This window comes from Zingiber officinale, chromosome 6A (genome assembly GCF_018446385.1).
Source record: "Zingiber officinale cultivar Zhangliang chromosome 6A, Zo_v1.1, whole genome shotgun sequence".
Classification (NCBI taxonomy): domain Eukaryota; kingdom Viridiplantae; phylum Streptophyta; class Magnoliopsida; order Zingiberales; family Zingiberaceae; genus Zingiber; species Zingiber officinale.
The window spans coordinates 69315048-69387136 of record NC_055997.1 but is presented as its reverse complement, the minus strand read 5'-3'; the positions used below and the strand labels follow the sequence as shown (position 1 = coordinate 69387136).

The window sequence follows — 72089 nt, the reverse complement described above, 5'->3', positions numbered from 1 at the left end:
ACAGAAACGATCGACCATTGATAGCTAGAGGCCAACATTTCAACTAAGGAAAGTAAAGATAGTAAATGATTTTTATTCAGTCATTTAATACTACTAAGGGTTAGCACTCTTATATAAGGAGGTCATGACTTTGAGCAGAAGAAGCAAATGTAGAATCACAAAAATTTATCCATCTTCATCCCCTTCATTTCTTTCACTCTATTATGCACTCCACTTGACAGTTCATCCCATGATAATGTTCCAATACAAGCTCAGGTCACCACCACCAATCCATGATTGGTAGTGGTCATGATCTGTTATTTTATCCTAGAAAATAGATGTCCATATTAATGTTGAAGAATCCTCAGAGGGGATGAATATATTTTACGGAGACCTTTTTAAACACAGGCCTCGGCATCCCAATTTCCCACTTAGTCTCAACCTCCCAACTAAATGCTTAGGCAACGACAATCCACTCAAACTCGAGTAGCTCAACACTCGACAATTGGCCAATTTGGCACTTAGTAGCTCGACATTTGGCCAACTCAAGCACCTAGTAGCTTAGGTACTCAACAAGCTCAAGCACTTAATAGCTTTGGCACTCTGCGAATTTGGCACTCTACCAACTGAAGCACTTGACAATTTGGGCACTTTGTCGTCTCAGCAACTCGACTAGTTATGGAACTTGGCCAGCTCAGGCACTAGGAAGATTAGCGCAGCTCAACCATATTAGGTGGCCATCCTTCCCAGGCAATGCATGTTGGAGCAATCGACCTTTGATCAAAATTGACTAGGTTGACCAACCTTGAGCTAACTTGAGTTGAGTAACATGTCAAATCTATCAAGATTGACCAAGTACTTAATAATGGGAAATCCAAGTGGGTCATGATTCACCAGACACTTGATGGTTAGAAGTCTAACAAGAAGTTGACAAGAGGCCAAAATTTCAAGTGGGTTACGACGGACCGTACACTTAGTGGTCGAAAGTCTAATAAGGAGTCAGTATGATGTGAGAAGTCCAAATGAGTCATAGTAGACCAGACACTTAGTAGTTGACGAAGTCCAAATAAGTCATGGAGGATTAGATACATGATAATAAGGGAATTACTAAGATGTCATGGAAGATCGAATGTTAGATGCGAGACAAGAAGTCCAAAAGAGGTCAAGGAGGACTTGTGTTTAACAATGGTAAAGTCTTGGAAGGTTAAGATTGATCGAATGTTAGGCATGAGATGAGAAGTCTCAATAGGTCAAGGTTGACTAGATTCTAAACAATAGGAGTCCAGGCAAGTAAAAGTTGATCGGATGTTGGGCAAAGAAAGTCTTGGCAGGTTAAGATCAATCAGATATCAACCAAGATGAGAATTCAGTTTGGTAAGGCTGAAATAGGAGTATTAGCCAATTGAGAGGATATATCAATTGATCAATGAACTCTAAATCTCAAAATTGAGTTTGAGGGGTTTTATAGGGTTTGTTACAGTAATTAGAATTGTTACAGTAATTAGGGTTGTTATAATAATCGAGTTTGCTACAATTTTAGGGTTTAGGGTTTCCACTATAGTATGTTTTTCTACCGTATTAATTGATTGTTGACACTATTGGTGGGAATATAATCAAAGTCTCACATTAGAAATACATGGAAAAGATTATAAATTTAAAAGATAAAGATATCTCCATTAGTATAAGACCTTTTTGGTAGAACCTAAAAATAAAATCATGAGAGCTTAGATCCAAAGTGTTGGTACTCCATAATAGTTTTGATGTGATTAACCAAGTCAGGTTAGGTCATGTCTATGTTTAACCCTTGTGTGTAAGTGTATTGGAGCTCAGGAACACAAGAAGTCGAGCGGAAGATGTAGCTAGCAAGAAGGGTGGCATGGGAAGGGAGCCGACGGGCTTAGTGCATCCGAGGGATGAGGTGCTACGGAAGAGTACACTGGTAGATGAGAAGGACATGTGCAACGTTTGAGGGACAAGAAGCCGGAGCAGAAGCCTACTTGAGGAGAAGACCTGGAAATGAGTTCGGGTGAGCCATATCCTAGATGGTCGTGATCACCCAGGCGATTGGAGCAGCAGAAGAGCAAAAAGAAGACTGGAAATACTGCTGGAGGCACTTTTAAAGGGAGTTGAAGGCGCCTTCATGGGCCTCGCGCCTTCACTGTGGAAGGTGTCTTCCATAGGTGGAAGGCGTATTCAATGAACAGTACGAAGGCGCCTTCCATCCCTATGGAAGGTGCTTTCAACCAGGCTGAGTTTAGCCGTTGCCAAAGGCTATAAAAAGACCCTTAGACCTAGGAAATAAGACAACAACTTCTGTATTCATTTTCTAGATAGTTTCTGAGCTTCCAACGAGTGTAAGAAGCTTCTCCGCCTTCAAAAAAGGAGATTTTTAGTGCGTTTACTTGTCTTGGATTAACAACCTCCCCGGATGTAATCAAGTAACTCTTTTGGCCTCATTTTTTTTAGTTGTTATTTTATTCTGTTTATTTTTTTTACTACTAATCTGAGTTAAAAGTCGAGGAAGGTTTTTCTTAAGAGCCAATTCACCTCCCCTCATTCCGGCCTACCTAGACCAACAAGTGATATCAGAGCCAAGTTCGCTTCAGCAAAACTAACCACCGAACGAAGCATATGAGATGGCCAGATCAAGCATCTACCCATCAAAGTTTGAGGGAGATTTCACCAACTAGAAGAAGAAGATTGATGTATTTTTTAAAACTAATTTCAATTTTCTTTTAATAATGGAATTTGATTTTGTAGCACTTGAAGGTAAAGAAAAATACCGCTGGATCAAAAAGGAACATGCCGATTTCGTGGCAAATGGTAAAGTAGAGTTTCATCTGCTAAGCGTCTCACTGTCATAAGAAGTCAATCGGATCGAAGCCTACACGTCTACAAAAGAGCTCTGGGAGAAATTTTTGGAACTACAAGAAGGAACCTTAGAGGCGAAACTCGCGAGATAGGATCTACTCAGAAACCAGATCAGCAACATCAAACTGGAAGAAAGATAAACCGTTGCACACCTTCATTCAAGGATCAAGAAGCTCATCACTGGACTAACGAATCTCGGATAAAAGGTAAGTAACCGAGATTCACTAAGGTATGCTCTTAACATATTTCCTAGAAATAATGAATGGGCATCATTAGTAGATGCTTATTAATTATATATCTAAGGATCTAGATTCAACTACTTTAGAAGAATTATTTTCAACTTTTGAAGTTCATAAATGAGATGTGCAGGTCCGAAGAAGGAGCATAACATTGCCTTAAAGGCAAAGGCGGACGAACAAGATTCAGAATCTTCTCTCGATGATATTGAAATAGCACTGATGGTATGTAAATTTAAAAAGTTATTTAAAATTAAAATATTTAATCAAGTGAAGGGTAGAAAAAGAAGGATAAGATGCTACCACTGTAATGAAGAAGGACATGTGAAAGATAACTGCTCTGAATTGAAAGAGAAGGACAAGAGCAAGAACAAGAAACTGACCCAAGAGAACAAGTACAAGAATATGAAGGTGATGTGGGATGAAACATCATTCAAAGTAGAAATTGAAGCCATCGAAAGACTTGCAATAGTGGCAAGTCACCAAGAAGAAGGAAACGAAGCAAGCTCATCCGAAATGAGCATTGAAAGCATTGATGAAGGGGGAGCGACATCGGAAGAAAGCAGTACTTCAGGGGGAGCTTCGGATCACAGGATCGACAAGGTAAATCAGGTACGATCTTTTCCACCTGACAAATTATTTTAATTAATAAAATTATTAATAAAAAATTATTGTAAATTAGAAAAAGAAGCTAAGGAATTAAAATCAATACTAGTTGAATCTTGTCGATTAGATGACTTTGATAAAGTTAACTCATATTGTCTGATAGTCGAGGTGAAGGAAACGGGGGACGTGGCACTCCGGTTGATCACGTGTCGACTCCTCGAGACCCTGCAACCACAGCTACGTCAGTGCTGAGCCAGGGAAGGGGACCCTGGTGATGGTCCTCCGATGCTCAAGTCAGTCACCAGTGATGTGTGGAAGCAGAGCAAAGTAGCGAATAGTAGCAGCAACAGTAGATTATCGCATACCTCCGCTGAAGCTTGGACCTCCTTTATATAGGACTCATGTAGCATGCTTGCATGCTTCTCAAGGCGTACATGCTTCTCAAGGTTTTCCCTGAAAAGATGTATTAGTAAAGTGTCCTTGACACAATACCTTAATGAGCTGAGCATATCTCCGAAGTGATAGTGGAAACTTCCGCCATATGATCTTCTGTTTGAACCAGTCGGCGACCATGCCACCTATCAGCAGCACATGTTCCCTAAAGATAAATCCAACTAGCAGTGTCTTTTATTAGGCTGAACGGGATAGCCACTCGGCTCGGATGAGTGTGTTCTCTGGCCGAGCGGGGAGGCCGCTCGACCGGCGCTTCCGTTGTCCTGAGAAAGCTACTCGGCTGCCCTTCTATTTCTTCATAGCTCTGTCATAAATCCGCTCTGTTCTTGTAGTTCTATATAAGGCCGAGCAAGGAAGCCACTTGGCATGCTCTTGCAGATTACTGGTAGTCTTTCTGAGTGTCGGAAGCTCAGAACTACGTCGAGCTATTATGATTTTGGATCGGGTCTTCTTTATCCCGATTGAGCGAGCGTGCTACCTGATCGGCCAGTGGTGTGGGGGCATTTGACCACCTTGACTAGCTCCCACCATGGCACTGACCTCCATCATGGCAACTGGGTGGGGCCCTCCCCCCTGATCACCGCATCATTAACATTGAGAATGAAAAATTACATAAAGAGATAGGAACTTTGAAAAATCACACATGCTCAACTATTCAACATAGTAAAAAATATAGTGGATTGAATTGGTACCTTAAATACCATAAGGGTCAAATCAGAAAATTTTTAAAGAAATACTTACCTTAGAGATTCCTAGTTAATCCAGTTAGAAGAAATCTATTTTGGATTCCAAAATCATATTTAGATTAATTGCTTTTTGACTTAAGGCTTTTATAGAAAATTAAATATTAAATTTCTTTAAGAGACTTTGTCAAGAAAGTGGTTGTTGTTCTAATATCCAAGAATGTCTAGTGTCTCGTCATAGGCTGGAAGTCAATTATTGAAATAAGTATTTAATTGACTAACTGTTAAGTATTTAAAAGTTATAAAAATATTTTAAATTTCTGTTAAAAATATTAATTAAATATATATTTTTTTTTAATTAATTCTTATCTTTTTAACAATTAGAATTTTTTTCTTTTTTACTCTTAAATTTTTAAAAGTACCCCATTTTTAATGTGATCTAAAGGGGAAGTAGTAAGAGATTAAGTTTAGGGGGAGAGTAGTACAACAAATTATACATTTTAATTTATTGTACTTGTAAAATTTTTGTACATGTAAAATTTTACTTGTAAAATTTTTATAACTATTTTTGTAAAATTTTACTTGCAAAATCTTTATAACTATTTTTTATTTTTGGTTTACCCTAACTTAACTTGGGTTTGATTATATCAAAAATAAAAGATTATTGGTATCCCATGGTAGTTTTGATGTGATCAACCAAGTCAGGTTAGGTCATGTTTGTGTTTAACCCTTGTGTGTAAGTGTGCAGGATCTTAGGAACATAATAAGTCGAGCAGAAGACGTAGTTAGCGAGAATGATGGCACGGGAAAGGAGCCGACGGGCTCGGTGCATCCGAGGGACAAGGTGCTATGGAATAGTACACCGATGGACGAGAAGGACGTGCATGATGTTCGATGAATGAGAAGTCAGAGCGGAAGCCTGCTCGAGGAGAAGACTGGGAAATGGGTTCGGGTGAGCCCTATCCTAGATGGTCGTGATCACCCAAGCGATCGGAGCAGCAGAAGAGCAAAAAGAAGGCTGGAAATACTGTTGGAGGTGCCGTCAAAGGGAGTTGAAGGTGCCTCCGAGGCGCCTCCACACCTTCACTAGAAGGTGCCTTCCAGCCCTATGGAAGGTGCCTTCGACCAAGCTGAGTTTAGTCGTTGCCAAAGGATAAAGCTTTATCCTTTGGTGCCTCACTGGAGGTGCCTTCTAGCCTATCGGAGGCGCCTTCCAGCCAAGGATAACTTTTCCCATGGGCTATAAAAAGACCCTTGGACCCGGGAAATAAGACAACAACTTCTGTATTAATTTCCTAGCTAGTTTCTGAGCTTCCAACGAGTGTAAAAGGTTTCTCTGCCTTCAAAGAAGGAGATCTTTAGTGTGTTTACTTGCCTTGGATTAACAACCTCCCCAGTTGTAACCAAGTAACTCTTTTGGCCTCATTTTTTTTAGTTGTTCATTTATTCTGTTTATTTTTTTACTACTAATCTGAGTTAAAAGTCGAGGAAGGTTTTTCTTAACAGCTAGTTCACCTCCCCTCCTTCCGGCCTACCTGGGCCAACACAAAGTAGATAATATTATATCATTATGGAGATATGTAAATTTTTTTAGTCCTAACAACAAAGTCATAGTCCAGATCATATGTCATATGGGGTGACCTTGAATAAAGTTGAGGGGAGGCTCAGGGCAAGTCAAGAGTGATCAGATGCCTGTTGGGAGGTCCGGAGTTGGTCAAGAGTGACCGAATGCTTACAGGGAGGACCGAAGTAGGTCAAAAGTGACCGGATCCTTGAGGGGAGGCCTAGAGTAGGCCAAAAGTGATTGGATAGGTGTGGACCATAAGAGTAATAATAGTCCTTTATTTGAGGGGAAGATTGTTAGGTATATAATCAAAGCCTCACATTGGAAAGATATAGAAAAAAGAATGAGTTTAAAAGATAAGGATATCTCCATTGGTATGAGCCCTTTTGAGTAGAACCCAAAAATAAAATATGAGGGTTTAGGCCGAAAGTAGACAATATTACACCATTATGGAAATATATAAATTCTCTTAGTCCTAACAACTATAGCAGCAAACAGAAGGTTCAAAAATTTGATGAGAACTCAAATGGCTGCTTATCAATTGATTAATAAGTTTGAGCAATTGATTGATGATACTGTAGCAACGAATAAAGGTTTCAGAAATCGATTGAAAACTTGAGTGGTTGCTTATCAGTTGATTAATAAAGTGTAGCAGTTGACAGATAATGGCCAAATTGAGTTGGAAAAAGCTATGTTACAAGCTTAATGATTAGATCGACTGATGGCACTGTAGTAGCAAACAGAGGTTTTAGAAATTGATTGAAAAGTTGAGTGGTTGCTTGCCAGTTGATTAATGAAGTGTAGCAGTCAACTGATAATGGTCAAATTGAGTTGGAAAAAGCTGTGCTACAAGCATAATGATCAGTAAGATTAGTCGACTGATAAGTAGATCAACTCGACTATAACCCCATAAAAGAGAATTTTGAAAAAGATTGAAGACACTGATTCTTGAGAGTTTGAGAACAAAGTGTTGTTGTATTCTAGGCCAACAAGAGAAATCCTAAAGCAGCTCTAACAATGAGTAAAAATAAAATTCTTGTAACGTAGTTTTCTTTCATTGCATTTATTTTTGTATCTTTATATTGCTTGTATTTGTTGCAAGAAAGAGGCTGTAAGACACTTTTATGCCTTGGAAGGTATCCAAGAAATAGAAAGTTTTAGTGGTGGTAGATATGTAGCAACCTTGGGAGGTTGCAAACTAAGTATATTGACCATGTTTGTATTATGTTGTCAATTGTATTTCAAGTTTCTATTACGCAATCTAATTGACACAAGAAGAGTTATTCATCTCCCTTTAGCTCACACCGTTCCTAACAACACATTCATCCAGCCTTCCCATTTTGTGTTCAGTAAGCCAAGGCTATCTCGGCAAATCAGATATGATAAAATATTTTATATTTAGTAATTTAAAATTTTGTAGTTTTTATTATTTTTGACAAATATCTCCAATAGAAATTAATTTACAGCCAATCAAGTGTTGCGTCCAAGGTTCAGCTAGACGTGGCCAACGAGAGGCACGTGGGCGCTGTTGTGCAGTTGAAGTATGTGAAGGAAGACTTTGAGTTTGAGTCGATTCAAACCGCATATGCTTCGTTGCTTCGAGAACAAGACATCACGATTGAGAAAGCTATTACTTCGTTTGCCGCATTCAAAAAGATAAAGCATACATTATTCAGAATCTGTCTCTCATTCCGGTTCAAACCCATATAACCACCATATAACCAAGTCAAAGGATAACAGACCTATTAACTCAATTATGGATCCAGACCAAGTCCGATTTAGATCAGGTCCGAACTGGACTTGACCTGACGTCGGATCTGCTTACAACTGTGTTACTCTTTTCTCTTTGTCGGTAGGATTCTTAAGGTAGCCAAGAAGCATTAGTTTAATTCTAAGTAGACCCGGTCCCGGTCTGGGGTGGGGTCTGTTTAGGCAGGCAAAATGTATTAATTTAATTCTCAGTAGATCATCGACAAGTTTGGTGAGGCAAGATTTATTGTGCTTTAAATGGGAGTGGTAGCAGGATATCAGTGAGCGTAGGACTCTGTCTGTGCTTTAAGAAGCAACAGCTAGTATCAGTGTGCCATGGATAGGATAGGATAGGATGGAATGGAATGGGAGTGGTAGCAGGATATCAGTGAGCGTAGGATCCTTGCCGACATTACACTAACCAATGCGCCCGTCATGTTATTTACGGGAATTGATGAAAGACACACTTAACTTTAAAAATTATGTAAAAGACGCATCATACGTAATTAAGAATAATTATTAACCTCAAAAAATCATAAAATATTTTCTGAAAATATATAACAGTAAATAATTTTTCAAAAAAAAAACAATTTTAGAGAATTGAATTTTTAAAAAAATTTCATATAAAATTTTTTTATTTGGATAAATAATTCATAGAAAATTCACCAACGTCAAAAAAAATTTTATAGATAGAAAAAAGTATAATGTTTTACAAAAAAAATAAATTTCACAAAAAATAACATTGCAAGATATTTTTAAATCGAATAATATGATTTTTTTTTTAAAAAAAGTTCATAGAAAAATAATACAACGATTAAAAAAATTTTAAAAATTTTTGTAGATGAATGCTAAAATTCTCTTTCTTAGAAAAATTTTAATTTTCATTACTCTTTTAAACAGAAATTACACAAGACCATTTATTTGATAATTCTAAGCAAGAATATGAAATCAAAATAAAAGTAACACATGTATAACGATTTTTCAATTTAAGCATAATTTTGGAACCCAATATAGATTCCTTCCTAATACATTAATCAAAAATTTCTTTGAAATATGTTTTTGTGATAATCTTCTAACTTAGCCTTTATGAAATCTAATATGCCAATTAAATCCTTGATCATATTTAAAATTTCTATCATTAACATGTAAAAAATTTGAGCATGAATAATCTTTTTCTAACATTTCAATTTTATCTTTTAATTTTGTATTTTCATCTATTAATTTTTTACATTCTTCTTTTAGGCATACATGTTTTTTCTTTGACTTTATATACTTCGTTCCCTTCTTATATAATGATTTATTTAGCATTTGTACAATTTTAAATAATTACTCTAAAGGAAGCTTACTTACCTGAGTTATCATATATTCATCGGTAGATGCTCCCCTTTTATTATTATTTCCTTTTGCAGTGTCTCCCCCTTCATTGATACTCACGATGCTCATTTTCGAGGTGCTTTCATCGTCTTCGAGTAGGTGTTGGGCAATTAGCATTGTTCTAGTAATCTCCTTATATCCGGATGCTTTTGAAGACGAGTTGGTATCCATAGCATAATCAAAGTCTTCTTTCGTTAATTTTCATAGAGCTCCAAGAAATTTTCCCAAAATTCTTTTGCGCTTTGGTAGTTGTCGATTTTGTCGAGTTCTTGAGTAGGAAGAACACTCAGTAGGTGGAACACGGCCTTACCATTTGCTATGAATTTGTCGCATTGCTTCTGAGTCCAAAGATGCACCTCGAGTTATTTTCCATCTTTACTTTTGGGGACATCAAAATCAAATTTCATAGAAAGCACTATATAAAAATCAGTTCAAAAAAATACCTCTATTTTTTATTTCCAGAATGAGAACTCCCTCTCAAACTTCGGTGGATAGATGCTTGGTCTAACCATCTCTTTTGCTTCGATCGATGGTTAGTCCTCCTAAAGCGTCTTTGCTCTAATACCAGTTGTTGGTCCCTTGGCGGCCAGATAGAGGAGGGTGAATAGCCTACACAATAATAACGAACAAAAACCTTTCTCGTTTTTTTATAGCTTTATTAACTAACAATTTCATAAAAAGAAACTAATTAATTAAAGAAAGAAAAGAGACACAAAAGAAGTTACTTGGTTTGCAATCATAGGATTGCTAATCCAAGGAAGTTGAAAGCTCACTAATGTCTCCTTCAGGCGGAGAAGCCTCTTACAACAGTCAAATCTCACAACTACAAAATTAAACTAAATTAGAATCGATTACAAGTGTTGTTTTAAGCTATTGGGATCACGGCTGTATTTATAGCTCTGGTTGGGGTTTTGGAAGGGATCTAAGCACCTAGAGAGGGATAAAATGTTATCCTTGTCGCAACAGAATGTGTCACATCGTATTTAGCTGAGAATTCAGGTTCGCGCTCCTGGAGGGGTTTCGGGAGCCTAAACCCAAAAGTCAATCTTTTGTTGACTTTTTGGTCCGGGCCTTCCTCTCCGGTTCCACTCTCTTGGATCCGGATCTTCCACTCTGGCTCTGCTTGCTTAGGTGATTTCAGCCATCCGAAATAGGATTCATCTGAACCCATCTTCTGACCTTCTTTAGTAATCTTCTGCTCCAACTTCTCGTCTCTCGGAAACACCACACGCCTCATTCTCGTCCGCCAGCATAATCTTCCACAGTGCCTCGTCCCTTGGATGCACCAAGTCTATCGACTCTCTCCCGTGTCATCCTTGTCACTAGCTGCGTCTTTCGCTCTACTTTCTATGCTCCTAAGTTCCTTCACTCTTAGACACATGGCATTAAAATATAACAGGACATAATTTGACTTGGTTTGATCACACAAAACTTCCACAGTGTACTTACACCATTAACATCGATTGTTCTAGCCATCAATAATACATCAAGATGCTTTCCTCTTAAATGTGTGGCATCAATTCCAATCAATTTGCGTATATAAGGCATAAATACTTTTTGACAAGTGCTAAAAGCCCAAAAATAGTGTTGGAACTTATTGTTACAATTTCTATGTAGTACCACATAAGTTTCAGGATTTTTGACTCTTAACTCACACAAATATAATGGAAGATCTTTATTTGCCTGATCATAATCTCTAGCGACCTTCTTTATCTCTTTCTCTTGGGCTATGTAGGCTTTTTGTATGATATGGTCACACCAATTCTAGCTTTTATATCTGATATAATTATACTTGGTTTATATTGTTCGTTAGAAACAAATTTCTCTTCAATAAAAGATGCTACAAATGAGGAAGAGCATGCATGATGATCAACAATTTCTCTAATGGTGCCACATTAGTGTTCCTTTACATATTTTATAACAGTGAACTCCATATTTTCTCAGCCAACTACTCTCCATGTACATAGTTGAGTGAAATAGACTACTTTAATTTTATTTATTAGGGTGTCAACTGGGTTTTATCTCATACGTTTAGCCATGACATGCTTCACAAGTACATTCTTGAACTCTTGTCAAGACGGAAAAACCTATCCAACAAAATATTCATGCTCATCTGTTGTCTCTCCAATTGTCCTTTGTAGCAATCGAGAATTCAGAATATATAGATCATCAGCTATTAGGAACCCCTCTATATCAGTGTACTGCTCTGAGGAGAATTCATATTGTTCAATCTACATATCATCAGCTAAGAATTCTTATATATCTGTATTGCATTGTAATTCCTCTGCAATCCGGATATGATACTCTTACTCCTCACTCCAAGTAGGCTCAAAGTATTCAACAAGTATCATACAAGGATTCGAAAACTCATCTTCTAAGTTACTTGCTTCTTCTTTTAGATCAAAGGTGAAATTATTTGTATTTCTATTGTGTTCCCCACACCAGTATACCTAGAAGAAGATGGAATATTAGCTCCAGATATTTCTACTACATTAGCTCCCTATCCATAGCAGAATTTCCATCAAGCATATTATATATCTCAAAGAGAATTTCTTCAGCAATCTAATTGTCCCTGAAAAATAAACTACAAACTAAGTTAGTAAAGTTACAATATTAGAATTAAGTAGTATTATAATTCAAAAATCAAGCAATGATAGATGATATGGGTTAGGTTTCAGAGGTTCCCTATATGGAAAGGAAGGAGGAGAGAGAATCAAAGGAGGTAGGCCAATATCGGTCGAGACATGCCTACCGGGCAATGGTAAGGCAATATCGACCGGGACATACTTGCAGAACAAAGATAGGCTAATATCGGTAGAAACATGCCTGCCGGGCAATGGTAAGGCAATATCGACCGGGACATACTTGCAGAACAAAGATAGGCTAATATCGGTCGAGACATGCCTGCCGGGCAATGGTAAGGCAATATCGACCGGGACATACTTGCAGAACAAAGATAGGCTAATATCGGTCGAAACATGCCTGCCGGGCAATGGTAAGGCAATATCGACCGGAACATACTTGCAGAACGAAGATAGGCTAATATCGGTCGAAACATGCCTGCCGGGCAATGGTAAGGCAATATCGACCGGGACATACTTGCAGAACAAAGATAGGCTAATATCGGTCGAGACATGCCTGCCGGGCAATGGTAAGGCAATATCGACCGGGACATACTTTCAGAACAAAGATAGGCTAATATCGGTCGAGACATGCCTGCCAGGCAATGGTAAGGCAATATCGGCCGGTACATGTCCTCAAAGTAAAGGTAGGCCAATATCGACCGAGACATACTTTTAGAATAAAGACAGATTAATATCGATCGGGAATACTGTTTCAAGTGGAGAACCAACACAGGTCATTCAATCAATACCTTAGAAATATGTTGAATAAAATACAGCTTATTATTATTTTTAACATAACATGGATACAAATAGAAGCCGCATGAGGAAGGATCATAAATGAGTATGACAAATAAAATAATTCATGTTATATATCTCGGCGGGAAATATGCTTTCAGTAGTCTCGCAGGTGCTAAACGATAAAGAAGGTACATCTGGGGTACAAAAAAGATTCCTTAAAAATTATCTTCCGCAAGTACGCAGCTGACGTCATCTCATAACGAACTCTAACAAACCGGGGTCCACTTCATGGCTACGGAGGTTACATGAAGTGGTATAAAAGGGGGAATCCTCTCCGTTGGCTAGGTAAGTTCACATCATCGTGTACTTTCACAACCCTAATTTTATGACTACTGTTCATCTTCTTTCTTCTTCCTTCCTGGACATCAAGAGAGATCACTAACTTGAGCGTCGGAGGGCCTAGCCAGGGATTCCCACCCCGGTCTTAGGTCACTGACGATAGCATTGGTTGGTCTCTTGTGCGCAGGGAGCCTCGGGAGCTTGGGAGTTCGACTTTCTCCTATCTGGACGGGGATTTCTTCCTACTTATCAGATTTCCTTCGGTGACTCTGGTTTTCTTCCGATCCTCTTTGGGTTTCTCGGGTCGAGGTTCTACTGGCATTATTCTTCATCAGTACGGTGGGTTTCCTTCTTCCGGATCTCCTTCGCGGTCAGCTTCTCAGACAGGATCAAATTTGGCGCCGTCTGTGGGAACTTCGCCTGAATCTGAGACTGCGTGATGGAAGAGGCTGGGAAGTCGAACCTACTTACTATCAGTCGCGAGGATTTGGATCTCCTCATTAATTCTCATGTTCAGAAAGCCCTACAACAACAGCAGCAACAACTGCAAGCTCATACTGGGGCCACTCTACCGACGGCTCATCATCCGGCGATATCAACTACTGAGCATCGGAAAGGAAAGGAGATAGAAGAAGAAGAACATTTGTATTTTCCTCTAGCTACTGTTTCTCCAACCAGGCGTCCACGAGCCTTCCTTCGCACTCCCTTAGATCCAGGGGGTAAGAAGCCTGTGTTCTAAGAGTCCTCTGGCGAGGTACCGGACAGAGAGAAGCGTAAAGTCAAAATGATAACTAGTGATAGTTCACCAGAAAGGGTCATCTCCCCATTTTCACAAAGTGTATTAGATGACCCACTTCCTAAGCGATATCAGAATCTTCAAATTGGAGAATATACCGGAACCACTGATCCAGAAGATCACTTGTTGAAATTTGAGAATGTAGCTTTGTTGCAACAATTCTCTGATGGGGTGAAGTGTCGGATGTTCCTCACTACTCTTGGAAGAGCAGCACAACGCTGGTTCAAAAGATTACCTGAAAAGTCTATTCGAAAATTTAAAGATTTCAAGAAAGTCTTTCTACATCATTTCTCCAGCAACAAAAGGTATCATAAGACCCCGTGGAGCCTATTCTCAATTAAGCAGACATCTAAAGAATCCATCTGGGCATATATTAAAAGGTTCAATCAGGTAGCTATAGATGTACCTAATGCTACTACTAAAATATTAGTAAGTGCTTTCTCTCAGGGTCTAAATGATAATGATTTCTTTAAAGATTTGGTAAGAAATCCTCCTATTAATTTTGATTCCTTGATTGAGCGGGCTACTGAGTTCATTAACGTAGAAGAAGCCCAAGCTGCTCGTAGGAAAGAAGGTGTTCCCTCTTCTCCTACTCATGCTAAGGAGAAAGCTCCAACCCCAGTACCCCCACCAAGAGGGCCTAGAATAACTCATTCACCTCATCGGCAACCAGATTATCGTCCACAAGCTATACAGTATGTAGAGATGCAGCCGGAGGCACCGAGGAGATGGTGCACTTATCATAAAACTAGCAGTCATCACACTGATGACTGTTTTGTTTTGAGAAATAGACGAGTCAATAAAGAGCGATATCAGAGACAGAACTATTACCGGCAACCGTACCCTAGGCAGCAGAGTCCGCTCAAGCCGGAATATCGCCCGGATGGAACCCGTCAAGAAGCAATACCGGTCCCGGCGGGTACTAGCCAAGTATCCGAGAAAGCACCTTCTGAAACCACAATAACCCGTCAAGACGAGAATAGAAACAATGCTGCTCGGGGCAATATCAACATGATTACGGGCGGACCCACTGATGGGGATTCTAACAGAGCCAGAAAAGCACATGCCCGAAGATTGGAGATTCATGCAGTAGGGTGCAGCATGGAAAGAGCGGTCGGTCCTGAAATAAGCTTCGGGCCCAAAGATCTGGAGGGGGTAGAGATACCTCATGATGACGCATTAATCATCAAAGTTGTGATAGCTAACTACGCCATCGCTCGTACCTTCATAGACACGGGCAGCTCTGTCAACATTATATTCAAAAGGGCTTTTGATCAGCTACAAATTGATCCAAGGGAACTTCAACCGATTGCAACTCCTCTGTATGGATTCACAGGCAATGAAGTGCAACCTTTGGGGCAAATAAAGTTGGTCATTTCTCTGGGGGATGAACCCCTGATGAGAACCAGGAGATCTTATTTTATGGTGGTAGATGCTCCATCTTCTTATAATGTGATATTGGGTCGGCCTGCCCTGAATGAGTTCAGGGCGGTCGTTTCTACTTTCTGTCAGAAGATTAAGTTTCCTGTGGAGGATCAGGTCGGAGAAGTACGGGGCGATCAAAAGACAGCCCGGAAATGTTATGTAGAAATCATTCGGACTGAGGCTAACACCGCCCGGAAGATTCAAAGAATGGAAGTTAATGCCATTCGCGAAAAGCAACCCGTCCTGGTTTATGAAGAAAAGGAAGAAGTTCAGATCCAAACCGAGCGGCCAGAAGCTACCACCTATGTTGCAGCCGACCTTGATCCTGATCTTAAAGCTGAGTTGGTGCAATGTTTGAAGAAGAATAATGATGTGTTTGCCTGGACTCCCAAAGAAGTTTCGGGCATTTCTCTTGCTGTCATGGAACATTCCTTGCATGTCTTCCCGGATGCCCGCCCAGTCATGCAAAGAAAGAGGAGTTTTAGTGCGGAACAGAATCAAATTATCAAGGAAGAAATAGCCAAGCTTATGGAGGCCGGATACATCAAAGAAGTTCAATTCCCAAGCTGGCTAGCCAATGTGGTATTAGTCTCTAAACCCGGGAATAAATGGTGAGTGTGCATTGACTTTCGGGATCTCAACAAAGCTTGCCCAAAGGACTATTATCCACTACCCAGAATCGATCAACTGGTTGACTCCACTGCCGGATGCGAATATATCTCTATGTTGGATGCGTATCAAGGTTATCATCAAGTCCCCTTGGCCAAAGAAGATCAAGAAAAGGTTAGTTTTATAACATCTGAAGGCACTTATTGTTATAATGTTATGCCCTTTGGACTAAAAAATACAGGAGCAACCTATCAGAGGCTTATGAATAAGGTCTTTCAGAAGCAGATTGGTAGGAATATGGAAGTATATGTTGATGATATCTTAATTAAGTCTCTTCAAGCTACTGATCTGTGCAGGGATGTGGAAGAAACTTGCAAGACATTAAGACAGTATGGGCTCAAATTAAATCCAAACAAATGCTTGTTCGACGCGAAAGGAGGAAAATTCTTGGGATATATGGTGTTCGAGAGGGGGATAGCAGCCAACCCGAGCAAAGTCAAGGCACTACAGAACATGGAGCCACCTCGCAACATGAGGGAAGCTCAAAGATTGACAGGCTGAATCACAGCCTTGTCTAGATTTATTTCTAGATCAGCCGATCGTAGTTTCCATTTCTTTAAAATACTCAGAAAGGCTAATAAGTTTCAATGGAATGAAGAATGTGATAAGGCTTTCCAAGAATTGAAAGATTATTTGGCTACCCTCCCTGTATTAGCTAAACCTATAGCAGGAGAAACTCTGTGGGTGTATTTGTCGGCTAATGAAAACGCCGTGGGTTCTGTATTAGTCAGGCAGGAAGGAAAAGAGCAACAACCTGTATATTTTTCTAGTCATTTATTAAAGGGAGCTGAGTGTAGATACACTACACTAGAAAAATTAGCTTATGCTCTAATATTGACTGCTCGGAGGTTGCGCCCATATTTCTTAGCACATGAGATTATTGTCTTAACCAATTGCACTCTTGGACGGGTATTACTCAACCCCGAGGCATCGGGACGCTTAATTAAATGGACAACCGAGCTTGGGGAATATGACATTCAATATCAACCCCGCTCAGCCATCAAGGCGCAAGCTCTAGCAGATTTCATCATAGAGGTTCAAGGCCCAGAAGAAGAAGATACCTGGAAGGTTTATGTGGATGGCTCTGCAACTAGACAGGGCAGTGGAATTGGTATTCTCCTTATATCCCCGAAAGAAGATAGACTTCAACTTTCCATCAGGTTGAACTGTAGAGCTACCAACAATGAGGCAGAATATGAAGCTTTAATAGCTGGCTTACAAGCTGCTCGGCATGTAGGGGCAGCTCGAGTCCTTATATATTCTGATTCTCAGCTAGCAGCTCAACAATTATCAGGTAATTTTGAAATCAATAATGACAGGCTTAAGTTATATGTTGAAGCATTCGATAAGTTGAAGTCTCAATTCCAAGACGTAAACATACAAAAAATTCCTCGATCTGAGAATCAGGTGGCAGATGAATTAGCTAAATTAGCCTCTGTTGTAGTGCCATGGAGTCTTGATCGACCAGTGGAACAGACTCTGTTAATTTCCTGTATTGAGAGACAAACCGATATAGAAATTCAGGGTGATTAGCGAACTCAAATCATATTATATTTACAGCAAGGTCTTCTTCCGAAAGATACAGAACAAGCCAGGATATTCAAGAAACGAGCTGCTCAATATACTATGGTGGGGGAGCAATTATATAAAAGGGATTTTTTCAGACCCTTGCTCAAGTGTGTGGGCACAGAAGATACACAATTTATTTTACAGGAGGTGCATCAAGGTTCTTGTGGTAGTCATATAGGAGGAAGATCTTTGGCTCGTAAAATCCTCTTAGCGGGATATTTCTGGTCTACTCTACATGAAGATACCGCTAAACTGGTAAGAACTTGTATTTCTTGTCAAAAGCATCAGAATATATTGTTAGGACCGAAAAGTAGCTAGAGGGGGGGTGAATAGCTCTTCGCGTGCTCGTTGCTCGGCATTGCTTGTTTCTTCAAAGTGATGCGCAGCGGAAATACAAAGAAACAAATACAAACACGCTAACACTTAGATTTTACTTGGTATCCACCTCCAAGGGAGGTGACTAATCCAAGGATCCACACAACGCACGCACCCTCCACTAATGAAACTCTCCTTTATGGTAACTACCAAGGGCGGAGAAGACCTACAAGACTCAATACAAGAAGAATAAAGGGTAGTAAAGAAATACAAGCTTACAAGCTTACAATGAGTGCACAAACCCTAACCCTAGTTTCTTCTTCTTGCTTTGATCCGCCTCTTGACTTGGAAGAGCCTCCAAGAACCTTCAAGAACTGGCGATCTCGAGCTTGAGAAGAGTTGTGGAGGAGCTGATGAAGATCTGGAATGAATCGGTGAAGTGCTACTGAAGGAAATGAATGCCTGCGGCTTAAATCGACGCTAACGGTCGAATCCCGATCGATTGGAATGCTCCCAATCGATCGGGAAGCTGGATCGATCACGGATCGATCCGAGCGCCTGCTGCTAAAAACTTCGGATCGATCCACGGATCGATCCGGCGCTATCGAGCGAAGCAGAAGCTCTCCCAATCGATCCAGCGATCGATTGGGACCTCTGATCGATCCACGGATCGATCCAAAGGGTTCGCGAGGACTCACCGGATCGATCGGTGGATCGATCCGGATCTGTGGATCGATCCACGGATCGATCCAAACCTGCTGGATCAATCGGCGATCAAATCTGCTGGATCAATCCACGGATCGATCCAACTGCTTTGGATCAATCGGCTGATCAATCCAGATCTTGGTTTTTGCCCAAAACCAAGCCCAAAGCCCCCTAAACCAACATCTAGTCAACCATGACTTGTTGGTACATAAGACCTAGCATCCGGTCACCCTTGACCAGCTAGGACTCTCTCACCAAGTGTCTGGTCAATCCCTTTGACCCACTTGGACTTTTCTCTTCTTGTCAAGTATCCGGTCACTCCCTAAGACCTACTTGGACTTTTCTTTCTCATGCCAAGTATCCGGTCAATCCCTTTGACCTACTTGGACTCTCACCAGATGTCTGGTCGACCTTGACCCATCTGGATTTCTCTTGCCTGGCTTCACTCACCAGGACTTTCCCAATTGCCTAGCTTCACTCACTAGGTCTTTCACCTGGCTTCACTCACCAGGATTTTCCTCCTGCCTAACATCCCAGTTAGGACTTCCCAGTCAAGTATCCGGTCATCCTTGACCTACTTGACTCTTCTTCAATCAACCTTGCATTGTCAAACATCGAAATCCAAACCAAGACTCAAGCTTGGTCAACCAGGTCAACCTTGACCTGAGGAATGTTGCACCAACAATCAAGTCTTGAGGTCAAGGCTTGATAAAATGGAAAAGACCCTAAAAAGGATGGAAAATATCCTAAAAGGGCAAAATGAGCATAGCCTAGGTCTAGGAGTACAAAGGTCATCTAATGGCCATAGGGGTTTGGGATACAAACCAAAGGCTAAGAAGGATGTAATCTCTTACCATAGGGTTCCATATGGTTATGGAACCAACCCTAGATCTAGTGTAAAATATCGAAAATATACAAATATTAATAAGGGATTTTTCCGGAATTTTTGGAAATTTTTCGGGAATTTTTCGGAGCTCGTACGGACCAGTTGACGGGGATAAAAACGGGGTCCGGAAAAGCCTGTTTAGGCTACCCAGTTTTAATAAGGAAAAGTTTTATTTTTCTTTTCCTTTTTCATTTTCTTTTTTTTTATTTTCCTTAAATCCTTCGTTTCTTCCCCCTCCTCGCACCCGAGCCCGACGCCGCCTTCCTTCTTCCTCCTTGCCCTAACCGCCGGCGGCGGTTACTTCTCCTCGAGCGTACAACCCCTCGGCCACTTCCTCTTCTTGTGTTCTCCTACCCGAGCCGAAGCCCTCCTCTGCCCTAGCCTTGCCGGTTCCCTAGCACCACCGCCCGACCGCCTACCCTAGCCAGCCGACGCCGACCCCAATCGCCGGTGCCCTAGCCTCTGCCCCGACTCCAGTGACGCTGATTCTTCTCTCCTCTGTCCAGCCGAAGCCTTGTCTGCCGTAGCCCTTGCTGTGGAGTTTCCAGCGCCGCCGCTGCAACTCACAGAGCCTCCCTTTCTCTTCTCGCGGACACCTGGAGCCGCCGAAAATCGAGCATCCGAACCCTAGGTTGGGTCCCTGAGTGCTGGCCGGAATTTCTCTTCTGGTGTCTCTGTTTGACAGTGCTGAAGACAAGGAGTTGTGCCCTAGTTTTTGCTTTTCACAGTGGTTCTGTCTTCATTGTGATCTGCCCTAGCAGAATTGGGAAGGTAAGGGCCATACCTAGCTGTGGAATTAGGTTTGTGGCTAGATCTCAGTTCATGTTTTTCTTTGCTTCTAATCTAGGTCACGGATTGGTGAGGTTTGGTGTATTGTGGGGTGTTTTTTTTTATTTTTGGCAGCAACCCCATCCCGCAGCGGTAAGGTAAGTATTTGGTTTATGGATTTAGTTGACACATTTTTGATACATGTTCTAGGTACGACTTGATACATAATTAATTTGGTTATAGGGTGATTTAGGTTTATAAGTTGTATAACTGTGTGATTGGGGTTCATGAAACTAACCCTAACTAGTCAGTGGATTAGAAATTAGTTTAGCTATTTGTTTAAAATTAAATTAGCTAAACTGTGCGATTTAACACAGGACTTTGACGCGAGACGAGTATCTCGGAGTCAGATCAGACCTTTCTATTTTCGGAGGCGGGTACTTTGACTTATGTCTTTTGATATGCATAATAAAGTGTTTAACATATAGCAAGAATTGTGTGTTCCATTTTATTCGGTTGGTCACTACATGATCTATTACATGTTATTTGTTTATTTATTATACACTGCATGTTGTTATTTATCTGACCATACATGCTTCCGGTAGTGACCCAACCATGTGATATATCATGTTCTGGACCTAGGGTTTTATATGATACCCTATCTGTTTGTGTACCTTCCATTTAATACATTGACTTGTGGTACACTTTGTATTTATGTATGGATCTTGCTATGCTATTCATGAGATTGCCATGCTTAGTGTCATGCATCATGTTTGCATGCTGTGCGATTGTTGGCTCCGCTATGGTTGAGCCCATCGCCAGTTACATGTACTGCACACACCACCACCACCCATGGGTTAGTGGTATATCAGACAGGTGTGTGGCAGTTCTGCTGTTTGGCTCCGTTGGTCTGAGGACTCAGCGTGGTAGCCGGCAGTCAGTTCCGCTCTGTTTGGCTCCGTTGGCATTTAGTGTAGCAGCGTAGTAGCCGGCAGATGGTGGACTCTGTTTGGCTCCGTTGGTCAGGAGACTCAGCGTGGTAGCCGGCAGAGATTTTTCCTCCCCGTCATTGTGTACCGGGAGATGAGAGCATTGAGCTCCCCCATTTATGATTTGGGGCCGAGTACTCGACAGCATCCCGTCCACTCGATCACTGTCAGGAGCGGTGATGTCCGAGTGCACGGTCACCATATGCATTTATTGCATTTTATTGTTTGTGATTGTTGCACTTATATGTCGCATTTGTATGGATGCATTTGATTGACATGCATACGGGATTATGATTTTCTTGACGACCTGTTACCTTTGTACCTTGATTCCGGTTAGTACAGTTATCTCCTGATTTCGTTTCAGTTGCATTTATTCCTTCTCGTATTCAGGGGACTGTACGCATGATTAGTGTTGTCTGTTATTTGTTTTATTATGCATATCAGTTGTACCTGCTGAGTGTTGGACTCACCCCGCCTCCATTGTTGGTATTTTCAGGTTGAGGCTGTCCGGAGCAGTTTCAGTCGCTGGCCCCCCATATACACGTAGAGCTAGTTCTCTACTAGTTCGTTATTTGTTTTATTTTGGCCTTTTTCTATATCAGACTTTGTTTTAGTATTGTCTTTGGATTTTTCCTATGGATATTATATGGAGTGACACCTTTTGATGGATTTTTGATATGATATTGGATTTCATTTTACTACGTGCCTGCCTGGACGGCAAAAGAGGTGAGTTCGTTGGATTTGAGCTTTACGAGTGTAGTGGAGTAGGGTGGATTTCGAGTCAGAGTCCTATTGTTATTGATTACTATTATTAACTGTGTGGTTGTGACAGCCAGAGGCTGAATATCTTTATAAACTGTGTGGTGTTTGTTTTTTATTTATTGTTATCATTCCAGCCGCTTGTGGCTGATGTATATGTGATATGTAGAAAGTTTCATATTGTCCGCCGTACAGGGGAGATGCTGCCGAAATTTCTTCGGACAGAGACTCCTCTGGGGCGTGACATCTAGTGGTCAAGCCAAAAATACAAGGGAAGCAATCCCTAGAGTTGACCTAGAAAAAGTGACCAAGACTTCTAAGAAACCACACAAGGTCACTAGGAAGGTATCTAGGGAAGTTATCCCTAGTGAATACTTAGAGCATCCAAGGAGCATCAATAGGTTTTGGGTTCCTAGGAGCATTTTCTCTATCCCATAGATGGGTTAGATAGTGTCAACTCTGAGAAGAAGGGTAGTTAACCCAACTTTGAAGAAATTGACACTCAAGGAACATTTTCAAGGTTTTTGTTGACCTTTGAAAATGAAATGGATTTATTGTTACTCTTGGAAAGAGTAAAATGTGCTATAAAGGAAGAAATTTGAGATGACTTTAAATGGCACAAGAAATCAAGTGTTAAGAAATACCAAATTGGGACTTTGGTATTGTCTTAGGAATTTAAGGCAAATCTAAGCCTTAATTTAAAGTGATTACTCTTATGGGAAAATGAAATATGCCAACATTTGAGGAATGTTTTAAATTTTTAATTGGCATAATTAATTCAAGAGATTAAAGAAATGTTAAGTTGGGTTTTGGCATTTTCCTAAGGAAATTGGGCAATCTAGGGTTTATGCTTTAGGATTAGCTAAGGGTTAAGGATATTTAGATAGATAATCTAGGTATATTTTAATTATGCAAAATCTTGCCATGTTTGGTTGCCCATTATATGTCATAACATCATGTTTTATTTGTGCATTCATGACTTATTATGAAAAACTCAAAAATACCATGTCATGATATACATACATCATGTAGTTATAGGAAATTTTCTTCTGAAAATTATTTCTTTTTGATGTATGCCATAACATTATCATGCATTATGTTATTTCCTTAAAATTAAGGACAAATGGCAGTTATCATCAAGTGGCATACCAAATGACATCCTAGGTGGATGGTCAATATCCACAAGATGACTAGATAAATATGCATGAACCCTACGTTAGATCAAAACCAAAATTAACATCTCACAAAGACCTATAAGATGACTTGTATGTGTTTATGCACAATAGATACAAGTGAGATGTTAGGAAGACAAACAAAACTCAACATGCTGAGTTAGTGCATTTCCTTGAGTTTTAAGTTCATCAAAACACATAGTTATGTGTTTTCCCATCATTGGGAAAGCTAATGTACAAGTCATGTGCATTAAGCCCAAGGAACATGGTGGGATATTGGTTTTGAAAATGTTTTCAAAATAATTTTGGAAAACCTTGGTGAAGGCTATCTTTTGATAGTAATCACCATTGAATAGTTAGACACAAACTTGAAGAAAACACTAAAGTTTTTGCAAGTTCTCAAGTTTGTGTCAATCTTTGAAAATATGATGTATTTTCATAGAAAACTATTTTTCCATGATAAATTATACCCTAAATAATGTCTACACAAATTTTTACGATTTTTGGAATTTTGTAGAATTTTCTAGGGGTTTCTGAAATTGGCTGAAATTGAATTTCAGCAATTTCAGGCCTCCAATCGATCAGTGGATCGATTGGAGTGCCTCAATCGATCAGCCGATCGATTGAGAAGGCATTTCTCGCGAGCAGAAGCTCGCTGGATCGATCAGCCGATCGATCCAAGAAGATTGAATCGATCAGTGGATCGATTCAGCAGGGTTCAATCGATTGGAACTCAACTCCAATCGATTGAAGATGCTGATTTTGGCTGGGAAAACTTATTTTCAGCATTTTGAACCTATTTTAGTCTATGTAACCATTCCAAACCCCTGAAAATACATTTGTATACATAAAAAGGGTGTTTTCGTGTGGAAAACAAGGATGGATTGGTTAAGGAAGGCTAAGTTGAAGTTTAGGTTGAGGTTTGTTTCAAATTTTGAATATTTGAACCTCAAAACTTCTAAAATTGGGTTTCCTAAAGTTTTGGAGATTCCAAGTCATTGTTGGTGCAATGACAGAAGTTACCACCATGTCTTTATGGGGAGGGACTCTTTAAAGACATAAAAATTATTTTTCATGAACCTTGGAAGGTGGTTAACCTTCCGTTAAGAACATGCTCAAGGTTGAGCGTTTGAACTTTAATGGGGAGTGAATATCCTCATTGTTCAAGTGGTTTCAAGTGGATAATGCTCAAGGATGGGCATTTGCCTACATTGGGGGAGAATGTAGGGTTAAGGTTAATGAAGGGTATGAGACCTTTATTATCGTGCTGATCACAACGAGTGAAGTTGTGAACGACGATGAGCAACTCTTCAGGGGGAGAGTTTTCAACAAGTGAATCTGTTGATGTGTGCCCAAAAATGGGGCATGGTTTGATGTGTGCCAATAGGGGGAGAATAAAAGGGAGTAAGTTAGGCTTTTATCACCTAGAGGGAGTTTGCCCTCTTAGGGGGAGAATGAAGGGCTTAACTTATGTATTCATTACCTAGTGGCATGAAGAAGGTTTAGGCTATGGGATTAGCCTAACTTACATGTGGTATTGTAAGTGATAGTGTTGGTATTGTCAAACATCAAAAATGGGGAGATTGTTGGTGCAACATTCCTCAGGTCAAGGTTGACCTGGTTGACCAAGCTTGAGTCTTGGTTTGGATTTCGATGTTTGACAATGCAAGGTTGATTGAAGAAGAGTCAAGTAGGTCAAGGATGACCGGATACTTGACTGGGAAGTCCTAACTGGGATGTTAGGCAGGAGGAAAATCCTGGTGAGTGAAGCCAGGTGAAAGACCTAGTGAGTGAAGCTAGGCAATTGGGAAAGTCCTGGTGAGTGAAGCCAGGCAAGAGAAATCCAGATAGGTCAAGGTTGACCAGACATCTGGTGAGAGTCCAAGTAGGTCAAAGGAATTGACCGGATACTTGCCATGAGAAAGAAAAGTCCAAGTAGGTCTTAGGGAGTGACCGGATACTTGGCAAGAAGAGAAAAGTCCAAGTGGGTCAAAGGGATTGACCAGACACTTGGTGAGAGAGTCCTAGCTGGTCAAGGGTGACCGGATGCTAGGTCTTATGTACCAACAAGTCATGGTTGACTAGATGTTGGTTTAGGGAGCTTTGGGCTTGGTTTTGGGCAAAAACCAAGATCTGGATTGATCAGCCGATTGATCCAGCAGGTTTGGATTGATCCGTGGATTGATCCAGCAGGTTTGGATTGATCCGTGGATTGATCCAGCAGATCTTGATCGATCCACCGATCGATCCGGTGAGTCCCCGCGAACAGAACCCCTTTGGATCGATCCGTGGATCGATCCAGAGGTCCCAATCGATCAGTGGATCGATTGGGACGCTGCTGCTTCGCCCGATAAGCGCTGGATCGATCCGTGGATCGATCCAGAAGTTTTTCCAGAGCACAGAGGCGCTCTGGATCGATCCGTGGATCGATCTAAAGCCTCCCCGATCGATTGAGAGCATTCCAATAGATCGGGATTCGACCGTTAGCGTCGATTTAAGCCGCAGGCGTTCATTTCCTTCAGTAGCACTTCACCGATTCATTCCAGATCTTCACCAGCTCCTCCACAACTCTTCTCAAGCTCGAGATCGCCAGTTCTTGAAGGTTCTTGGAGGCTCTTCCAAGTCAAGAGGCGCATCAAAGCAAGAATAAGAAACTAGGGTTAGGGTTTGTGCACTCATTGTAAGCTTGTAAGCTTGTATTTCTTTACTACCCTTTCTGCTTCTTGTATTGAGTCTTGTAGAGCTTCTCCGCCCTTGGTAGTTACCATAAAGGAGAGTTTCATTAGTGGAGGGTGCGTGCGTTGTGTGGATCCTTGGATTAGTCACCTCCCTTGGAGGTGGATACCAAGTAAAATCCAAGTGTTTGCGTGTTTGTATTTGTTTCTTTGTATTTCCGCTGCGCATCACTTTGAAGAAACAAGCAACGCCGAGCAACGAGCACGCGAAGAGCTATTCACCCCCCCTCTAGCTACTTTTCGGTCCTAACATTATGAACCCATACATCATGAGAAAAATAGATTATTAGCAATTGCATAAAAAAATTTCTTTTTTTTTTTCAGTACAACTAAATCACTATCATCACAAACATGATTTATATATATATAAAAACATAAAAATATGATTCATAGATTTTTTTTAATACTTTTAAGTGCACTTATCTAATTTATTATATACCTTTTAAGTGCTAGTATATTATATACAACTTAAATTAATTGATTCAAATTAAATTTAATATATTTTTATTTTCTTATTATATTTGTGCAAGTAATAATTGTTATTAATAATTTTACAACTCAAAAGTTAGAAAATTAAATTTTATATAAAAATATAATTTTAAATTAATATTTTATTTTAAAAAAATAAATTCGTTGTTGTTTGTCCTAAGTTCAAATAAAAATGATGAAAAAAAATTTAAATACTTTTTTAAAAAATTATTAAAGGCCTAAATATTTTTTACTAAGGCCTCGTGGAACTTTTAATGTCCCTGCTCGCAGGAACCTGAACTTGAGGAAGATGTTTCCATGCATGTCATCTGAACTCTTTAATGGATGAGAAAATGTCTGTAAGGCACTTCAATATCCTCAAATAATTTGTTTGGGCCACTAGATTTGTCCAACAACACTTCATCTGAGGCATCAGACAAGATCAATCCAACGCCTTTTTTATCCATTACGAAGAATTCTTGCTGGACTAACAACTGAAATAAGATTAGTATTTACATTATATTTAGCAAAAATGAAAACAAATAGCTTTAAACTAAGAATTTTGGAAGTGGACAAAGAAATCTACCTGTGCATTAGCATGCTTGTTCTCTAAGGCAGCAACTCTTACTTTTGTGACTTTCTTTACCAGGGATTGTAAGAGGCTATTTCCGAAACTAGAGCGTGTGACGTGTAGGTCATACGATATCAACTTTACTACTGCGCCAAGACTCCCCTTCATTACAACTTCATTCAATGACTACCAATATTTATTTGAAAGGCCCTAGGCTAGATAAAGCACTGTCCACCTCTAAATTGAATTTTAAGCTAGTTGATTGCAACTTGAATATTTACATGAACATCACATTTGCCTTCATCACAAAAACTTCTATAATTGTACAAGAAGCTTCCTCATCTCCAACGCTGTAATTGACACTGGCATAGGGCATCTAGGTTTCTCGCTCTGTTTTCCTTTTCCACACCGATGAAAAAGAGAGTTAGGGATTCTTTGGTCGAGCATGTTTTCTATAACTTCAACAATCAGAAGTTAAAATTTGATGTTCCTTTTTTCCTTTGTTTTTTTATGAACTAAAATTAAAATTTAAGATTTATATCTTTAATAAATTTATAATTTTATATATTTATCATTGCGATCTCATTTCTCTCCTCGTTCAAGCCACTTTCAAATTATTTATAAAATTTCAATCATATTTATATTTATTATAAATATTTATTTTTATATAATATTTTATATTTTTATATAATTTACATTTTAAAAAAAATTTATACATTGATATAAATTTTGTCATTATTTTTATATTTATATTTTTAATTAATTCTTTATATTTTTTCAAACATTCATATATTATAAAAAAAAAATTTGATATAATATTCAAAATATAATAATAATTATATAAATACTGATCGAAATTATATTTAGATAATTAAAAAATTAATTTATATAATTTAAAGATATTATTATCATTTAATTAAAAATTAAGTTCGAAAATAAGTATTCATTAGACACTCAAATTTTACTTGTATTAATTTTTTATTTTTATTTTTATTTTCAAAGACTTCATACTTTTAACTTCTTACTACCTTTAAAATAATCTTTTATAAGACTCACTTGTAAATAAGTAAAAACTCTCTAAAGACTCCTTTAGAAGCTATCAGCTTCTTAATTTTTGATGATATATAAGAAAAATAAAACGAAAAAAAATTGGAAAAAAAAACCCTCCGTTCGAAATGCCCTTGAGTTTATAGGAAAAATTCATTTCAACCACTCGAAGTTTAATTCTTACAGAAAAACCTACCTCATGAACTTGCATCCTGTCAGTATTTGAGAATCCTGTCGTAAACGCTAAACTATGACAACTGAAATCTAACAAGACATTTTGACAAAGGAGAATTTGATGAAGAATTAACAAAAATTGGAGGGTGTTTTAGGGATTTTTAACTTAATGTTTCGATGAAATTATAATTATGCTAAGATAATATCGCTCATCCAAATGTATTATCGTCCATGGTAATATACAAGTAAGTAAATTGTGAAGATATGTTATCCTAATATAATGATCTTTTACATGAAAAATATCAACCATCCAATAAAATATTTTACGTTCATGGGCTATTCTAATATTTTATTTATCATATTAAATGTGGATTCTTGTTCAGTTGCCTTTGGTGATAAAGATGAAATTACCATCTGCGACCCTTCAAAATGGTTTTACATAATCTGGAAGGAAATAAATCATATGACTTATTCAACCTTAGTCAAAGGATTTTACTAAATAAAGGCATGAGATAATCAAGCGACATTCGGTATACGGATATAAGGTAATCCAAAATACTATAGCTAGTGGTCGAGAATAAAATCGTATCTCTCCCTTGAAAACCAGTATTAAATCAACTACACAGTCTACACAGAGGCAGAATTTTCTGGATCATTTTTTGTTATCCAGAGAATGTGTCACTCATATTTATGATCGGATCATGATCATGATCCAATCGTAAATAGTTGCGATTCCTTCTTTGATTCATCACTCCCATCAAATTATAATTTTTGTTATGAGCGGACGGTCGGAGGCCGTCTAAAGGACATCCTCGCTCGACGTCCAATAACCTGACTATTTATTCACCACCGAAGGGCGGCCTCCGGCCGCCCGCTTCGAACAAAAATTATAATCTGATGAGAATGATAAACTCAAAAAAAGATCACAATTATTTATGATAAAATTACAATCATAATCCAAATATAAATACAAATGACATATCTCCTAATCTAGAAGATCTACGCCCGTCTACACCTGCGGGGAAAATCACTAGTGGTGGGCCTCTCAGGACTGTCCGAGAGATAAATCACGGTGGACGCATCAACGTCCGTGGGAGATCGCATCCACGTCCGTGGGCGCAACCTATTAAGTTCCCTAAAATCATATTAGTCTGGAACCTTGATAAATCCGGGGGCAAACCAACCTGTTGCTTACGCGACTGCCCTTGCTCCCACCAAACCCAGCGGCGAAGGGCAGCGGAGGACCGGAGGTCGAATCATCCATCGTTGACGCACCCCGCACAAATCAGAGAATGTGGTGGGATTGGGACGAAGAATTCGAAGAAGACGAAGAAGCACAAGCGCGGCAAGGATCTCCGACCGATTTCGATTTCTTCGCCTTCCTATCCAAGCCAAAGGTGCCCTAGTCCTTCGCCCTCCCTTGGTTTGTTACCATTTTTGGGATTCCTTGCAGGGAAACCTGCTTCTCTTTCTTTGTCGCGGATAATCCTCGGTTTGTAGACAATAGGGTAAGTGTTGCGCCGGTTACCTGTTGGCGCAGATTTGTTTCTGGGAAATATTAGATTTGGTAGGTTTGTTTGTCAAAAATGGTTCTTTTCTCACCATTTTGGACCTGCTTGGGGAGAAAAAAAAACCCTGATTTTTGGATATCACCGTAAACTTGCAGTTCAAATATTGTTTTTTTTAACGAGTGGATTTGGGGTTTTACATGATTTTCCACCATTTTTTATCCAAAGCGGTTAGGCACTGGAATGATATGCCTCATGCCTAGGGAGTTGTTACAATAATTTTAGCTTTTGGACTTGCTAGAGTAATTTGGTTCATGGTGCAAGATAAGTTATCCAACATCCAAAATTAAGTTGTTGAATGACATAGTGAATTTGATTTCCTATAAGGTCAACACGGTTTCTAAGTATTTACTATATTAAGCAACAACCCATGCCTATAGTGTTTACAGCTTGGAGTGAGACAAACACGCAACACAACAATATATGATTTGGAGCTCAGAGCATGACGGATATATTACCATATTAATCTTGTAGTCTTTTTGTGATGCATATTTTATGAATCGAGACTTTGATAGTACTTGAATTAGAATATCAATCTATCCTCATCTAGTCTACACTTAATCACATGGTTTCAGAGTATGTTTAATAATCTAATTGATTACCACAGCTCCAATAAGTTACACTAAAAATGTGCAAGTCCTGAATCTGACTAAATAAATAGCACACACTGGGATTATAATTGTCACAGTGAATATATATATATATATATATATATATATATAAAGATAGATCAGACCAGAAGAAGAAAAAAGAAACAACCAGACCTTGATTGACACGAAACTATCTAGACATGGAAATACTAGAATTGTCATATTCCACACAAATGCTTTTCTTTGGACAACTGAAATGATGAGGAGAGTACAATTCTATCCACACTTGTAAGTTGCCGCTTTTAAGAAAAAAGAAGTGAAGATGATAGGTGGAGCTTGAACTGGCATTTATTTTGTCTTCACTTCGTTCAATATGTTATTCTTCCTTTGTGTAACTGTTGGTTGAAGTTGAAATGTGTTATAGGACATTAGTAGGTTTGAACACCATAAAGTTTGATGTTGGGATTATGAGATTAGATACCAGAGACTCACCCTGAGTCTCCAAAATCCAGTTCAAAGTGGAAGAAATCACTAGCACTCTAAGAGGAGAAACACAATTTATTCTCTTCGTGTTAATGTTTAATATTCTCTCATTTTTACATTAAGAGTTTTGGTGTTCTAAAAAATGAAAAAACAATCCAAGAGTGGTGCAGAAATAACACTGGTAATGGATGTAGTATAAAGGATTGACACTCATTGTTCTGTATGGGCATCAAACACCTGGGTAGATCTATGTTGTCACCCATTTGCAGATAGTTGAAGTTTCTAGGCTTAGCCTTGAAGACCTAACACTTTAAAGTCTCATTTTCGTATCTATTTCAGGCTACTTATTGCAATTGAACAAAGTTGTTTATCTCTCAGGTTCAGACTGGTCCAGTGATAACTTCCCTCACATTATGGCAGTTTTTATTTGACAAAGTTTATAATTATCTTGGGCTAAAATACAAATGATTAATTTCTCCATCAAACGTTCATATTTCTCATTAGGGCTGTAAACGAGCCGAGCCGAGTCAAGCTTTGGGGTGTTCAAGCTTGTTTGATAAGGTAATCGAGCCGAGCCGAGCCGAGCTTAAAATGAACCAAGCTTTTGAAATGAGTGTTCAAGCTTGGCTTGGTTTATTTTTTATGAGCTTGAGCTTGTTTGAAGCTTGGCTTGAGCTTGGTTCGTTTAGATGTTATCAAGCTCTCAATTCAAGCTTGGCTTGAGCTTGGTTCGAGCTTGGTTTGAGCTTGGCTTGAGCTTGGTTCGAGCTTGGTTCATTTAGATGTTATCGAGCTTTCAATTCAAGTTTGTTTGATTGTTTGAAACTTTTAGTTATTTAATTGGTTATTGAGCTTGGAAATTTAAATTTATTTATATATTTTATTTTATTTTATTATTTTTTTAGCATATTGAAAAGAGTTTTATTAATGAATATGGTTCGTGAACATTGTTCACGAACGTTGTTCACGAACATTGTTCACGAACGTTGTTCACGAACGTTAACGAGCTGAACACATATGTGTTCAAGCTTGTTTGTTTAGCTTAACGAGCTGTTCAAGCTTGTTTGTTTAATCAATCTTGTGTATATTGAACGAACATAAACAAGCTCTTACCAAGCCGAACACCAAGCTTGTTCACGAACGCTTGGTTCATTTACAACCCTATTTCTCATTGCTTGAACCTACTGGACAGAGACAAGACCTTAATATTTTGACATGACTATAACTTCATGGAAAATAGTTTTTGATTTTTAATATAAACCCATGTAATTGCTTTTGCCAATAAAATCATATTCTTAGCTTTAAGGTGTGATCAAATCCACAAATGTTGCTTCATAGGGATGCTGCCACTGGATAAAGTACTTTGTAACCTCTTCATGTCCCTCACAATTTTAAACCATGAGCTTATTAGGTAAAGAAAAAAAAAAACCATGGATCACAACCATTAAGATAAATGATATCATATATGCCACCAACAACATGATCCTCCTCTAGCACGAAGGAGGCATATTGACTTTGAAACATATTCTCTGGCTATAATCGTCCATTTGACCATCTTCTCCTTAATAAGTTCTTTGGAGCCAAAACAACTTTATGCAATAGTATCTATTATACAAGGAGTCATCATAGATGAAATAATCTCTTCATTTGGTGCTTTATTATTATTATTTTTTCCTTTGGTGAGCATCATGCAAGTTAAATTACAATTTTTAATCATTGAAGTTTTTATTTGTAGGTTTTAATTTTATGGGGCTTAAAAGCTGTACAATTTTATTTTGGCTATGTGCTAGCAAACTAAGTAATTTATATTGTTATTTTGGGGAATACGTTATTTTGAGAATAGGTTATTGTTTATCGAGTTCCTTTTAGTTGTAGGATTATTCTTTTATTCTAAGCAAGGTTTATAGTGTCAACTCGGTTGCTTGATACAAGCATCTTTTATTATTATTGCAACACGGGATCGACACTAAAACACATTCCAACATCGGATCAGAACCAATGCGAGGAGAGGAAGAGAAGGAGAGGGAGAGAGGGCTAAGAGAGGTGAGATTTGGGTGAGAACTTACTTGAGCGCCATGGCTTGAAATTCTAAACCTTGATTCTAAGTTTGTTTGGTTTGGGCTTTGAAGGGAGACCTAATCCCCATATTAATGCATCTTTTAGTTAATGAAATTTGAGTTTGGGTGAGCTATTGTGTCTTGGTTCTTGATGTTGTATCAGAATTGTTTCAAGATCTGTACAGCGTTGGAGATGAGGAAGCTTCTTGTACAATTATAGAAGTTTTTGTGATGAAGCCAAATGTGATGTTCATGTAAATATCCAAGTTGCAATCAACTAGCTTAAAATTCAATTTAGAGGTGAACAGTGCTTCATCTAGCCTAGAGCCTTTCAAATAAATATTGGTAGTCATTGAATGAAGTTGTCATGAAGGGGAGCCTTGGTGCAATAGTAAAGTTGCTACCATATGACCTACACGTCACTTGTTCGAGTCTCGGAAATAGCCTCTTGCAAGGTAAGGAATAGACCCTTCCTCACCCTACATTGCTGGAGCAGGTTGCCCTTTTTTTATTGAATGAAGTTGTCATGAATCATTGCACCTGTTTCTATAAAATTGTTGTCTTCATGTAGTTGTGAAGTTGTGTGAGTTGTCCAGATCCCCTACCAAGGTATCAAGCTATTGGAAAGCTCGAGTTGTTGGGATCTTGCTCGTTCTTGCTCATGCAAGTTGTGTTCCATCGTAATCCTAGTGAGCAAGTTTTCAAGTTGTTGACTTTAGGAATCACCTATGCTATTTCAGCAATGGAATTTTTAGGTGCATGATCTTGCTATTGTGGGTCCATAAGTGTGGTGCAGAGATGAGGTCATCTGTATAACTCTGATACCTATGTTGATTCTTAGCTCTTTGGATAAAGTGATAATTCATTGGTCTGATATCCAATACTAAGTTTTTGGGAAAATTGATATTTCTTCTTCCTATTGTGCTATGATATGCTCTATTTATTAGAGCATCTGGCTAAATCCATTATATAGCTGCTTCTACAGGACCTACTCTTTAACCACTACATCTGCTTCATCTGTGATGTTTACTACATAATCACACATACAGACATACAGTCGAGTCCACTTCATTCAGTATATAACCACCACATCAACTATGTGACCACTATGACACTAAGATCCCTGACATATGCTTGTGACAATCTTTCAAGCAGTTGTTGAAGTGTTCCAGTGAAATATTGGTATGAAATGTATAAGCTTATACGGGCATTCCACAAGTTGCTTTTCTCTGCTGAATTAGTATTAGTGTCTTCTCTCAACTTCTTATATTAACATCTGTGCTATTACTTCTTTATCTAGGATTACTACAAGATACTGGAAGTTGATTACGATGCTACTGAAGATGCAATTCGCTCCAACTTCATCCGTTTGGCATTGGTTTGTATTTTTGAATTAAATGTTTCAGATTTCTTAGTTATTCTGTGTGGATTTGATTATTTGAACTTCTATTAGTTAAGCATGATCTCTTTCAAATGAGGTCCCATTTATCATTTTTACCATTCTTGATCTCTATTAAAAGTCAAAATGTAAAACCATTTGGGTAATCTTGTTTGATATCTGGCTTTTTGATTTTCCCCACAAGCTTTGTAACTTCTCATTATTCGAAAAATATCTGGTTTAAGAAAATCATAAAACCTAGACACTGAACCTTCAAGCCTTAAAAAATGTAAAACCATTTGGGTAATCTTGTTTGATATCTGGATTTTTTATTTTCCCCACATGCTTCTTAACTTCTCATTATTTGAAAAATATCTGGTTTAAGAAAATCATAAAACCTAGACACTGCACCTTCGAGCCTTAAATTGCTGCCCTTTTTGTAGGCATTTACATCCTTTATCTTCTGTTTTTTGTCATTCATGTTTCATCCAATATCTACATCCTTTCTTTTTTTCCCTTCATGTTTTATCTAATACCTCCCTTTTTCTTTCCTGGAGCAGAAATTGGTTTTCTAATTAAAACTGCAATGAAAAGAAATTGCATCTAATGAAAATCCTTACATACTGTTGCACAACTCAATCGGAGATTTATGTCTTAATTTTATAATTCCAGCAAATAAAAAATTACCCTTTTCTCTTCTAGAAATGGCACCCTGATAAGAAAAAGGAGGAAAGTGCTACTTCAAGATTTCAAGAAATTAACGAGGCATACAAAGGTCAGTGTTCAATCACTAAAAGCTGCAGATGTTTGATGCTTGTTAATAGAGCCACTTGACTATTCAGTAAACTCGTTTTTTTACAGATCCTCCTTGAGATTATCTGAAGCAACTTTTTTTAATTATCTTTTTTTGGCTTCAGAGTAAGTTAAATTGTATTGCATCCCACTTCAAAGTTAGATTTTGGTGTTGTAAGGGTTACCTGGAAGACACAACACCAAGGGTTATTAAGGAACCAAATCTTATTCTTTATATCATCATCGTTGTTTTCATCATTATCAACATTATATCAGTTGTAACACTATATCGGTAGTAACACCAAGGCCATACTAATCTTTTCCCTCCATTGAGCTCAATGCAACACTATATCACTAGTAACACTCAGAACAATTACATCTTATTCTTTACTCTCAATATACACATTATTTAATCTTTTGAGGAATGACTTCCTAGGCCATAGTAGCGCTACGAAAAAATAATCATACTTTGATTGTGTCTCTTCATGATGACGACTAATCAATTTTGACTTTATTCCCCGCCATTGTCCATGCCTGCTTATAAGCTATCTAAACTAAAACTACTTTATGGAAATTCTGGTACCCCAAATTTCACTGCCCCTTGTTTCAAAGGGAGATGAACAAGTTATCCACATCTAATTGGATGGTCATAGGTAGGGGAATTGAAAGCTAACCAATGGTCACTTATATCCCCAATTTGTGTTCTTTTATCTATTATGGCATTACCTTTCATCATCTAAATCATATTTTTCTCTACATCCTTCATATTATCAACCTATATTTCCTTTAGTTTCGCTAATTGTTTGATTGTAGCTGTCTCAATAAATATGTCATCCATCCAAACAGACTGTCTTATTTGCTTGATCTGTAAAATAGTTTGATGATTAGTTAATCTGTAAATAAATGCATGCAACAGGTTATTTGGGTTGCGTAGCATCATACTTATGTTCCCTCCATTTGGTAGTTGGTTTTTGCATTTAGGCTAGTCTATTGTTTCTTACCTATGAACTTCTTTTTGACAGTTTTAAGTGATCCTGTCAAAAGACGAGAGTATGATGAAAAGGGTGTTCTTGTAATTCAAGACTTCAATGCCATTGTAAGCATGCCTTTCTATGTTTAAGTGCCCAGTAGATGTAGCTGATGTACGCTTGATTACATTGTAATCCCTCCCAATTTGTTAAAACCTTAGAATTCACCAATATCAGCATCTTTTTCTTGATAATAGCATAAGTGTTCTGCTTTGCATCATGACCTTATATGCAAGTAAATTAATTGGCAAGGTCATGCATACCAATGCCCCTAACCTGCCACAGCAGTGCGTTTATGCGGATTTGTTGGTTTTCCTATAGCTTGATTTCGCCTCTGTACTTGATATCTTTGTATGCCCTAGATTCGTTCTATTATAAAAAGGAGTAAACCATTCTGATATCATATTTTCTTGATGACTTAATAATACTCTATGTGGTAGTGGATGTAGATAACTTTGTTGCAACACAGTTTTTTTCTCTGTTTCAAATTTGTTTTTTCTTGAGTGTTTGTGTGTACTTGTAGTGCAGTGCATAGGTGGGAAGTCGATCAATAATTTGTTGCTTATCGCATGTTTTCAATTGCAATGCATATGTTTTTTAGCTAAAAATACTAAGCAACCAAGGTAATTAGGATCTTATCCTCTACCACTTATTTGCCTTTCAACACATATTTCAAGTCTATTGTTATTGCCAATCTAATATGATTTCGTTCATTTATTTTGTCCAGAGATATATTCATATTTCAATGTCTATCATGTTTACATAAAATCTACCATCAGTTGTGGCTTCCTCAGTAGTATCAATCTCTCTTGGTACTAAATTTCAGGAATTCCTGAAGAGACACAAGGGCTTGATATTAACATGCAATGGCTTGGGCATTAGACCTCCACTATGGTGAATCAAATTGCAAGTTCATATTAAGCATCACCCAAGATTTCTCATGCAGGATACCAATCAAATAGATAAATGTAACCTACTCGCAAATTAAAACTATAAACTGTATACAATTTCTAGTTATTTGTATATGTTGGGCCTGTGCCCTTGAATGTATTGTTGCTTGGGCAAGCTTCAGCCTTTTTGTAAAATTACCTCCAGAGTTTGTTCACTCAGCTCTGCACCGATTGGATAATCGTTTTGTCAAATGTTTGTGGTTTGGGTTGGTTTGATCGGGACAATGCTTTGGTATAGTTGGCCTTAGTTATCAGGTGCAAATGATACCGTGCTGCTGGAGAAGGAAGGGGGTCACAAGAGATTGACATGGTTGATCCATGCTTTGTCGTCGGCTTAGCCGAAGGATCATCATTCTTATTGAGACATCAATGTGTATGTATGGTGCCCTATGTGCCTTTTCAGTTGAAGGGAGATAGCTAGGCAATTCTCTAGATTTTCCTTGGACTAAGATAATGCAACAATCTGTATCCCAAATTTGCAGAGTGATGATCAAGACCATGTAAAGAGGCAAAAGATGTACAAAATTATTGTAGTGCACAAATCTAACCAATTTTAAGTGTTTTTATGATATGATGTCCTCATATATATGTAGACCAACTCGGACCGTGGGCCGTGGAACACGATTCCGTTCGTTTGACCCTCTTCCCAGTTTCCAAGCCCGTAATTAGTACCGCCACTAAGGTACCCCGCGGCGCATCTTAACGAAATTCCTTCCCTATAAGAACACGCACTCCGCCTCCGCCTCCCCTGGAATATGAACCAGCCACTACGCGTCCACGGAATCAGAGAATATTCCGTCTAGATCCCAGTCAGTTAAGCGATGGGAAGCCTCGTGGCCGAGGTTGCAGGCGATGTCGGCGGCGTACGGCGGAGACCGAGGTTCCTTTGTCTCCACGGCTTCCGCACCAGCGGCGAGATCATGCGGACGCAGGTGATGGGGAAATGGCCGGAGGAGGTCACTGCCCGGCTCGATCTCGTCTTCCTCGACGGGTCTTTCCCCGCCGAGGGCAAGTCCGACGTCGACGGTATCTTCCCTCCGCCCTACTATGAATGGTTCCAATTCGATAAGGTTCCTCATCTCCCCCATCTCGCCAAATTTTTCCTCGATCCCCTTTTTCTCCCTTAATTTCTTCAGATCGAATGCAAATAGGATTTCATGGAGTATCGGAACTTGGAGGAGTGCTTTACGTACATCGAGGACTTGATCATCGAGCACGGACCGTTCGACGGTCTGATGGGGTTCTCCCAGGTAATTTCTCCTTGCTCTGATCCGATCATATACCAACAAATTTTTTAACCCAATTGCGCTTTTGTTGTGATTAGGGCGCGATTCTCTCGGCAGCGCTTCTGGGTCTCCAATCTCGGGTATGTATTCCGATCCTCGAAGCATTTAATCTTGGATTGGTTTTGAATAAAAAAATTGAGTTTTGATTTGTATTTCTCTTTTTTTTTTATCCATAGGGATGTGCGCTGATGAGGGTGCCGAAGTTGAAGTACTTAATAGTGATCGGAGGGGCGAAGTTCCTGGAGCCGGCGGTGGCCGAGAAGTCGTATCCGGCTCCGGCGGATTGCACGTCCCTACATTTTCTAGGTACAATTCAAAATCCACCCCAGTTTGGTTACGCTGCTTCAGAATTAACGGTAGTGGCGGAGCAGCCAATGTGCGTTGTATAGTGCTCCGTATGGATCGTATGCCATAAGGCGGTTTAAAAGTCAAATGCGTGTTCCAAAAGTACCCACATGCTTCCACATTTTCAATTTTTTATTTAGTGGTCAAATGATTTGGATTTTATAGTCAAAATAAAGCATTATGTACATCAAATCAGTTTATTGATTCATTTTGACTCAAAATTGCTTGTGTAAATGCATTTACGTCTAATTAATGTCCCTAGTTAGTCAGAGGATAGATCCTCTTTTCGTAAATTATGGATCAAGAGAAGGTCTAGTTTTTTAGACCTTTGATTTGGATGGACTTCACCTACTTAAATATGGGGTGTATCCAAATCAAGGATCCTCATGCAATGGACCATCCCCTGATCCGTAATTTACGGATCAGAAAATCCTTACTGAGTTAGTCGAGTTGGTACTAGAAGATAAATTGTCACACAAATATAGACGTCGAATCTATGGAAAATAATTTTTTAGAAAATAAAATCCCTTTATGTTAAAGAGATATCATTGGATCATCATAATTTACCTTCCTTCCAATTGTTTTGGGACGGATGTTAAGGGCCCATGAGGTTAGTGAATCAATTTTTGCCATATTTATGTCTAACTAGTTGTAAAATGGTTCAAAAAAACCCAACATGTGTCAGTTTATTGGGACGGACTCTTATGTGTCAGATGGATCACACTTGAAATGTGTGTTCTGAGTTCTAACTTGTAGGTTGTTGGTTCCAAATCAATATTTTGAGTCAAAGTCTTTTATATCACTTTGGTTGAATGTATCTATTTTGAGATAAAATGGAATTAACATGTCGTTATTGGGTAGCCCGGTGCACAAAACTTCGGGCTATGCGGGTTCTAAGAAAGGATTCATTATTACTAAGTAACAATTTTACTATTACGTCAAGGCTCCCCTTCATTCAATTTTAACTTGAAATCTTGTATATTAATTCATTAATATATATATATATATATATATATATATATCTTGTAAGTTTATTGCCATGATCGTGTACGTGTTTTGGTAAATTTTAATACATCTCAATGAAAATAAACTAGTACGAGGAGTTTAGATGGAGAATTTTATTGTTAAATCTTTTTTTTAGGTGACACGGACTTCTTAAAGACGCATGGGGAAGCACTGTTGGAGTCGTTTGTGGATCCTTTTATCATCCGACATCCGAAGGGCCATACTGTCCCCAAACTTGGTGAGTCTATTCATTTCCATCTAATTCCATCATATTTTCAAGATCTTCTGCGCTAATTGATTAACTTTATTGATGAATCACTTCTCTAAAAGTTAGAGAAAGCAGACTATAGCTGGAGAAATATTTTCTATTTCCACTTAATTATCTCAGTGTTTTCATGTTTTTCTAGTTATCTTTTTATGTAGAGATTTTCATATGTAAACAACATTAAGGAATATAATAAGTGTCAAGTCAAATTTCCACTCCATTAGCTATGAATAATGACATTTCCATCCAAATCTAATTGAAACTGATGTAACTAAAAAATTTAGTCTCATCTCCCTTCTTTCATTTTCAAACCCCAAAACAATAGAATTATTAAGGAAATTTGTCGCCTTATGTTCACTTTCTCTCATAGGAAAATATATATGGTTTATGTTACAAAAAGACTTGCCCATCCTGATTTAGTTTGCTAGAGCTATTGAGAAAATGAAAAACATATAGAATTATAAATTTGATTGTGTTGGTGCTTTGCAGATGATAAAAGCTTGGAGACCATGCTTGAATTCCTGCATAAGATAGAAGCTGATCTGCCCTGCAACGAAACTAGGCACGAGGAAGAGACCCATTTGAGTTGAACAACATTGACAACTAAGTCATGGTAAAATTATAATAGATCACGAAAGTCCATCTCTAACCTGTTTAATAACAATGCAGAGGAGCTCAAAGTAAAGGGGGGAAATGATAAGTAAATGTAAGTTAAAAGCTTCCGAGACCAGAGAACTCGCAGTTTCTTCAAAATTCTGAGAAGTCTTCCATTTTGATTAATTATTTGTGCTATCACTTTGCCTGTGCTGGTCCGATTCAGCCACCCTCACAGGGTCACACGAGACCATTCGTCCATCTCTCCTAGTTGCTTCAAAATATAACTCTAATGCATTGGACGAGCTCGCTTACAGGGCTATGCAAAAAACCATAGAGAAATCAAAAACCAAACTGAAATCTGTAATGGTTAACCAGTTTTAATCGGTTCTGATTAACTGGTTTTTACTGGTTTATTGATTGGTTTCTAGTTTAAGATTTTTTTTACCGATTTAGCTGGTAAACTAATAAAACTAGCAATATTTCTACCAAATGTCGCGTGCTTGCTAGGATCACAAACGCCTTTGATACCACTTAATGAAGTTAAAAATCACTCCAATGTCACTTGCTAGACTCCTTTGTCTCAAACAGTATACATGCAGATCCAAATTCACTACTTCTAAAATGTAAAATCTCATCCACTATAAGCTCATATGATGAAATGTTCATCACCTTCAACGGTATAAGCCCAAGAACCTATTCCACTAAGTCCACTTACTCAGGTCCTATTTTATTATCGGTTTTTGATTGGAACTGATTAACTAATCAAAACCGGTTCAATCGGAACCAGTAGAACTGATAAGAATATCGGTATGTTAACCGATTCTATATAAAATATGATAAATCAAAATTAACCGGAACCGATAAATCTATTAACCGACCGGTTAAACAGGCCTACTCGCTTTTTCCGTTGAAAAAAATTAGCATAAATTGAACCATTGTATTCAATTTGATTTGATGCAAACAATTGATCTAAGGAAATGCAAGTTAAAATATATATCTAAGAAATCTGAGTTGGACGAGTTTTTTTTTTAAATTATTTTTATTGTTTACTTTGCTTTTCAAAATAGCATAGAAAAGGCAATATTAACAAGTTATTGAGATAACAATTAATTTGCCAATGGATATTCATGGAGTAGATGAAGTAGATCAAATTATCACTATTAACAAATTATATCAAAACGAGGGCACTTGAGGATAAATTAAAATGAAAGTGTTTCTATTTAAGATTTCATCTATCATATTTCCACTAAAAAGCGTTTCTCTTTAATTAATATTGTTCGGGAGAAGTTGTTGTAATGGCATTTTCTTTTTCAATCACTTGAAATAGGACAAGCTATGCATAAATCTCTCCTTTTGCCAAAGTGTAGTCGGGAGTCCAATTTTTTTCCTTCTTTTAGGTAAAATCTTTTATTTTGCTTCCTGAAGATTCTGCCTTTTCAAAATACTCTCTCATTGTTTTAAAATCATCAATATGCTCTTAAAAATTTAAAAAGGCTTATCATTTTTAACCGTAATCACCAAGATCGTTAAATGATTTAACATAATGATGACATGGTAATTTTTAATTTCATCATATAACTTAGCATGCCAATATTTGGGATCAGAAATGAAGCTTTCAAATTTTAAAGGACATTTTAACAATTTTAAACAGTATGTTTTGACAAAAAAAAAAACATTAACGAAGAGACAGTTAAATTTACCCATTTTCTATCCAATGTGACAGTTTATGAAACTTCATCAACAATGCTTCATTATAATTTTATAATTATAATTTCTTTGTCAGCACAAATTGTCAAGATGGCAGTTTATAATTTCTTTGTCAGCACATATTTTATAGCAAAGCATCTATCTTCATCGATTCACAACAAAGCAACTAATTTTTATAATTTCTTGGTCAGCACATAATATCAAGATGACCAGTTTATGAAACTTCATTATATATTATACAGTACATCAACAAGACCTGTTTGTAGTCAGTCTATGTTTTCAAATGAGAAGGTTTGAGCCATCTTTGAGTTCTAACTATTGTTGTCTGGAGAACATATGTTTGTCGAAATATCTTAGATAAAACCAATAGTCGTATGGACAACCGAAGATTTTGGTTGAAAGTGCAAAACATTCTTAAATAAATTATGCTTAAAGTCCTCAGTCTGCTGACTTGGATTATCAGTCACCATATCCCAACTTTCTAAAGTTAATGGCAATGGAGAAATCCTTCAAATCTAACATTTAAAAGTTGATATTTCATCTGACACTCTAATTCATCACTTCTGTTAAATATAATCGATATCAAGATGCCTCATCTGTTTCCTCTATAATTGCATTTTTTTTCCCCCTCTTTGCCAACAAGATTCCAGCTGCATACAACTCAATGGAGGAAGAAGATTCTTGTACCTAATTCCAAATAGTTGTGCCAAATAGGATGCGACTTGGTGATGATGACGACAATGAACAGGGCTTCAACTATGAGGAGATTCGCTTCAACTATCAGGAGATTCAAGTAAATTATTGCTTCTGTTAGATACAATCATCGTTGACAGTTTTGACACTGCTCATACGGTCAATAAATGAGAGGATCTCCTCATCCAAGTCTATCTGATCTTGTCCCATCATTCTAAGAATATCTGGGACAACCTGACCAGCTCTTATATGGGTTCTCAGAAACAACTTATACAAGGGCAAAGTTGTAAGGCCCAAACCTCGAAGAACCTTAAAGAGCCACTTTGACTCATCAACATTGCCATTTTCCTCAAAATACTCAGCAATGGACATCACGATGGCTACTGGAGGCCTCCATTGACAACCTTTCAACAAAGAAAAACCTTTTTTCATAGCCTCCACAGCTCGATCCATCTGCTTGGTTTTGACCCAACCCTCCATGAGAATCTCCCATGTCTTGTAATTTGGGCGACCGCCTTTCTCCAATGTATGAAGATGCAATGACTCGGCTTTGTCCATCCATCCATTCCTCATGTAAGCTCCTAGAAGAACATTGGAAACCCTTATATCATAGTTTCTGCACTGTGATTCCCAAGTTTGAAACATTTTTTCTGCTGCTTTTATGTCGCCGACTTTCACCAAGCAATGAATAACAGTCATGTAGTCTGTGCAAGTTATTCTACCGGGCACCTTTTCACTGGTCTGCCACATCCTCAGGATCCCATCCTTGTTATTCAGAGAAGCATAAATTGTCATGATAAAATAATAACCGAGGCGCTTCCTCGTAGAAAGCTTCTCTTCAGCAAGAGCAAGGGCATCATGTGCCTTCTTGTGATTTCCAGCATTTGTGTATATATTTGCCAAAGTACAGTAGGTGCTCCAACCAACCTCAACATTCTTGTCATTTGTCATCTCCATAAGCATCCTCTCTGCTGACATGATGCCATATAACATACCACATGCATTCATCCAAAGGTTATATGAAAGTACATTAAGAGGGATTTTAGACCGTTTCATATACTGAATTACTTTAATTACGGATTGAATCTGGCCTGTGGCCATGTACAGCTTCATCATCTCATTAAAAGGGTGAGGATCCACAACCAACCCAGAGTTCTGCAGCATATACATCAGGGCTTCTGATTTTTGCAAGTCTTTTGCCTTTACATAATAATGGAGAAGAGGAAAAGCTGCAGCCCTCTTTGAAGCACTGCTGGATAATTGCTGAAAGTAGGTCTCAGCTTCAGCTATGGTGTAGACTTTTGTTAATAGGTCAAGTTTGGCACCATGATCTGATGGTGATAATTGGAAACAACCATTGGACTCCATCCATGTTAAAATCTGCATGAAGATGGCGCAGAGAGATTTAGGAAGATACACTTCCTGTTAGTTCAACAATAAACGGCATAAAATCTTCTGCAAAACTCAATTTCAAAGAATATAAAACAAGAAATACTATGTTGAGAAATTGCATATAGATTATAAAATTTGTGGGTAATTGCAAACAAGAAATGGATTTGTTCATTGATGGTATTATCACTACATTCCATAGTAAGCAAGCAAGAAAATAATGCACTTTGGCTTACAGCAGAATATGGGATAATCATTATCAAGCAGTAAAATTCAACAGAAATGAAATATCATATTTGAAAGGATAATATAGAAGGTGAGCTAACAGCAATCTTGGAAGTGTGAAAGTTTAGTATTCTTTTAAGCGAAAGCATCATGTTGCATTCTCGAATTACTGAATATGCCATTGTCAAGAGTCGCTCGTAAGTTCATAATCCTTCTGAAGCATTAGCTCATGGAATTTCTCTGCTTTGTCACTCAAGCCAGTCTTTTTTAATGCCTCAAACAGTCTATTGCAATCAGAGATGTGAAACTCCTGGCCCTTGGATTTCTTCCATTCATCAATAACTTCTCCAGCTTCCTTAAACTGTTCAACCATGAGATAGGAACTAATAACACATATATAATTTCTACTTGTCATTTTCTGTTTAGTCATTTTCATAGACTTCCAAATGTCATTTAACATTTGTATGTTGCCCAGACCAACATGTAAAATAATTAGAAAGTCGTAAGTGATCCACTCGCGCTGGCTAATCTGTTTGTCGACTACCGAAAGAGAAGATTGTGAACTCTCAAGTTGACCAGCAGCAAGATAGATATCTGTCAGTCTCATGTATGCAATCCATTGTTTGTCAGATCTTGGATCCTGAGCCATCTCATCAAGAATCCTTCTTACAGAAATGATGTCAAGAGAAGCAGCACAAGAACTTATCCATAGGTTATAGGTGAAAAGATCAGGTGAAACTTTTTGCCTTTTTAGTTCATCAACAACAACTGTAACTTTATCCAGTTGACCAACTGAGATATACAATGCCATCATTTCATTATAAGCAAATACACTCGAAGAGATATTCAATTCCTTGATTCTATCAAAAAGGTTCTCAGCTTTTTCTATCTGTTTTTTTGCAGCATATGAATGCAGGAGAGCAGTGCATGCTTCATATGACTTAGCACTTGAGGGTAACCCTTCAAAGAACTCTTCAGCAGCAATGAGACCAAAAACCTTTGTAAGCAAATCAATGCGTGTTGCATAGTCTTTATCCGATAACTCAAACTCCTGATGAACTTTCATCCACTCTGATATCTGCAAGTGCATAATGATTACAAGAAGAATGAAGAAACACCATACAGATACCCATCATAAAGCTCAATTGCACCATGTCATCAGTACAGATAGGCTGCAAATCGACTGAATATTAATACTAAGTAGGATTCACATGATTATAGGATTTTTATCAATCCATATTAATATAAGAAGAAAAAAAGGTGCCCCTATATGTACAAATTCTACCAAATATTTTATTGTCTGTCTCACAATTTTTAACTTTAAGTTTGGCTCCTTAATCTTAATGCACGTTTGTGCTATGGAAAGAAGAATCTGGGTGTGAAACATTTCCTGGCAACTTCAGATGACCTAGAAGATCTACCATGCCAACAAACTTTAATTGAGAAGGAGCGAAGGTAACTCCTGAAATCTAGAAAATTTCCTTTTCTTACCAGTTCATAAAACAAAGAAGTCCATTAAATTTTACAGTAGCATACCCCTTGATGAGGCACTGATGACAAATAAAATGCTCAGCACTCTTTTGCAGAAAAATACAGTATGTGCTTATTATTTTTGACATTGATAATTGCTTTGTCAACCATGACAATTAGCGATTTCAGTTATATGTATAGAGAAATGTCATGTAAGACAAAATGTGCATAGGAGTTCTCTAGTCAATTTAGAATAGTAGTCTTTCAATGCAGCAACCATCTACCTGTTCCTTATTTGTCAGAATAAGAAAAACAATATTTAATAAAAATGAGTTCAAAATCAACCACACAAATAGTCCACTACTTCAAAAACTGCCAAACCAATATCAAGCTTCTTGCTCCTAGAATAAGATGAAACACTATGACGAATTGGAATTGAGAGTCTCCATTTATGTAGGCTATTAAAAACAACACAAGTAGCTTTCTGTGAAGGACTAAGCTCATTAATAGGTTGATAACAAAGGAAATAATTGTATTTTGCTTTCAAATCTCAACTTGACATCATAATTTGGTTTAAAAATGGAATTTGACGAAGTGTTTTCATGCATATCAAGCAAACACATTAGTTTTCACACAGGGTCAATGAAGTATCAGAGTGAACATAATACAAGGATCACGCTTAGACATAGAAGTTAAATTCTGCATATTGATTTTGATTTAAGAAAATACCTTCAGTAAAACACAACAGAAGGGAAAAAATGAAAAGATGCCACATGGTAAAAAAAAATAATGGAAATTGGTTTCCCATCAAAGAATGACACAACATCAATTGTAATGCTACCCTTTTCATTTTAGAAACCCATACTATCTCTTCTCTGTAATACTCTCTGTATATTGAGTTAAACATTGAACTGAAGCATAATTTACACAAGCAAGACTAGGGACAAAAAATGATTTGCACACTCAACTGGAAAGACTTATCTAAGAATCTCCACCGATGTATATGATTGTCAATCCTTGGATTGGCTAGACTACCTTGCCCAAATGACAATGTGCGCAAATTATCACACTGACAGAGGTTTGGGATGGCAAAAAAAAAAAGTTACAAAAAGTGGTGCATGCACTGAGTACTAAACCAAGGATCATTTTTGGTTGAATGAAAGAGCGTCATTTTGTCATAGAAATTAAGGCAAGCAAATGAATCCAATGATCACTGCAGGGATATGAGAGGCAAACAGAGAGCAAACTTTAGTCATGGATTTCAAAGCCGGTGATATGAGGAAAGGATAAGGGAAACCATGATTAACACCATATGTGGACCATCGACTAGAACAATTGGAATTGGAAAACCATAACATCGAGAGGAATTGCATTAATATTGGACTCAAGTCCTATTTGATACAAGTGATTAAGTAACAATGACGACAACAAAGACAACTAGTGCATAATCATGACGATTATAGAAAATCTAAAGGAATAAGGGAGAATCGAGTAGGACATTCGGATGACAATCCTTTTTTTTCTTCTTTTAACGACACTACAGCATCATATCGAAATGCTATCCTTCCATAGTTAAAATTTCGACTTTTGAAGAAAGTTGAGAAATGAGTGGAGAAAATAAATTGAAGTGAAATTGTACCTCCAAGGCATGCTTAAAGCGCTTCGATTTCCTTAGGCCCTTAGTGATCTCCCGGAGCTCCGATGCCGTCACCGTGCGCCCCTCACCGACCCATCTATCGAGTGCGTCCATCGTGCTCCGCTTAGGAAGCCGGAGTCGGAAGATCCGGCTACGTAGGTCGTCTACCAGGGCAGCGGGCTCCTCTTCGACAGCCAAACCTTGGCTGTTCGCGAGACCCGAGGACAAGGGCCGAGAGGGTTGGCGCAAGGAGAGAGGAAAGGCCCGGAGGATGGTGACGCTAGGGTTTCTGGGTCGCGCTTGTCGGAGTAGATCGGCGAATAGGGAGGCGGCCGCCATTTTCTGATCGAGCTCACAAGGCGCGGCTGCGGCGTGGTGATGCTGCTGAGTGATGAGGAGGGCATAGGAATTGGGAACCGATTTTAAGTTGACTTCTGGTCGAGTCTGGATCCGTCTGGCCCGATCCAGTTTTTAATATTGACTTTTGGGCTCCTTAATTTTAAAATTTTTTTATTATAACAATATCCTAGCTTTGAAATGAAATAAAATAATATTTTAGTTATATTTAACAAAATATTCGTATTTAATACCTTTATAATAACTTTGATAAAAATTGTTATATCATAATTATAATAGTAATTTTATTCAAAGTTATTATATATTATAGAGTTTAATAAAGTTAATATAAGTGTAGAAGTTTTGAAGAAAATTATTACATTAATATTGAAATGAATTTGATTAAATTTAAATGATTTTAATTAAATTAAATATATATATATATATATATATATATATATATATATATATAGATATAACTCTATACGTAACAATTTTGATTAAATATGAATAATTTTATTTTATGCTATACAATTTTAGTCATAGATATTGAAATAACAGTATTTTATGATGCAAAATAATATGAAGTATTATTTTGATATATTTTTAAAATAATTAAGGTACCTTTTAACCAGTTGACTATAAAAAAAATAAGTAGAATTTTGTTCTTTATAGGTAATTTTTAAAATACGTTGACTTTAATAAATTTATTTTAAAAAATCGCTATTAAAATTTGCAATACGTCGACAAATGATCTCAAAGTGATACTTATAGTCTACAGTAGAATAATTTTTTTTAATCATTTTGACATTAACAAAAATTAAAAGGCACCTTAAAAGAAATTTAAAATATAAAATAAAAATTACTCTAATTTTTTAATTAAAAACTAAGCTATCACACATCTAAATCTACCGACTCGTTCTAATTTTACTATTCTTAAGGATGTATTTGGTTTAGAATTATTATTGATGATTTTGATTATCGCTTTAGGATATATTTGATTCAAATTATCATATATAATATTGGTTATGTGATTACTATGTTTGATTTAAGTTATCATATAGTTATGTAATTACCATGTAATTACATAATCAATTATGAGAAAATAAACACATAACCAAATTTTATTTGGTTCAACTTAAATAATGCAATAAAAACTTATTTATTTGAATATTTTAATGAATAAACTAATTTAATATTTACTATATTATCCTCAGTTACAAAACCAACCATACATAATAATAATAATAATAATAATAATATTATTATTATTATTATTATTATTATTATTATTTAAACTCTACGTTATTTTTTCTTTTTTTTTTACGTTTTTCTTAATTTTTATGTATTTTTTATTTTTTTTCTTTTTTTTACGTTTTTTTATTTTTTACTTTTTTTATTAGTTTTCATTTTTTATTTTTCCAATTTTTTATTTTTATTTTTTACATTTTTTATTTTTTAATTTGTTTACGTTTTTATAACTTTTTTAAACATATTTTCCATTTTTTTTTTCATATTTTTCCCTTGTTCAAAAGTATTTTAGATTTAAAAAAAAAATCATTAACCCCGGAATCAAGAATTTCTGATATTTTTTTTGACATGTCATACTTAAATCTAGAGATTTGGTTGATAATTTTGAATGGATAATCAAGACCATTAAGATTAATTTTCAATCAAATATTTTTGATTATCAACGATAATATTATTTGATTTAGATATTGATTGATTTTCAAGAATGATGGATGGCAGCATCATCACTACAACGTCAGCAAAAACGGAATCTCATTACTTTGGAAGCATTGGGTTTTTTTTTCCCCCGAGATTAAGAAAGAATTTTTTTTTAAAATTATCCGCAACCGTCTAGGCAAGGAAGGAGCGGAGGCGAGTAGGGGCAGACTGAGGGGACGAACTCCTCCTCCACTCCACCATAGCTGCCTTCGCCTCCAGTTTCACCATCGACATATCCTCCCTCTATTGCTCCTCTTTCCTTGTTCGCTCTTTCGCCTCGGGTGTCGGTGGCCTCCTTAAGCTCCCTGCTTCTGCCACCAGGGGCTTCGCTTTCCCCTAGTTCTCCACCACTCCAAGACCTCCTCGCGCTCTTCCCCTCTTCGTCCCCATCTCTATCGCCTCTCCCAAACCCGTTCTCAGCGAGGAGACTTTCAGGGGCTTTCGTGACCTCCTTGACTCTCCGCTCAATGAGAGCGACGAGGATGAGGAATACCTCTCTAACTCCTACAACTCCGAGGAGGGCGAAGAGGAGAAGAGGGCTCCGTTGCCGGCATGGACTAGGATGAGCTCGTCATTGCCAGATTAGGCCTGTGTCTGTCATAGCAACTAGTTAGTACTCTCGAGAGTCGAGAAGTAATTAAGGGGTTACCACTTGTTCCTCAACCTCGACCACCAGTCTCGCTTGCCTACAGATTACGCGACTGTAATAACAAAAGGAAAACATGATGAAATGTCCTTGTGGTCCGACTTGCTTTTCCTCCGTTGAATTATAATTTATCTTTTTTTAGTTGAAAATTTTAAGTTACTATTGTAATTCTTTTCTAAACAAGTTTTAGATTACTCTGTCTTAGACATGGAAGGGGAAGATGAGAGATAGATCCATGGTGCATCTGCTAATTTATTTTACTTAAATATTATTAATTTAATTTATTTAAAAATAAATTAATCAAATATTAAATTTATTTACTTGGAAAAGTATTTGATATTGGGTCAAGGATATATAGTAAATGTTAAATTAAGTTATAACATTAGTTAGGATTGAATCAAGTACATTATGTTATATTTTATTCCTTATAGTTTTTGTTATGTGACATATTTTGAAATTTTCTTTCTAAATGTATCCTCCCATGTTTATAATTTGAGACCAAAATACCCATAAGAATTTATTAAATGACAATTAGTCTACTTATTCCTAGGGCTATAAATGAACTAAGCGTCTGTAAACAAGCTTGGTGCTCGGCTTGGTAAGAGTTTGTTTATGTTCGTTCAATATACATAAAATTAATTAAACAAACAAGCTTGAATATCTCGTTAAGCTAAACAAACAAGCTTGAAAGCATATGTGTTCAGCTCGTTAACGTTCGTGAACAATGTTCGTGAACAACGTTCGTGAACAATGTTCGTGAACAACGTTGTTCGTGAACAATGTTCACGAACCATATTCATTAATAAAACTCTTTTTAATATGCTAAATAAATAATAAAATAAAATAAATAAATAAATTTAAATTATCAAACTCAATAATCAATCAAACAACTAAAAGTTTCAAATAATCAAACAAGCTTGAATTGAGAGTTTGATAACATCTAAATGAACCAAGCTCGAACCAAACTCAAGCCAAGCTTGAATTGAGAACTTGATAACATTTAAACGAACCAAGCTCAAGCCAATTTTCAACAATCTCAAACTCATAAAAAATAAATCAAGCCAAACTTTAACACTCATTTCAAAAGTTTGGTTCATTTTAAACTCGGCTCGGCTCGGCTTGGCTACCTTGTCAAACAAGCTTGAACACCCCAAAGCTCAACTCGGCTTGACCCTACTTATTCCCAACTTCGCTCTCCGATTCACGGAGTCATGATCGTGGAGCATCGAACTCGCGAAACCCTAGCAGAGATGTCATCGTCCGATGAAACCTACTCTGACATTCGAAGGCATTCGAAGGTGTCCCCACTCCGCGAAGAACCCTAGCAGCGCCCCACTCATGAAGGCGCGACTTACCCGACTCGCGATCACGAATAACCCTAGCGACATTCTTCACAAGTATATATTTGATTAACAACAAGATTTCGAATTTTTTTTTGTCTGGTTGGTTGTCGTGGAACTTGACCCTTGACTTGTTTTTTTTCCTATGAAAGACCGTGTTTTTAAGTTGAGCATTTCTCTTTGTTTTCTTCATTGAATATCTCCGATGAATTTCTGTCTAGACTTGTTTGTTTTAGCATTGTCTTGATGCCCTTTTGCCCTTTGGTTTTAGGTTCTGTTTAATTCTTGCTAATTTGATATTTTTTTACCAACTATCTCGTGATTCAGGGATAATGCTAAATCTTGCAACTTGTAAATTGAACCTACAAATTCTGTTTCAACTGCTCCTTAGGCAATTCAGTTCCAAGTTCAAAAATTACTAATTCTATTCCTGTGTTTTCTTATTTCAACAACCCCTAGTTAGATGCCTTTATACCAGCCTCCTTAGCAGTAATATGGATTTCTACACCAACAATTCAATAAATAAAAGATCAAACTGAATCCTATATAAATCCAACAAATCCTTCCTTTAAGCTTCTCTTAGGTTTTTTATTGTCAGCTGATCACTCTGATTTTTTTTTTTTTTTCAATCTAGAGATTTATTAACCAACTCTTGTGTTTGCATATGCTATTTTTTTCCAACCATGGAGTTTAATCGTTTTGTTGTACTCAGTTTCAGTTTTGAGAGATCTGGAGTGCAATGGATTTTAATCGTTTTGTTAATGCATCATTACAAATTTACCTGCAGCACATGTGAACTTGTGTAAATTCATCACACGTGAAGAATATATGAAGTTTTGGGAAATAATTATAATAGTATACATTAGTTTATGTAAATTTAATGTTTTTTTTAATAATATAAGAATTATATGGGTTCGAATCCCTAAGTTATTTTGATGTAATCAACAAGTTAAGTTATGTCTTATAGTATTTTAATCTTGTGTCTAAGTGTGCAGGAGTTTAGGAGCACAGGAAGTCGAGCGGAAGACGGCGCTAGCGAGAAAGACGTGACGGGAGAGAGCCGACGGGCTCGATACGTCCGAGGAATGAGGTGCCGCAGAAGAGTACACCGGCGGACGAGAAGGGAGCATGCGGTGTTTCTAAGAGACGAGAAACCGGAGCGAAAGATTGTTCGGGGAACAAGAGTCGCAGCTAGCGAGAAGGTCGGCACGGAAGAGAGCCGGCGGATTCGGTGTGTCCGAGGGATGAAGAGATGCGGATGAGTACCCTGACGGACGAGAAGGAAACACGCGGCGTTTCCGATGGACGAGAAGCCGGAGCGGAAGACTGTTCGAGAAGGTCGAAATTGGATTCGGTGAGCCTTATTTCGGTTAGCTGAAATCATCCAAGCAAGCCGAAGTGGAAGATCTGGACCGAGGCGAACGGAACCAGAGCAGATGGCCCGAACCGAAAAAAGTCAACAATGTTGACTTTAAGGGTCCGGGCACTCGGAACCCTTCCGGGCCCCCGGAATGCGATGTTGACCGGATCACATTTGACCGCGATCCGTTAATGAGGGGATAAAGTTTTTCATTGTTAGTTTAACTTCTTATTTTTCTGTGCTTGAATGTTGTAAGCGGCTTCTCCGTCTGAAAGGAGATATCTATTGCGCTTCATTCTTCTTGAATTAACATCCTCTCCGGTCGTAACCAAGTAAATACCTGCGCCTCTTCTTTTAATTTATTACTTTTATTTATTTATGCATGTGTTAGTTTAAGAAGTATGAGAAGGGTTGTGTTTAATTTTTGTACAGGGTAATTCACCCCTCCCCTCATGCCGATCTCCAAAGAGACTAACAATATGGACTTTTCAAATCTAAAAATGTTACATGTCTTCATTTAATTTGGTTGGTATGCAGACACGAAATGCATTAGCTAGAACTTATTCAGCGCCTCAGAGATCTGCCAGTTCAGGTGCTCTTTTAATTGGAGATCCTACAGTTATGCGGGACAGAACTGGAAACTTTGTTCTTCCGCAAGCTAATGTCATGAAGCTGAGAGATCGTCTCAGAAATGAAGAAGTTGCTGCAGATTTATTCCTTTGTGGAACCAAAAATGGCCTAACATATTGTCGTGAGTCTATGGCTTTTTCTATTTTTCAGCTTTTACTTCTGATGTAAAATTTTCTGCACATAACTAGCAAATGTCTTACAAAGCATATAAAGGGTATTGTCATATGAATCATATTTTGGATTTTTTACCAACCATTTTGACTTACTCTTGGGAAATTCTTGTTGCTGGTTCTGAGCAAGGTATTGAGGCTGGACAAGTTGGTCTCATATTGGTTAGCAAGGGTGATAGGTTGACAACCATTGCCAGCAAATGGAGTATAGGTTCTGCCTGCTTCACGATGGCAAAAGACGAATACGCTCATCTCCAGCGTCTCCGTCAATCCGTCCCAGGATCAACACGGAGGAGTTCTGCCTGCTTCACGTATGCATGGAAGGTATACACTACCAGTAAAACAACACAATAGTCATTTTTTGGAATCTCAAATTTTATATTATGATAAAATAACCTTCGATACTTGTTGTAATTTTAGTTATTGGTTATTTGTATTGGCATACAGTCAAATACATGGTCATGATGCAAACTTATAATTTTATGCAGGTGACATATTGTGACAGTTACTTTAGATGTTGAGTTACGTGAGGCTACCTCCTATGTTGATGGACGTTATGATGGATGTCAAAGTGCTTACCACTCCATGGGACTAATTGCATATGGGAGGAAGGAACCGGTCTACCGGTAGATTTGGATGCTTTTGGAAGGTCTGACAGTGAAGATGGAGATTCTAAGTGCCAAATAATGGATGCCTACCAGTTGGACAGGGGACATATATTTTTATACATGTTTTCTTGTTCCTTTGTTATTCAGAAATATAAAAGTTCATAATCTTTTGACTGATGAAAAAACAATGGAGTTAGATTGTCGATTGTCGATGTGAGCTTGGCCTTCCACTTCTACACCACATATTCTAAACATTATGGGTTGTTTTTTTTAAAAAAAAATATTAGTCATCAACCAATGGAAAAAGATTTTTTTAACAAAGTTGTTACCTCTATTGAAGGAAAGATGATAGATTGTATGTTCGTAAGTTTATTGTGTGATTTTAAAATTTATAAATTAATTATATTTATTTATTAAATATATCAAATATATCAGTACTTATTAATAATCTTATTGACTTTAATAAATATAAATAAAAAAATTATTTTTTATTATATTTTTTCCTTCATCTGTTAATTTAAATATGAGTCATCTTCTTACAGTAATTACAGAAATTTTTACATCTAACTTTGATATTATCGTCAACCACGACAATCGATAGTAGTAATTTTTTTTTTCTTTCCTCAATAATTCTGGTAGAAATTTTGATAATATTAATTATAGTAAGATAAAGTTATTATTCGTTGATTTTTTTTTTATCTTTGTTTATTTTTTTTCTTCCTTTGGTTTTTTCTTTTCTGTTCGTTCTGTTAAGGAAAAAACAAGCGGGAAAAAAAACGAAGAAAAATCAAAGCAGAAAGAAAAAAAAAAAGTGAAAAAAAACAGTGAGAAAAAAGAGTAAAAAAAATATCTTCTTACAATTTTACTGAGATCCTTGTAGCTTTATAAAATACATCTTTTTCTCTTTTATATGATTCCTTCTTTTTTTCATTAAGTTTAATCATAATAAATATTTATTTTCGAAATTATAATTTCTTCCTTTACTTTATGTTCACGACTTATTTGGTCATGTTAATGGTACTTCATCTCCACCTCAAAAAGATGATCCATACTATGCTATTTGGTTTAAGAAGGATCAATTATATTAGTATTATCTTAGTTAATCTCATCAATTACGGAGCCTATACTTTTCATGCTCATTGGTCTCAACACCTTTTGTCAGGTTTGAGAAGCTCTTGATCATTCTTTTGTATCTCACTCTCAAGTTTAGGTTCTCCAACTTCGTCTACAATTACAGTCTATGCAATGAGGAGATGTCTCGATTAATGACTATATACAATCAGTCAAGACTCTTGCTAACAACCTAGCTGCAATTGGACATCCAATCTCTAATCCAGAACTATTAATGCATGTTTTTGCATATTTGGATCCTCAATATGATAGCTTTGTTCCTAGTACGATGACTCGCATAGATCAAGTATCACTCGAAACTCTTTATGGTATGCTATCATCTCATGAAAAATTTCTACAAATATATATAATCTCAAAGATGTCAGATTCTCTATCTTTATCGGTACATATGATTAGTAAAGCTCCACAACCTGATTAACGTAATCAGTCTTCTCCCCAACATGGTCATCAAAATCATATTAGAGATTTCAGAGGCCGAGGTCGAGGCCAAGGTCGAGGTCGAGGTCAAGGATGCTATCAAATTTGCTTCAACTATGACCATTATGCTCAAAATTATTATAAAAGATATTATTTAAATTTTTTAGGAGAACCTGTATCATCAAATCACCCCTCCCTCATTTTGATAATCTAGTACTCAATCATCTCATTTTGGAGCATTCTCACTCTCCATCCCTCCTAATGCAACGTCATCAGTTCCTGAAACCCTAGGATGTCATCCGGATTCTGGAGCGACTCATCATGTTACACAGGAGTATGATATGTTGGGCCCCGTGGTAGTTTTGATGTGATCAACCAAGTTGAGTTAGGTCTTGTTGTGTTTGATCCTTGTGTCTAAGTGTGCAGGAGCTTAGGAACACAAGAAGTTGAGCAGAAGACACAACTAGTGAGAAGGATGGAACGGGAAGGGAGCCGACGAACTCGGTGCATCCGAGGGATGAGGTGCTGTGAAAGAGTACACCGGTGGACGAGAAGGATGTGCGCGACGTTCCGAGGGATGAGAAGCTGGAGCGGAAGCCTGCTCTAGGAGAAGACCGGGAAATGGGTTTGGGTGAGCCCTATCCTGGATAGCCGCAATCACCCAAGCGATTGGAGCAGCAGAAGAGCAAAAAGAAGGTTGGAAATACTGCTAGAGGCACCTTCTGTTGGATTGAAGAGTTTCGCTAGAGGGGGGGGGGTGAATAACGATTAAAAAAAATTATCGTCTAGAGTACGCAGCGGAAAAATCGAAAATAGAAAGAATGACACAAGTAGTTTTTACTTGGTTCAGAGCCTGTGTCGACTCCTACTCCAAGGCCCACACGCAAATGTGCTTTCGATCGGTAATCCACTAGCAATTCGAAATGAATGTTACAAAAGAAATACAGGAATTGCTTAGCAAAGAAGAACCGACAATAAGGAAAAATGAAACATAAAAATAGAACTTGTCGGAGAGTCTTCACAGCGTCACAGGAGCACAGAAGAACAGATCGTGAGTTGTTTCGTTGTTGTATTGAGCTTCAGCCTTTATCCACCTTATATAGGAGATTCGGGGTGCCTGGATCCCTTCGGGCACCTTGAATATGGCGTAGCCGATCCAACAAGGATGCTCCACATGGCGAGGCGATGTTGAGGATAAACATTTGCCTCCGGGTGCCCGGACCTGTTCAGGGCGCTCGGACCTCCGGGCGCCCCGATCCATCCCCGGCGCCCAGACCCTGGTTTTCTAGCAACTTCATTCTTGCAAAAAAACGTTAATCCGGAGGCAAATATATGATATATATATCCTACAAACCAGAGTGTTAGCACAGTTTATCATCAAATAAAATATTAATTAGATTCCGTTACCTCAAGACTGGAATCTAGTCACAATCTTGACTTAAATATCCAAAATGGATCTAAGTCGGATCGACGCCTAATGTTCTCTTCCCGGGAACGCGTCCTCACAGTCACTCTCCTCTAGTGACTTACCTTCACTTACCTGCCAGACGTCCGGTCAGCCCTTTCGACCCGTCTGGACTTCGTACCAGTTATCCTATCAGCCCATCGACCTAGCTGGACTTCGTGCCAAATGTCCGGTCAGCCCGTCGACCCGTTTGGACTTCGTGTCAGTTATCCAGTCGACCCATCGACCTAGCTGGGCTTCTCCTACACACTCAGTCAGAGTGTTAGATAACAACAAAATTAACTTAATCTATTTTGTCATTCATCAAAACTTGAGTTAGACCGTTAGTGCTAATTGCACCAACACCTTCAAAGGGAGTTGAAGGAGCCTCCATGCACCTCCGCGTGCCTCCTCACCTTCATCGTGGAAGGCGCCTTCGATAAAGAGTGCGAAGGTGCCTTCCAGCTCTATGAAAGACACCTTCGACCAGGCAGATTTTGTCGTTGGTACTGGATAAACTTTTATCCACTGGTGCCTCGCTGGAGGTGCCTTCCAGCTCTATGGAAGGCGCCATCAAGCCATGGATAAGATTTTTCAGGGGTTATAAAAAGACCTCTTGACCTAGGAAATAAAGATAAACTCCGATTTTAATTTCCTAGCAACTTTCTAAGTTTTCAACGAGTGTAAGAGGCTTCTCCGCTTTCAACCAAGGAGATTTTCTTTTAGTGCTTTCATTGGTCTTGGATTAACAACTACCTAAGTTGTAACCAAGTAAATCTGGTGTCTCGTCTTTACATTGTTATTTTCATTTATTATTATAGTTGCTTTTATTAGAGTTGAAAGATCGGGAAAGGTTTTTATTTATTTTTTCAGGCAATTCACCCTCTCTTGCCTGTCCTGCTGCTCCAACAAGTGATATCAGGGCCTAACAGTCTCAAAAGGACTAACCGCCCACTGAAGCACCGAAATGATGGCCGAATCGACAATCTTCCCACCGAAGTTTGAGGGAGAATTTGCCTCTTAGAAGAAACGCATGGAGGTATTTTTCAAAACTGATTTTGAAATACTATTAATAATTAAATATGGTTTTGTAGTTCCCAAAGACTCTCAATGAAATGAAAAGGAAGAATATCAATGGACCAAGAAGGAGTTAGCATACTTTGTAGCAAACCGACGAGTCGAGTTCCACCTACTTAGCATACTTCCACCTTAGGAAGTGAATAGGATCGGTGAGTACGAATCAGCAAAGGAACTTTGGGAGAAGTTCCTGGAGTTGAATGAAGGAACTTATGAAACAAAGCTTGCGAGACGGGACCTGCTCTGGAACCAACTGACGAACCTCCGAATGGATGAAGGAGAGTCAATAGCACATCTACATGAAGAATCAAGGAGCTTATCACCGGATTAACAAACCTCGGAGAATTCGTAATTAATTAGGATGTACAAAGGTATGTATTAAATGTGTTCCCAAGAACACCAGAATAGACATCCATAGTAGACTCCTACTATATATCCAAAGATCTCGAGATGAGTACTTTAGAAAATCTCTTTTCTGTTTTCGAATTACATGAATCTCAGTGTGCAGGACAAAGAAAGGGACCGAGTCAGGACATTGCCCTAAAGGCAAGAACGAAAGATCAAGACTCCAAAGCATCAATCGATGAAGCCGAAGCGACCCTAATGGTAAGAAAATTTAATAAGTTTATCCAATCTAATAGGCTTAAATTGCTGACGAAAAGGGATTATCGAAACAAAAGGAAGGTCCAATGCTACAACTGCCAAGGAGAAGGGCACATCAAAGATGATTGCCCAGAACTAAAGAAAAAAAGAGAAGGTTAAAAGCACATGACCAACAAGATCTAACTACAAAAATCTGAAGGTCACATGGGATGAATCATCATCCTTTGAGTCTGAGGTCGAAGCTTTCTCCAATTAGCCCTGATGGCTAACCATCAAAAAGAAGATGAAAGTAGCTCAGAGATCGATGAAGGGGGAGGATCATCAAAAGAAAGTTGCGATGAAGGGGGAGCATCAGAACATAAAGTAAGTGAGGTACGTGCACATTCTCCCAAGTAGTCTTTTAATTTCATCAAAATTCTTTCCAAGGATTTGGTAAAATTAGAAAAATAAAATATTGATTTGAAAAAACAATTAGATAGCTTAAAATTAGAAAATGAAAGATTAAAAGTAGAATTATTCAAACAAAATTCTGCATGCACAAATACATCTAATTATTCAAATGTTAGATCTATCGGTAAGCTAAATTGGTATTTACGATTTCACAAGAGTTAAATTAGAAAGATCTCAAGAAATTATATACCTCCAAAATTTCTAATTAATCCAGTAGGAAGGAACTTAAATTGGGTTCCAAGATCATACTTAGACTAAAATTCTTTTAATTTTTAAAAGGATAAAATGTCAAAAAGGAAATTAAATATTAATTTCTTTAAAAGGTTTCGTCTAAGAAAGTAGTTGTTGCTCCAATATCTAAGAAGACCAAGTATCTCACCACAGTCTGGAAGCTAATTATTAGAATAAATGTTTAATTGACTAACTAACAAGTTAAAGTTTTGTATGTCAAAGTATGTCTTTATGATTTTTTTTTTTAAAAAAAAAATATTCAAAATTCTGTTTGAAATTATTTAGAAATTATTTTTTTAACTACCCATAAAATTGAATTTCAAAAGTTTCTAACTTTCTGTGTTATTTTTCTCTATTTTTTGATGTGATTAAAGAGGGAGGAATAGGTACAAGTTTAAGGGGAGTGAGGGACATTTTTTTCCCATTTTATTAGTCCAACTTATCACATTAAAAATGCATTTTAATTAACTTAATTTTGCAATTTCTTTACAAAACTTATGTTAGTGCAATTTTGTTATTTTTTACCCTAACTTGAAATTGGGTTGATGCACATCAAAAAGGGATAGATTGTTGGACCCCGTGGTAGTTTTGATGTAATCAACCAAGTTGAGTTAGGTCCTGTTGTGTTTGATCCTTGTGTCTAAGTGTAAAAGAGCTTATGAACATAAGAAGTCGAGCAGAAGACACAGCTAATGAGAAGAATGACACGGGAAGGGAGTTGACGGGCTCAGTGCATCCGAGGGACGAGGTGTTGCAGAAGAGTACACCGGTAGACGAGAAGGGCATGCACGATGTTCCGAGGGATGAGAAGCCGGAGCAGAAGCCTGCTCGAGGAGAATACCGAGAAATGGATTCAGGTGAGCCCTATCCTTGATGGTCGTGATCACCCAAACGATCGGAGCAGCGGAAGAGCAAAAAGAAGACCAGAAATACTACTGGAGGCGCTTTTAAAGGGAGTTGAAGGCGCCTCCGTGCCTCCGCACCTTCACTGTGGAAGGCGCCTTCCATGAATAGTATGAAGGGGCCTTCCAGCTCTATGAAAGGCGATAAACTTTTATCCACTGGCGCCTCGCTGGAGGCGCCTTCCAGCTCTATGGAAGGCGCCCTCAAGCCACGGATAAGATTTTCCAAGGACTATAAAAAGACCTCTGGACCTAGGAAATAAAGATCAACTCTGGTTTTAATTTTCTAGCAACTTTCTAAGCTTTCAATGAGTGTAAGAGGCTTCTCTACCTTCAACGAAGGAGATTTTCTTTTAATGCTTTAATTTCGATATTTTTTTCCTATCACTAGGTTGATTTGAAATGGTAGAGACTCTAGAAAAGTAATCGGATACCAACTCGCCTTCTTTCATACGAAGAGCATCAAATTTACTTCATAATGTTTGAAGTCGTACTTTTTTTACTTTATCTTCTCTTTCATATGAGACTTGGATCTTTTTCCATGCTTGCTTGGCCGAAGTAGCAATTGAGATTTTCTCAAAACTATCCTCATCTAAAGTTTGATAAATGAGGAAGAGAACTTTCTTGTCTCTCTTTCTTTAATCTCTTATACTGTCTTTTTCAATCGGAGATAACACCAAATCATCACGTGGCTCAACGTAGCCTTTTTCTATAACCTACGAAATATCATGAGCTCTAAGAAGCACCTTCATCTTGATACTCTAATTATTTTAATTACTCACTTGAGTATTGGAACTTGGAAGGGAGTCATACCTCCATTAGCCATAGCTCTGATACCACTTTGCTGGGAAAAAGAATTATGGAAGAAAAATAAAGGAGTTATGGAAGAAGAATTCACTCTACGTCGAAGAGGACGAGAATACATAAAACAAACTCAATTAACTTTATTCATTAGATAAGGTACAGATTTATATGATTATTGGATAAGCACTAATTTCAGATACAATGAATCTAGACTTTTTTTTATTCTATCTCCATGAACTTTTATCACTTATCAAGATTGTCACCTCATTAAATTCTATTTCTATCCTATCACAAACTTTCATCTAGAGTTGTCACCTCCTCATTCTATCTCTATCCACTAACTCCATATTAAATTATTATTTTTATCCAAAATCAAATTTAATTTCAACACCCCCCAGCTTATTCGGGCTGTCGCAGGTGGTTTTTCCTACCAGCAAAGGTCACTGCTAGACTTCCCCACCCACCGAACTTGCTGCCCCTTGCAAGGAGCAAAGTTTCTAGCCCTGAATAGCAACAAGTATTGTTGTCGTTCACCTTGCTTCAAGGCACCTCACATAAGTGGCAGAACCCTCTTGAACCACTACGAACAACGAGCATTCGAAGGCATAATTTTTTTCACCGAAGGCGGCAAGAGTGAGACCGCCGCCATTGGGGAGGATGTAGTACTGCTGCACCTCACATAAATGGCAGACCCCTCTTGAGCTACTGCGAACAACGAGCATCTGAAGTCGTAATTTTTCTCACTGAGGGCTACGAGAGTGAGGCCACTGTGGCCACCGCTGCGGGGGAGGATGTAGTACTGCTATACCTCACATAAGTGGCAAAACCCTCTTGAGCCACTGCGAGCAATGAGCATCCGAAGTCATCTTTTTTCTCGCTGAGGGCCACAAGAGTGAGGTCGCCGCCTCTGGGGAGGATGTAGTACTGCTGCACCTCACATAAGTAGTAGAACCCTCTTGAACCACTGCGAGCAGCGAATATCCGAAATCATCTTTTTTATTACTGAGGGCTACGAGATTGAGGTCGTTGCACCGTTGCTGCTTTGGAGCAGGAAGTACCGTGGACGTGGCGAAGGCTTCAGCCATCGGTCTCTGCCACAGAGAGCGAGAAGTGCAGGAAATAAAGGCCGACCAAAAACTTCATGGTGATGGTTGACTGCTTGTGTTGCGTTGAACTTGACACATAAATAAGAAAAAATTACAAAAAACAACCCACCGACTGGTGTCAATAGGGGTGGTTGAATACGGTATACCAAACCACCAACCCACATACTGTTATCATTCCAAAAAATATGTTATAAAAATTTTTCATAGCGAAACCATACCGAAATTTTGGTATACTGAATTTTTGGTAAACCAAAATTTCGATATACCGAAATTTCTATATTATACTGTTTACAGTAAATTTTCGGTATCGATATGGTTTATCGAAAATTTTGCAAAATATCTTATACCGATATCGATACTAAAAATTTCAGTATAGTATAATACCATACTAAAATTTTCGGTATACTATAAAATCGGTATAATTCGATAAATTTCGATATGATATTTGCAGTAGAAATTTTAGAAAAGTAATTGGATACCAACTCGCCTTCCTTCATACGAAGAACATCAAATTGACTTCTTAATGTTTAAAGTCGTACCTTTTTTACGTTATCTTCTCTTTCATATGAGAGTTGGAGTTTTTCCCATGCTTGTTTGGCCGAAGTAGCACTTGAGATTTTCTCAAAACTATGCTCATCTAAAGTTTGATAAATGAGGAAGAGAGCTTTCTTGTCTCTCTTTCTTAAATCTCTCAGACTGTCTTTTTTATAACCTAACAAATAAGCTCCAAGAAGCTCTCCTTCATCTTGATACTCCAATTATCTTAATTACTTGCTTGTGTATTGAAACTTGGAAGGGAGTCATACCTCCATTAGTCATAGTTCTGATACCACTTTGTTAGAAATAAGAATTATGGGAGAAAAATAAAAAAGTTATGGAAGAAGAATTCACTATACATGGAAGAGGATGAGAATACATTAAACAAACTCAACTTAATTCATTCATTAAATAAGGTATAGATTTAAATGATTATTGGACAAGCACTAATTTCAGATACAATGAATCTAGATCTTTTTTTTATTCTATCTCCATGAACTTTAATCCCTTATCAAAGTTGTCACCTCATTAAATTCTATCTCTATCCTATCACGAACTTTCATCTAGAGTTGCAACCTCATCATTATATCTCTATACACTAACTCCATATTAATTTATTATTTTTATCCAAAATCAAATTTAATTTCAACACCGCCCAGCTTATTCAGGCTGCTGTAGGTGGTTTTTCCTGTTAGCAAAGGTTATTGTCGGAATTCCTTAGCCATCGAACTTGTTGTCCCTTACAAGTAGCGAAGTTTTTAGCCCCAAATAGCAACAAGTATTGTTGCCGTAGGCACCTCACATAAGTGGCAGAACCCTCTTTAACCACTGCGTGCAGCAAGCATTCGAAGTCATAATTTTTCACGTTGAGGGCCGTGACAGTGAGGTCGCTGCCGCTGGGGAGGATGTAGTACTGCTGCACCACACAAAAATGGCAAACCCCTCTTGAGCCACTGCGAATGACGAGCATCTGAAGTTATAATTTTTCTCGCTGAGGGCTGAAAGAGTGAGGCCACCACCAACGCCGCCGCGAGGGAGGACGTAGTATTGCTGCACCTCACATAAGTGGCAAAACCTTCTTCAACCACTGTAAGCAACGAGCGACTGAAGTCATCTTTGTTCTCGCTGAGGGCCGCGAGAGTGAGGTCGTCGCCACTGGGGAGGATGTAGTACTGCTGCACCTCACATAAGTGGCAAAATCTCTTGAGCCACAACGAGCAGCGAGTATCCGAAGTCGTCTTTTTTCTTGCTGAGGACCGCGAGAGTGAGGCCGCCGTCATCGCTGCTTAGGAGGAGGAAGTACTGCTGGAAGGGGCAAAGGCTCTGCCCGTCGATTTTTTATGCGAAAAGCGAGGAGAACAAGAAGTAGAGGTCGACCAAAAATTTCATGGCGATGGTTGACTACTTGTGTTGTGTTGAACTCGACACGTAAATAATAAAAAATCGAAATAAACATCCCACCGGATGGTGTTTCTAGAGGTGGCTCACTACGGTATACCTAACCACCAACCCACATACCGTTATCGTTCCAAAAAATATGGTATAAAAATTTTTCATATTTGATGTCGTACCAGAATTTTGGTATACTGAATTTTCGGTATACCGAAATTCCGGTACTCATATAGTTTAAAGTAAAATTTTGGTATTAGTACAGTATACCGAAAGTTTCACAAAAAATCATATACCAATACCGATACTGAAAATTTTGATATAGTAAAAAATCATACCAAAATTTTCGGTATACTATAAAATCAGTATAATTTGATAAATTTCGGTATGATATGTGCGGTACACCAAAATTTCGATATTTTTTCCTATCATTGGGTTGATCAGAAATGGTAGAAACTCTAGAAAAGTAATTGGATATCAACTCGCCTTCCTTCATACGAAGAGTATCAAATTGACTTTTTAATATTTGAAGTGGTACCTTTTTACTTTATCTTCTCTTTCATATGAGAATTGGAGCTTTTTCCATGTTTGCTTGGCCGAAGTATCACTTGAGATTTTCTCAAAACTATCCTCATCTAAAGTTTGATAAATAAGGAAGAGAGCTTTCTTATTTCTCTTTCTTAAATCTCTCAAACATCTTAAAAAAAAAGTCTAGATTCATTCTGAAATTAATGCTTACTCAATAATCATATAAATATATACCTTATATAATGAATGAAACAAGTTGAGCTTGTTTGTTTTATTCTCGTCCTCTTCCACGTAGAATGAATTCTTCTTCCATAACTCCTTTATTTATCCCACATAATTTTTTTTTCAACAAAGTGGTAATAGAGCCATAACTAATGGATGTATGATTCTCTTCCAAATTCCAATACTCAAGACGAGTAATTAAGATAATTGAAGTATCAAGATGAAGGCGTTTCTTGGAGCTCATGATGTTTGGTAGGTTATAGAAAAATGCTACGCTGAGCTACGTGATAATTCAATGTTATCTCCGACTGAAAAAGATATAATGAGAGATTTATGAAAGAGAGATATCTTCAGTTATCAAACTTTCGATGAGGATAATTTTGAGAAAAATCTCAAGTGGTACTTCGGTCAAATAAGCATGAGAAAAACTCCAAATCTCATATGAAGGAGAGGATGGTGGTGGCGTCAGCTGGCGACGGTGGCATCAGCTGGCGACGACGGCGACAGAACAGAAATCCGGCAGAATTTCCAGCAGAAACAATTCCACCGGCTCTTATTGGTGTTCGACAGTCCAAGACCGGAGCTCATCTTGCTCCGGTGTCCTTCTGACCAGCAGGTGTTGCTGGCCGGAGGGGCGGTGGCCAGCATCGGCTTGAGCGGCGGCAGAAAGAAAAAGCTAAGCTAAGGCTTTTTCGTGAGCGGCGGAGGAGAAGGCACAGCTTTTTTTATAATAATTTCTATTTAACACCCCATTGCCCCCACCTCTTTTCTCTCTCCACTACGAGCCCCACATCGTGGCACACTCGTTCACTCGGACAATGGACGAACTTGTAGTCCATCTTCCCCTGTACCTCTCGACTTTAAACTCAGCTCCGGGGTTCCCTTTCTCTCTGTTGAAAATCAGGTACCGCGACCACTCGGTGGACGCGTTAAGCTGTCAGACTGTCGACTTCAAGCAGACGGTCATTGCGATGAACCGCGCGTTGAGGTACATATTGACAAATTTGCTGCCCTCAGGCACCGGCGAAAAAATCACCGGGAGGTTGGATAGACCTCATAGCACTCTCCTGCTGGTGATCTTTTCGCCAGCACCTGAGGGCAGCGAATTTGTCAATATAACCGCGGTGACCGTCTGCTTGAAATCTGACAGTTTGGCAACTCAGTAGTGCGTCCATCGAGGGTCGTGGTACCTGATTTTCGGCGGAGTCAAAGGGAGCCCCGGAGCTGAGTTGTTGAGAGGTAAGGGGGGAGATGGATTACAAACTCGTCCATTATCTGAATAAATTGGTGTGCTGTGACGTGGGGCTCTTCATGGAGGGAGGGAAGAAGTGGCTGGAGTTAGACGATGATCCATTTCCAGTCCTCTTTAAGAATACACAACCCTAAACTAGCTCACTTTCGCACACTACTAATCCTCATGCTGTTGCTTTCAATTTGTTAGCCTTATGAATGATGATAACTAAATGTATCCGTTAGTTTGTTAGCAAACTTCTGCGATTGAAGACTACTTGCCTATTTTCATTTTCCAATGAATGATGAGAATTCAAAAATCAGATTCAAGCTTATTTCATGAGGTTCTTGTTGGATATTGGGGCCTTAAATGGACCAAAACGATTTAGAGGAAGGAAGCCATCAATTGTTGAAAGTCGTAATTGACTTCAAAATTGAAATCTACGATTCGCGTAGATAGATTTAGACTATTAATTTGCTCAAAACCGATTAAGGGTGAATGAGAAATTAATATTTAAAGTCAACCCAAAATAACATTTGTTATTCATTAATAAAGTGCATAGGAGAATAGTCCCACATCGGAAATTCTCGATGTGTATTCTCTACTTATTAATGAAGATGTGTTAATGGAGTTAACACAAAAAAAATAAAAGGACAGGTGACCCCTTAGCCCAGGGCGAGCAGGTGCTCGCACCTGTGAGCCCGCCACCCGCCACGTGCGCACGTGCGCAATGGGCGCTTTGTAGGCGCACTTTGCACTTCGCACAGATCGATCCAGCCCAAGGAATACATCCACTCACCCAAAGGACACTCAACCTCTTCGTTCAGTATAAATAGAACCCTCCAGATGATGGGTCCAAGAAGTCTACTAAAAGGTTCGCTGGTCTCGGAAGTCGGAGTGCTACGATTCCGAGACGTTCGTCGTCGTTGTATCTTGGGAACGAATTGCAACAATCCGTTAAGCACCGTAGGGGAGCAATATCGTTTACGGAGATAGTGTCGAACACTAGCCTCGACGATCAGTTTGCATACTCCAGAAGCTACTCGGAGACAACAGTTCTTGGATGTGCAGTATGAGGTAATGTGTTACAGGGTATCCTTAAGCATTGATGTCATTCATTGTTAATCCTCTAAGGTTATCTTAAACATAATCTAGTAACTTTGTTAACCCCTTACACTATTCTGGATGAGTATTATATGATCTGGCATTGTGCTTGTAAGAAAAAGAATCAGTTTCTTTTTCTTACAAGAAAGAGTTGATGAATAGGTTGTGGCCTGTGGCCATTACTTCCATGGTCCTCTCTTCTCATGTTCAGCTGCCCTTGAATTCTACTTGGTGTAAAAATGGAAAGAAAAGCTGGATGGAAAGTGGGACAACGCTCATCAGTTTCCTACTGCTGCTCCAAACTCATGCCCAGGAGAAATAACTTTCGTGTAACGTGTGTAAAATTACAAGGAACCTCTTTTTTATTATTTAGCGGTACATGGATTCTTCTCCGGGGAAGGGAGGGTCGCATCTGTGGAGGAGAAAGGGGAGAAGAAGATTGAAGATGAAACAGTAGCTCAATACTCAAGTGGACGAAAGATGATTGGGGAGCTCGACGGCCATCATCCTATTGGTGTCAGCGTTGTAAAAGGATGCTGGTGAAGTAGGATCATGGAACTCAAAGCTGAAGACGACGAGCAGGTGAGCTGCGCGATGTCCTCCTCGGTGAGCTTGGCGAGTGGCTTCTCCAGAGGGTATCACGGCGTGTGAGTTCATTTATTACTCTGCCTCTGTGGAATTTGGCTTATCTAACCTGCTAAAGGTTGCAAACGTGTGAGTCCATTTGAAAAATATTTAATTTGTATTTGAAATTATCAAATTAGAGCCGAATTTAAACATGATAGACATTGAAATATGAATATATCTCTACACAAAATAAATGAACGAAATCATATTAGATTGATAATAACACTAGACTTGAAATGTGTTGAAAGGCAAATGACTGGTAGAGAATAAGATCCTAAATTACCTTGGTTGCTTAGCATTTTTAGCCAAAAAACATATGTACTGCAATTGGAAACATGCGATAAGCAACAAATTATTGATCCAATTCCCACCTATGCACTGCACTGCAAGTACACACAAACCCTCTAAGAAAAAACAAATTTGAAACAGAGAATTTTTGTGTTGCAACAAAGTTATCTACATCCACTACCACACGGAGAGAATATCGCATCCGAAATAGTCTACCCCTTTTTATAATAGAAGGAATCTAGAAGTACAGAAGCGAAATCAAGCAGTAGGAAAACCAACAAATCCACATAAAAGCTCTGGTGTTGCAGACTGGGGGCATTAGTATGCATGCCCTTACCAATTAATTTACTTGCATATAAGGTCATGATGCAAAGCAGAACAGTTATGCTATTATCAGGAAAAAGATGCTGATATTGGTGAATTCTAAAGGTTTTAACAATTGGGAGGGATTACAATGTAATCAAACGCGCATCAGCTACATCTACTGGGCACTTAAACATAAGAAAGACATGCTTACAATGGCATTGAAGTCTTGAATTACAAGAACTCCCTTTTCATCATACTCTCGCCTTTTGACAGGATCACTTAAAACTGTCACAAAGAAGTTCATAGGTAAGAAACAATAGACTAGCATAAATGCAAAAACAAACTACCAAATGGAGGGAACATAAGTATTATGCTACGCAACCCAAATAGCCTGTTGCATGCATTTATTTACAGATTAACTAATCATCAAACTATTTTACAGATTAAGCAAACAAGACGGTCTGTTTGGATGGATGACCTATTTATTGAGACAGCTACAATCAAACAATTAGCGAAATATAGGTTGATAATATGAAGAAGGATGTAAAGAAAAATATGATTTAGATGATGAAAGGTAATGTCATAATAGATAAAAGAATAAGATGTATATTGAGATTAAATAATGTGTATATTGAGATTAAAGAATAAGATGTAATTGTTCTGAGTGTTACTAGTGATATAGTGTTGCATTGAGCTCAATGGAGGGAAAAGATTAGTATGACCTTGGTGTTACAACTGATATAATATTGATAATGATGATAACAACGATGATGATATATAAAGAATAAGATTTGAATCTTGATAACTCTGGGTGTTGTCTTCCAGGTAAGGGATGCAATACTCTGAAGTCAAAAAACCTTTCAACAATGTATGAAGAATCGAAGATGCAATTACTCAGCTGCTGTCGTAAGATGAACTAATGGTAAAAAGACTTTCTTTGATGAACTGCAACTTGCAAAAAGAGATTTAGACGAGATCCATATTTATCCATACTAGTTTCCATCGTATCATTAACCTTCATAGAGCACTTGCAAAATAACCTCTCTGGATTTCTTTCAAGCCATAATTCGCCAAACTTTTAATCAGCAATCCACACGTTGTCTTTAACAGAACACTGGTTTCTGCGCTTGCGTATTCCGTAGAAAACAAAAGTATTCAAAATAGTTTTTGCTGAGGACCTCTCCAACCGTTAGAGCTCTACATGAGTTTCTTTTTATTAATTTCTAATATGTCACATTATATGATTAAAAATTTACTAGATTACCACTCTCTATAATAAAAAAAAACCTCCATACAAATCTCAAACCTCATTATTAATTAATTTCTGGCGCCACTTCCATTGTTAATTTCAAAAGAAAAAAATAGGTTTGAATTTTCAACAAAAGAAACGTTTCTTCATAGCCTCCACAGTTCTATCCATCTGTCTGGTTTTGACCCAACCCTCCATGAGAATCTCCCATGTCCTGTAATTTGGGTGACTGCCTTTCTCCAAAGTATGAAGATGCAATGACTCAGCTTTGTCACTTCCATTGTTAATTTCAAAAGAAAAAAATAGGTTTGAATTTTCAACAAAAGAAACGTTTCTTCATAGCCTCCACAGTTCTATCCATCTGTCTGGTTTTGACCCAACCCTCCATGAGAATCTCCCATGTCTTGTAATTTGGGTGACTGCCTTTCTCCAAAGTATGAAGATGCAATGACTCAGCTTTGTCCATCCATCCATTCCTCATGTAAGCTCCTAGAAGAATATTGGAAACCCTAATATCATAGTTTCTGCACAGTGATTCCCATGTTTGAAACAACTTTCCTGCTACTTTGATGTCGCCGACTTCCACCGGGCACCTTTTCACTGGTCTGCCATATCCTCGGGACCCCATCATTGTTATTCAGAAAAGCATAAATTGTCATGATAAAATAATAACCGAGGCGGCTTCCTCATAGAAAGCTTCTCTTCAGCAAGAGCAAGGGCACCATGTGCCTCCTTGTGATTTCCAGCATTTGTGTATATATTTGCTAAAGTACAGTAGGTGCTCCAACCAACCTCAACATTCATGTCATTTGTCATCTCCATGAGCATCGTCTCTGCTGACATGATGCCATATAACATACCGCATGCATTCATCCAAAGGTTATATGAAAGTACAAAAAGGTCATACGAAAGTACATTTAGAGGGATTTTAGACCGTTTCATATACTGAATTACTTTAATTACGGATTGAATCTGGCTAGTGGCTATGTACAGCTTCATCATCTCATTAAAAGGGTGAGGATCCACAACCAACCCAGAGTTCTGCAGCATATACACGAGGGCTTCTGATTTTTGCAAGTCTTTTGCCTTTACATAAGAATGGAGAAGAGGAAAAGCTGCAGCCCTCTTTGAAGCACTGCTGGATAATTTCTGAAAGTAGGTCTCAGCTTCAGCTATGGTGTAGACTTTCGTTAATAGGTCTAGTTTGGCACCATGATCTGATGGTGATAATTGGAAACAAACATTGGACACCATCCATGTTAAAATCTGCATGAAGATGGCGCAAGAGAGTTTTAGGAAGATACACTTCCTGTTAGTTCAACAACAAACAACATAAAATCTGCTGCAAAATTCAATTTCAAAGAATATAAACAAGAAATAATATGGTGAGAAACTGCATATAGATTATATAATTTGTGGGTAATTGCAAACAAGAAATGGATTTGTTCATTGATGCTATTATCACTACATTCCATAGTAAGCAAGCAAGAAAATAATGCATTTTGACTTACAGCAGAATATGGGATAATCATTATAAAGCAGTAAAATTCAACAGAAATGAAATATCATATTTGAAAGGATAATATAGAAGGTGAGCTAACAGCAATCTTAGAAGTGTGAAAATTTAGTATTCTGTCAAGAGTCGCTCGTAAGTTCATAATCCTTCTGAAGCATTAGCTCATGGAATTCCTCTGCTTTGTCACTCAAGCCAGTCTTTTTTAATGCCTCAAGCCAGTCTTTGTCACTTACTAGGTTGGTTTTTACCTGCCTTCACTCATCAGGATTTTCCAACTGCCTAGCTTCACTCGCTAGATCTTTCACTTGGCTTCACTCATCATAATTTTCCCTTACCTAACATCCAGTTAGGACTTTCCCAGTTAAGTATCCGGTCAACCTT

At 38.0% G+C, this 72089-nt stretch overlaps 4 protein-coding genes and 1 pseudogene across 4 annotated transcripts; 2 read left to right on the top strand and 3 right to left on the bottom strand.

Annotated features, from left to right (window-relative positions):
* Window positions 1-29406: 29406 nt before the first annotated feature.
* LOC121996507 (chaperone protein DnaJ-like) lies at window positions 29407-37302 on the top strand. The gene is made up of 5 exons (XM_042550501.1): window positions 29407-29661; window positions 34263-34340; window positions 35043-35115; window positions 36155-36228; window positions 36987-37302. The coding sequence occupies exons 1-5, from the start codon at window positions 29557-29559 to the stop codon at window positions 37056-37058; spliced, it is 402 nt and encodes a 133-aa protein (XP_042406435.1). The 5' UTR covers window positions 29407-29556; the 3' UTR covers window positions 37059-37302.
* Window positions 37303-37864: 562 nt separating this feature from the next.
* On the top strand, window positions 37865-40779 carry LOC121994039 (esterase OVCA2-like). The gene is made up of 6 exons (XM_042548223.1): window positions 37865-38180; window positions 38262-38360; window positions 38435-38476; window positions 38573-38702; window positions 39883-39984; window positions 40501-40779. The coding sequence occupies exons 1-6, from the start codon at window positions 37932-37934 to the stop codon at window positions 40599-40601; spliced, it is 723 nt and encodes a 240-aa protein (XP_042404157.1). The 5' UTR covers window positions 37865-37931; the 3' UTR covers window positions 40602-40779.
* Window positions 40780-42528: 1749 nt separating this feature from the next.
* LOC121996502 (pentatricopeptide repeat-containing protein At5g27460-like) lies at window positions 42529-44866 on the bottom strand. Its single transcript, XM_042550498.1, has 2 exons — window positions 44724-44866; window positions 42529-44388 (listed from the first exon to the last, which is right to left on the bottom strand). Exons 1-2 carry the CDS (start codon window positions 44802-44804, stop codon window positions 43126-43128), a joined length of 1344 nt encoding a protein of 447 aa, XP_042406432.1. The 5' UTR covers window positions 44805-44866; the 3' UTR covers window positions 42529-43125.
* LOC121996503 (pentatricopeptide repeat-containing protein At5g09450, mitochondrial-like) lies at window positions 44543-48162 on the bottom strand. Its single transcript, XM_042550499.1, has 2 exons — window positions 47732-48162; window positions 44543-45700 (listed from the first exon to the last, which is right to left on the bottom strand). Exons 1-2 carry the CDS (start codon window positions 48065-48067, stop codon window positions 44807-44809), a joined length of 1230 nt encoding a protein of 409 aa, XP_042406433.1. The 5' UTR covers window positions 48068-48162; the 3' UTR covers window positions 44543-44806.
* A 22083-nt stretch (window positions 48163-70245) lies between these two features.
* The window catches only part of LOC121996506, an 8390-nt pseudogene continuing 6546 nt past the window's right edge, over window positions 70246-72089 (bottom strand).

What these genes read in the sequence shown, in the direction of transcription:
- LOC121996507 (XM_042550501.1), top strand. Translation starts at nt 29,557, where the DNA reads ATGTGGTGGGATTGGGACGAAGAATTCGAAGAAGACGAAGAAGCACAA. An exon ending in AATTAACGAGGCATACAAAG is followed by an intron (nt 35,116 to 36,154) that starts GTCAGTGTTCAA and finishes TCTTTTTGACAG; the next exon opens with TTTTAAGTGATCCTGTCAAA. An exon ending in TTCAAGACTTCAATGCCATT is followed by an intron (nt 36,229 to 36,986) that starts GTAAGCATGCCT and finishes ACTAAATTTCAG; the next exon opens with GAATTCCTGAAGAGACACAA.
- LOC121994039 (XM_042548223.1), top strand. Translation starts at nt 37,932, where the DNA reads ATGGGAAGCCTCGTGGCCGAGGTTGCAGGCGATGTCGGCGGCGTACGG. An exon ending in TTCTGGGTCTCCAATCTCGG is followed by an intron (nt 38,477 to 38,572) that starts GTATGTATTCCG and finishes TTTTATCCATAG; the next exon opens with GGATGTGCGCTGATGAGGGT. An exon ending in CCATACTGTCCCCAAACTTG is followed by an intron (nt 39,985 to 40,500) that starts GTGAGTCTATTC and finishes GGTGCTTTGCAG; the next exon opens with ATGATAAAAGCTTGGAGACC.
- LOC121996502 (XM_042550498.1), bottom strand. Translation starts at nt 44,804, where the DNA reads ATGGCATATTCAGTAATTCGAGAATGCAACATGATGCTTTCGCTTAAA. An exon ending in TTCACACTTCCAAGATTGCT is followed by an intron (nt 44,389 to 44,723) that starts GTTAGCTCACCT and finishes ATCTTCATGCAG; the next exon opens with ATTTTAACATGGATGGAGTC.
- LOC121996503 (XM_042550499.1), bottom strand. Translation starts at nt 48,067, where the DNA reads ATGGCGGCCGCCTCCCTATTCGCCGATCTACTCCGACAAGCGCGACCC. An exon ending in GCTTTAAGCATGCCTTGGAG is followed by an intron (nt 45,701 to 47,731) that starts GTACAATTTCAC and finishes ATGCACTTGCAG; the next exon opens with ATATCAGAGTGGATGAAAGT.